At 51.4% G+C, this 70,960-nt stretch overlaps 1 protein-coding gene across 3 annotated transcripts; it reads left to right on the forward strand.

Annotated features, from left to right (window-relative positions):
• The first annotated feature begins 26,999 nt into the window (after positions 1 to 26,999).
• On the forward strand, positions 27,000 to 29,923 carry LOC116568118. 3 transcript variants are annotated; one of them, XM_032303632.1, is made up of 4 exons: positions 27,000 to 27,170; positions 27,605 to 27,718; positions 28,132 to 28,353; positions 29,063 to 29,923. In XM_032303632.1, exons 1-4 carry the CDS (start codon positions 27,143 to 27,145, stop codon positions 29,743 to 29,745), a joined length of 1,047 nt encoding a protein of 348 aa, XP_032159523.1. In that variant the 5' UTR covers positions 27,000 to 27,142; the 3' UTR covers positions 29,746 to 29,923. The 3 variants fall into 3 exon arrangements, 2 of the variants coding, with proteins under 2 accessions (XP_032159523.1, XP_032159524.1); XM_032303633.1 differs by having other exon boundaries at positions 27,000 to 27,718; XR_004276509.1 differs by lacking the exon at positions 28,132 to 28,353 and having other exon boundaries at positions 27,000 to 27,718.
• Positions 29,924 to 70,960: the final 41,037 nt, after the last annotated feature.

Consider the following 70,960-nt stretch of genomic DNA (forward strand, 5'->3'; position numbering starts at 1 on the left):
GCAGGCTCCCCGCCAAGCAGAGAGCCCGATGTGGGGCTCGATCCCAGGACTCTGGAATCATGACCCGAGCCAAAGGCAGAGGCTTAACCCACTGAGCCACCCAGGGGCCCCTGCCATCTGCTCTTAAATAAGGCATGTGCACCCAGCCCTTGCATCAGGCTCTGCCTTGGAAGTAGATCCAAATTAAGACACCTTTCATCTAATTGGCTGTCCCCTGACATGTGTCTCCGGGTCTTAGCTGCAATCCTACTACTGTATTGGAACACATACATGCTGGTACCCCCTGGCAGCATCAGCTGGGGTTTTGAGAGTGGGACTCAGGCTCTCTGAAACAAGAGGAGAGCACATAGTCAGGCTCAGTCACCCCGTGCATTTACTGATGAGTGGACGGATGGTTTGCTCTAACTGACTCAGGTCTTGCCATTTGATTGATATTCTTTTCTGACTTGTCACTCACTTATTGAATTCAGGGGTGAACAGACATTCTTTGGGGCCTCACAGAGACGAAGGTCTAAGGAGAGAAGGAACAAGGCTTGCGTGCAGATCTCAGGGTTTTCAGAGGTGCACGCCAGGCGTGGAGTGCATCCTGCTCTAAGCAGTGTCTCCCTCCACCCCAAGAAATGAAACTCACCCCTAAGCAGTAGGTTAAGGGGGTGTCCCTAGACTGCAAGAGAGGGAAGAACCATTGTGCCTTCCTAGGAAAAAGAAGCAAAAACAAAGCAAAAGTTTTACTCCTAAAAATGTGTTGTTTGCCTTCGTGTGACTGAGTTTCACGGGGTGAGCTCATGAGATAGTCTCCCTTCTCCCTTGCACTTGGCATCAGAGAAACTGAGACTCACAGGGGCTGAACGAGCTGCCGTGGGTCACGTGGCTGTTCTGTGCAGAGTCGGTGCTGAGGTCACGTCCAGCGGGAGGACACTGCCAGCCTTCACGCCCTGAATCCGGCCCTTCTGGGGACAGACAGCCCATAAAGAGTCGGGAAGTTATCGATACGTATGGAGAAAACAAAGAAGAGTCGAGTGTACTGGAAAAAGCATCTTCACGAAAAACAAGATTAGTCATTCGCAGGAGGAAGAACAGAGAACATTAATATAGAACAGAAAGCAATTCCCCTGGACAGCTCCAAGCCGCCTGCCTCCTCCATGGTGTTTTCCACTTTGCTACGATTGGTGAAGTGGCCCTTTTTGTTCCATACCTCCTTCGGCTTCTTTTCCTTCATCTGCGGTTTGTGACCGCACACAGGAAGACCCACATCCCTCTCCCTGGAGATCTTGTTTTGGGGAGCATTCCTGCTGTTTTTCTAGTTGTTTTTTTTTTTTTTTTTTTTTTCCATGCCCATTTGTCTTCCTCTTTGCTTAAGAAAGATCCCATGTCCAACTCCAGGAGTTAAAAGTCTCCAAAATCTAGTGAAGATTATTTAGGAAGAAAAATGGCAAACTGATAGAGCCCATCTTTTCACTGTCCTCAAACTTGATGTTTTCATCCAAGTCCTGACGTGATCAGAGTAGGTAGCTTGCACGTGGGAGGCTGGGGCATCTCGATGTCTCCTCGCAGTATCTCGGTACAGAAGAGAATGTCAGTGAGGTCTTGGGAAAGTTTGGAGGCAGTGTCAGTGGGGCTCGGCTGTGGTTGAGGCAGATGTATGGGTCAACAGGCAGAGGACCAAGGACGGTACAGTGGGGTCTTCTTGGGTCTTTTCCTTGGCTGGCTCTTCACCATCAACTCATCCATCTAGAACAAAATCTCAGTTTTCCGCATAAAACAGAAAGGGCACTGGTTTCCCTTTCCCCAAGAGCTTATGGAATATAAATGAAGTCTTTTATGCAACCCCAAGCCGAGATGCAGGAGATCATCTCATACCCACCAGATAAAAATATGATTAAACAGTATTTTCCCAAGCATCTTCCTCTCATTTAATGTCTTCTGCTGGATGTCTTGCTTAGATCCGAATAGAGGATATGCCGAAAAATCAGAACCACAGTCAAGTCTCCTTGGCTCCGTGTGTCTGACCCACGAGAAATTAAGCAGCCCGGAATGCCCCCCAGGGAGCGTGTTGTTCATTCCCTGACACAGCTCCAATAATCACACTACCTTAACCTAATAGAAGAGGGTAAACACATTATTTTGCATGAAATTATGTTTCTTAATGAATTAATAATAGGGTTACAATTCTCAACTCAACAAGCAGGGAAATAGAGTATAAAATAAGAGCAAGCAACTGCGTTATAATTAGTTGGTCTTTGCTGCGAAGTGTTTAGGAATGCATTAGCTCTGATTGCAGGGGAGGCAGGGCGAATGGTGGGCAGGGGTGACCCCTACTGCTGGAGGGTTCACATGGGTGAGACAAGAAGGTCTTGGAGGTACAAGGACGCATTTCCGCCAACGGACCCATCCATTCTGAGATCCTGATTCTTGGAATTCAGTACGATTCGTCCTAAATGGAGCTCCTCACTCCACACACTCGTGCCCCTGCCAGCCCCAGACATTTTTATACCTCCCACACCTTCTTCTGGATTCCTGGTTGTAAAGAGTTTGGCTTTGACCAAAGAGAGATGTAGACTGTGACTTCAGCTTCTGGGAGGTGATTTATATCATAGTTAGCAGGAGCGTCTTTCCAGCCACGCTGGATTTAGGGTGGGGGCTGGTCGTGCCTGGACAACCAACCTCATGGTGTAGGTGGTGGCTGGTTATTGGTATCAGTGGCCCTGGAGTTGACTGAAGTCAACCACATGAGCAATCCTATCAACCGTGCTCATGTAACGAAGCCCCAGTGAAAACTGTGGACATTGAAGCTAGGATGAGCTTTCCTGCTGGCATGACTCTGTGTGTGTTCTCACATCCATGCAGGTGGTAATGTGACCTGACTCCAGGGGGACACAACAATGGGAATTTGACATTTAGAACCCCCGGACCCCCCCCTATATATTTCTCCCTTTGGCTGAATCTGGTTTAAATTCTTTCCTAACCACCAGAATGGCAGCTTTCAGTGGGTTCTGGGAGGACTCGTAGAGGATTGTCAAGATTGAGTGTGGTTTGGGGAACCCTCTGGGTGTGTAATTGGCATCCGAAGTGAAGGTGGTCTTGAGGAAGTCTGTGATGTCAATCCTGAAATGTGGCTAATCCTGGGAAACCCCAAAGTTTTTGAAAATTGTGTTTCCTGTTCTCCTGATGGGAACACTGGCACTATGTACGGCCAGCACATTTGGTGTGTTTTTGGCTTATTTAGCTGTGTGAGTTGTGGTTGGGGTCTTTATTTTTCCATATTTTCCATATGTTTCCATAAACAACACAAAGTGTTTATTTTCAGGGCAGTCACCCAGTTTTTGGATCTAAGCAAAGTCTTGGCCACCTGCAAGGCTCTCAGGGCTCAGGGCTCGGAGCACAGCTGCATTTGAAGAATGGCTCAAACCAAGGCGATCTGTCAACAACTGAGATAGACGTGCTCACTTTGTATGTCCCCCCAAGAGCCACGGTGTCTACAGCTCACTGAAGGGCCATTGCTGAGCTTCTCCTCGAGGCCCAAAGAAGCCATCACAGTTTTACTGGGAAGAGAGTCGGGTGTCTGTCCCTGTGTTTTTGTATCCACCTGTCTCCCTGATTCATACCAACGGTGTTCCAAACATCCAATAAACCTTGGAGCATGTTGTGCTGATCTTTATAGGGTGTAGGGGCTGGTGAGAGTCCTGGGTTAGCTTGAGGAAGAGAAAGAGGAGGAGAAGGTGAGGGAGAGAGAGCAGGAAAGGGAGGAGGAGAGAAGACAGGAGACGCGGCCGCTTGAAAATAACAACTTCTGTACAGCCGCACCTGAGCGTCTGGAGGGGGCAGTCACAGCTCTGGAGACGGGAAGATCTTTGCTGCTTGGAATTTAGACTACCATACTGCCCCTCAATGGCACATACACATCTCCACGGAGACTCCTTGGGCTTAGAAATGCCTTGCAGGTGATTCTCCCAAACACAGTTGTGTCCACACTATGCCTGCCTGCAGTTCAGTCAAAACACAAGAGTGGGGCTGGGAATAGACGTGGGGTAAGGACTCTGCTGGCAGGTGTGTGCGTTCCCAGGTTTTATGCAGAATGCACCTGTCCAGGGACTCCTGTGCCCATGACAGATGAAATAGTAGTGGGGGCGCCAAGCACTTTCTAGCTCACATGGGCCTGGGCCTGAATCCTGTGTCTGTCACTGACCTCCCTCTGCACGCTGGGCACGCTGCAGAAATTTTCTGTTCCTCTGTAAAACGGGGAGGCATCGCCTGCATCTCAGAGTTGAAAGAAGCATCAGGTACAAGGAAGCGGATGCAGGGGGCTACCTGGCTGAGCCCACGGCCTGGCTCACGGAACCGTTTCTAGTTTAATACTGGATAAAGGAGAGAATGCCTCTATGAGCCAAGCATCACTTGAGGTTACGACCGAGGCAAACAGCTTCCGAAAGGGCGATAATATCCAGCCGTAAAGACTGCAGGCACAGCGTGAGTGCAGGAAAAGCATCTTAAACAGCAGCCTCCCTGAGAACAAACTCGGTTCTCTGGGCTTGAGCCGGGTGGTGATCTTGGCCTTTATTTGCTATTAACCTAAGCAGAAGAATTCAAATAAAGTTGCTGTCAGAAGCATAATTCTTCCTAAATCCAGAGCATAATAAAAAGCAATGACTGATCTGGATGTCAGAAGAGTAATCGAAAATCCTACTTGCAGCAAATACAAATAGTACTGCTGTTCAAAGGGCGATATATTCCAGAAGCAGAGAAAAATCACCCGATGACCAGCCCCATAACTTTCCCTGACTCTCAGTCTGGTGAGTTTTGGGACTTGAGTCCGAAAGGAAATTCGGCTCTAATGTTCTCCTCCCAGAAATTTTTCCAAAAAAAGGGACCTTCTCTGAAGGGGGTAAAAGCAGTTTATAACTTGGGACAGAGACATTTCTGCCTTTCAGAGGTTGGGTTGGACATTGCTCTGTAGTGGTCAGAGCTCACGGCAAGTAATAGATGCTCCACTCAACCTGGCCTTAGGAAAGGAGACGGTTTGACTCATTCTTGGGAGATGCAAGGGTGGTCAAGCCTCAGGGAATGCTGGATCGGGGAGCTCCAACTGCGTGCATGACCTAAGTCCCTTTTCTCCCCCAGCTCTGCTTCTCTCTGCCTGATGGGATTCCCTGGCAGCTCTCTGCAGGTGGCAGGCCACGCCATGAAGGTAGTGTTGCAGGCTAAGGCTTGGCGAGCGTGCCCTCTTGTTGGTACTCCTTAAGAATTAGAGACCAGGTCACCTATCCTAGCTTCAGACCATGCCTGTGAGACATGGTACGATTATGAGCTCCATTCTACAGGTGAGGAAACCGAGAAGCAGCTTTCTCAGACCACACCATGGGAAATGGCAGGAGTGTTGTTGGAACCCAGGTAGCCTGTGCTTGGTGCCCATACCCTCAACCTCTGGCATTCCAGGACTTGTATTTATCCAGCTCCCAGGCTGATGGAGGATAAGTTCCCAATGTTTCAATGACATAGAAGTCTCTGATTGGACCTGCTCATGTCACATGACCACCCTTGACCCAGCCACGGTGGTCAAGAGGGTGCTATGTTCTTATTGGCCAGCTTGGCTCGTGAGCTCACTTCTGTGGTGCAGAGGGAGGTGATGGGAGACTGTGATCGACAAGTCTCCCAAAGGCACCGAAACCAGTGGGCGGGCAATTAACCACACCATCCAAGGTTCCCTTCCAGTCCTTTCCACAATGAGTGCCAGAGTGTGTGCTGCCATATGAGGGAAGGGGAGGAGGGCATCCAGGCGGGGAGCCACTGTTTGTGGGGAGGGGAACCCAGGGGGTAGTAGTCTCTCTTTTGGCATTCTTTCCCCAGCTTCTGAAAAAGACTCGTCCTGGAGGCTGCAGACATGCTAGGGACTTGTTGACTAGAGAGATGCCCTTGAAACCGGAGAGACTTGAGTGTGCTCATATATCCCACAGAGCCTCTGTGGCAGCCCCAATCCAATCACATTGTTCCAAAGATAAATGTGAAAATCAGCTGTCAGACGCAAGCTGTCCCAGGATCTTACAGGACTCAGACTGGTATGGGAATTGATGGACCCGCGTGCCAACCAGTGGAAATCCTTTCCAAGAGCAGCATCTGGTACAAGGTAAGAGAAGCCCTTCTTCTGGATTGCTGAGCAGACCGTAGAAAAATTTTCACACTTAATATGCGTAGCCGGCTCCCATCTTCCTTTTAATAAATTGGCGTAACATCTTGCACAGCTAAATCATTAAGGGGAGACTAAACTCCAGAGGCCAGTTATAAATGCACAAAAATAATATAGAACTAGGTACATAAAGTATAAGCTGATTCCTTCATCTGTACTAATGGATTTTAAACAGAGAGAATAACTGAGGAGAAGCACCAGGCACATTAGAAATTAAAATTAGGTTGCAAAGCTCCCCGATTCATACAAGAAGTCCAGCGTGCAATGAATGATTCACGGGAGCAATTCTTAGGAATAAAACCTCACATATTTTTACATTATCCGATGGGCGTCGCACGTTGAAAGGCTACTTCACAATGAGCTCTGGTCGTGATGTGCCCGCACCGTATTCTGTGCACGTAGTTGGATGTCTTCGGCTGGACCCTGAGGAATTAAACATTCTCACTCTTGGGTTTCTGTTGCCCAGTTCCAAAACAGCTCTTTGTTGACTGTAGATTACTGTTTCTTTTCAACGACTCATAATGAATTATTCCCAATATATGGGAAAATTTCTTTCTCTGAATGCAAACATAATGAATTCTCTTTGTAGAAAATCTACAAACATGGACACATACAGAACAAAAAGGAATTACCTATAGCGGACCACCCAGAGTTAAATCTAGCTCATTTTTGTATTTCTTTCCTCATACTCTGTATGGAAGTATATATATATATATATATATATATATATATATATATATATATATATATATGGAATGCATAATTTTGCATCCTAGTTAGTGCTTTTTCTCCCTTAGCCTTGTATTGCGAATAATTTGCATTTTTACTAAATATTTTTCAAAGTGTCTTTTTAATGGTTATATAATACTCCATCATACAGATTGTCATGATTCATGAAACCACTTATCAGTTTTCCTACATAAATAATACTACCATAATCATCTTCCTACATAAACCTTGGTTCATGCATTCAACCATACATTTTTTTCTGACCTTGGTTCTGTGATAATCACTAGAGAAGTGGCAGATAAGGTATCACACATGATTTCTTTGTTCAGTAATGTCCTGTTCTTTAGGATAGATACCTATATGGGGTATATGACATTTTTAAAATGTCCTCATACAGATTGCCAAATGGCTTCATACAAAGATTGTGCCGATTTACAATCCTACGTTGCCCAAATTAACCACAGCTAGCGTTTGTTACAGACTTACTGTGTGCTGAGAGGCAGAGAGGTGCCCTTTCAGCCCTGGATGGTTTCCAGGGCTCACGTCATAGAGAAAGAAACCGAGAATCAGAGACCTAAGGTTATACACTTGTAAGAGGTGGAGACAAAATTCAGACCCAAGCAGGCAAACGTCATGGCCAGATGCTAACAGGTATACTGTAAATTATCTTTGCTAAATTTTGGCCAGTTAGGAAAGAGAGGAGTGTCTTGCTGTGGGTTTTATGTCTATTCATTTGGTTACTACTGGAAGAACTGATTCTTTCTAAGGTTTTCAGCTCTCTGTAGTCTCCGAAGTGAGCACTGAATGCCAACTTGATTTGGTTCTACCAACTGACACAATTCCTCGGTATCCTCCCCACCTTTCCGAATGGTGTGCCCTTTGGAACCAGATATTAATTTTGTGTCTTTTTTCTTTTTTATAGTTAACATCTGGTGTTAGTTTCAGGTGTACAATATAGTGATTCAGAAATTCCATACATCACCCAGTGCTCATGATGACAAGTGCACTCTTTAATTTTTATACTGAACTGAATAATGGTGTGGGGGTTACAATGTGTCATATTTAATCCAAATATGATCATATCCAGAAGAGACATTTCATAAATGTAAAACCATCGAAGGTCACAGCCAGAAACTTTTTTCTGTGTAGTCAATTTTATTTGAGAGTGCATATCTTAAAATGTGGTTTCCCTAACCATACCTTACTTAAAAAACTGAGTTTGGGCTTAAGAGTTGAGAATTTCCCCAAATTTGAAATCCCTGCATCATCTGTATCCTTCCAACTCAAAGGACAATGTATGGCTCTTACTGGTCAAGACCCTCCAGTCCATCTAGGCTCTTCACTCCATAGCTTTACAATATTTTTACTCACCACTTGGCCACCCGCTGCTACCCTCAGCCTCTGATTTTTGGTGTCTCCTGCCACATTTCCTAGAAATGTGCTCAAGTGTTTCCCATTTTAGAAACCTTCCCTTGCCCAAATTTCCTGCTTGAGCTAACCACTTTTCTCCCTCCTATTTTTCTAAACTTCTCAAAAGAGTGCTACATTCATTATTTCAAGTTCCTGGCTCCCAATTAACATCTTGGGCTGGCTTCCACTTCTTGGTACTCAACTGAAGCACTCTTGATAAAGTTGCAAAGAGCTTCCTAAAGCCGGATGAAGTGGATCTTGTGATCTCTTTCCCATGGATCTTCCTGCTGCATTTGACACCATCAGCCTCTCGTGGCTAAAATCCTCTCTGCTGACACTGTGCCCTCCTTTTGCTCACAAGGCTCTCTGATCCTTCCTTCTTTGTTCTGTTCATTATCTCCTGGCTTTCATTCCACTCCCCCACCCAAATATTGGTATCCTCTGGGGCTTAGTCTTTGGCTATTTCTTCTTCTCATACTACATATTGTCCCTAGGCGATCTAATTACCCTAGGTGGTTCAACACCCCCATATAGGCTGATGACTCCAGATCTATACATCCAACCTGCAGTTGTCCCCCAGTTGGAGACTCATATACTCCTAAATTCCTACAACAACTTGATGTTCCATGGGTAACTCAGTGGGTCTCGTTCATGAACCACTCCTCTTTCTATTTCTTGATTTCAGTTGCAAACACCATTAGCCATTCATTTCTTAACCAGTGAAAGCTACGGTCTTAATTTGAGATTTCTTTTTTTTTTTGTATTCAGTGCTATAAATTTTCCCTTAAGTATTATTTAGCAGAATCTTACAAATTTGACATGTAATGTTTACATATTCCTTCTATAAAAGATACTTTTTAAGTCCTCTTTTTTATTTCTTTCTTGACCAATGGGTTATTTAGAAGTGCGTTATTGAGTTTGAAACTACTTGGGGGATTTTCTGGTGATATTTCTGTTATTTGTTTATAACAAATATTCCTGCAGAGCAAGATTGGTCTTATTAATGCTCTCTTAAAATAGGGATTCCACACCTTTTCACAATGACTTAACAAACCCCACCCAGTGGAACATTCTTCCTAATTTCTCATCCAGAGCAGCTTTACCTACTAATTCCTGTAACCAACCCTTTGATCATTTTCCTGGCTGAACTGCAACATCCCCCAGCTGCCTACATTCTGGGTGTTGGGGTGGGAATCTTGGGTCTGTGCTCCTTCTTTCAATTTTCTGCTTTTTCTCCCACTGCCCCCAGCACAGTGGACATAGGGCAAGGATGTTATGCTGGGAATGAAGCAAATGATTATGCAGTTGCTGGGAAGAAAAAATAATCTTTTTTGATCAGATAGAATACATTGTATGACTTGAAAACTGTTGAATTTAAAACTTGTTTTATGACCAATAACATTATTTGTCTCTTGACACTTATTCTATGTACGCTTGAAAAGAATGAGTTGTTGCTGTTTCTGGTAGAGTGTTTTATAAATGTCATTTAGGTCAAGTTGGGTGACAGTAGTGATCATATCTTCTACATCTTCACTGTTTTGCTGTTACTTATATCTATAATTGAGATAGAAGTATTGAAATCTGCAACCATTTGGATCGTGGATGCAACGATGCTGCAACCAGTGGATTTGTGCATGTTTTCTTGCAGATCTACCAGATTTGCTTCATGGGTTTAGACGCTTCATTATTAGGTGCATAAGCATTTAGAATTGTTTTGTCCTCTTGATGAAATTACCTTCTTTATCCCTGATAATATTCTTTATTCAGAAATTGACTTTGATACTACTATAACCATTCCCACTATATTTTCATTAGTGATAGCATGGTGTATATTTTTTCCCATCCCTTACCTATTTGTGTCTTTGTATTCAAGTGTATTTCTTGCAGGAAGCATCACGTTGGATCTTTTTTTTTTTTTTTAATCCAGTCTAACAATCCCTGACTTTTAGTGGGGTATATTTAGACCATTTACATTTTATGTGATTGTTTACATGATTAGGTTTCAAGGTACCATTTTGCTACTTGTGTTATTTTTCTCCTTTATTCTCTCCTCTCTTTTTCTTTACCTTAACTGTCTTTCTGTGGATTAAGCAGAGATTTGCCATGATTTCTTTTAATGTACTTTGTCGGATTATGAGCTTCGACTTTTGTTTTGTTATTTTCATAGATACATTGGGCTTTACAGTATACACCTTTAACTTATTACAATTAGCCTTCAAGTCCCAACATAGCATTCCCATATGGTATAAGTGACTTATAATACCATACTTCCATATCTCTACTCCTGCCTTTTATGCACCAGTTGTCATGCCTTTTACTTTCATGTGTCATAACTCCACAATACACTATTATTATCATTTTGTTTAAACAGTCAGTTATAATGTAAACAGATTTAAATTAAAAACTCTTACATATTTATCCATTTAGTTCTCCCTTCCAAGATTATTAATTCCTTTAAGAGACCCTGGATTTCCATGTGGAATAATTTTGTTTCTTCCTGTGGGACATCCTTAAACATTTCCTGTAGAGCAGATATGCTGGTGATAGATTCTTTATGCTTCCTTTTTTTTTTTTTTTTGGGAGAGACATTCTTGCCAAGTATAGAATTCTAGGTTGACAGTCAATTTCCTTACTTGAAAGACATTGTGCCACTGTCCTTTCACTTGTATAGTTTCTGATGAGAAATCTGCAGTCATCTGTACCTTTATTTTTCTGTACCTACATTATGATATTTTTCTCTGGATGCTTTTAATATTTTTCTTCTATCATTGGTTATGAACAACTTGTTGATGTGCCTTGGCGTAATTTCTGTTGCATGTGCTTCAGTTTATTGACCTTCTGTGAGTTTATGCTTTTCTGTAAGTTTGGAAAGTTTTCAGCCACAATTTCTTCAAGTAATTTTTTATGTGCCCCCTTCATATAGGAAAAGTAGCTTTATAAATGTCACATCTGCTGATTAGAACATCTGTCTCTCTTCTGCTGTGATTCTGATTGATTGACTTTTCCTCCCTTATTATGGTTGTATTTTCCTTTCAGTTTGCTTTAATTGGATGCTGGACATTGTGGCTTTCATCTTGTTAGTTTCTTGATATTTCTGTTTTCCTACAAACATTACTGAGCTTTGTTCTGGGATGTAGTTAAGTTCTTTGGCAAAACTTTGATTTTTAGTGTCTTGTTAAGATTGGTTTGGTGTGTTCTGAGAAGTCCTCAGACAAGGGCTAAATATCCCACACTATGACAGCAAAACCTTCCTCAGTAGTCTCTGAGGAATACTCCATGACTTTGAAGTTTCCTTGGGAACAGGCATCATGCCTAGCCTTGTGCGAATGTTGCAAGCAGTTTGCTCTGATCCTTTGAGGTTTTAAAAAAACCCCTGGGCTTAGGAAGTTTCCTCATGCCTGCATGCTTGTTAGGACTTGAGTTGAACACTCCAGGGACCTTTTCAAGTCTCTAGGGTTCTCTCTATGCATCTTCTTCCTCTCTGGAACTCTATCTTGCAAACACTGGCCACTTTTGTCTCCCTAGCCTCTTAGCTCTGCCTCTTTACTCAGGGAGTCTGCTAGGCTCCACATTACACAGAGAACTGGGATGATCACAGAGCTTGCCCTGTTTATTCCTCATCTCTTTAGGATTAGTGTCCTTTATCGTCTGGTGTACAATGCCTTAAAAACCAGTGTGATATATATTTTGTCCAACTTGTGGTTGTTTCTACAGATACCCAAGTCTTGCCTCTTATTTTGTCACCAGAAATGAAGATCTCATTATAATGACTTTTACCAGCATCTTTGTATCTGTCTCACAGTTTAGGGTGTGAGTGGCTTTAAGAGAGGGTCCTTGCCTTACTCAACAGGATGTGGTCTGTCCTGAATGTGGCTTTGGCCGTCAGGCTGCCTGGGTCCTCGTTTTGATGTTACCATTCTTTGTTTAAAACCTTGGGAAAATTACTTAATTTCTCTGTACCTCTGTTTCCTCATCACTGAGTAGGTATAGCAACCGGACAACTGTTTGGAGTTATTCTGAGGTTGCAGCGATGCATGAAAGTGCTCCGTGAGGCAGCTGGCACACAAGTCTCAATAAATATCACTCTTAATCTAATGATCACTCTTATCACCAGCCTAAATTCATATTCTGCTTCTTACATGTTGTGGGCACATAAGTTGGCACTCTGTGCCATTTGGATGAATGGATGGATTTTACCCTTCCCTGGATTCTCACTGTGGAGCTAGAGATGTGTAGATATGGCATCGGAGACTCTGCTTGGGTTGCTGAAATGCAACCCTTGCTCGATTCAAATGGCAGAAAGCTGTCTATGGGTGATGTAGAACACAATGTTTTATAGAAATCCAGTAATGCCTTGAAGGGGCTGTAAGCAGATAGTGTAATGGGAGGACAGACAGGTCAGCACTTTCCTGATTAGGGTCGTGTCTTAGAGTTGGCCTCTGAATCTGGCATGATCGCTTCATGCTCATTCCAGAGTGATGGCAGCTGGGAAATTTCAACTATTAAGAGATTTGGACCAGGGGGTGGGGAGTGGAGATTTAGGGCACCATATGTGCTCAGGGGGAGATTCCTTTATCAGTTTGGATTTGAAAACATGTCACTGAGTGTTATAGATTTTAACACATGATCTAGAGATCTTTCTGCTATTACTAAATCTTAATTAGTTTATTTTCTTAGCTGGTCCTTTTGACACTGTACCAGAAGAAGTATGTGCAAAGACTCTCCTTTTTGGTGTGTCTTAGGCATACAGTCCTTGGTCCTCAACACAGGTCTTTACGTGATAGGTTCTTTTTTTTAAAGATTTTATTGTTTACTTGAGAGAGAGACAGAGTGAGAAAGATCATGAGAGGAGAGAAGGTCAGAGGAAGAAGCAGACTCACCATGGAGCTGGGAGCCCGATGCGGAATTTGATCCCAGGACTTCGGGATTGTGACCTGAGCCAAAGGCAGTTGCTTAACCCACTGAGCCACCCAGGCACCCCGATAGGTTCTTTATTCAATAATTGATTTCCATAGTAAAAACATGCAGTGATCTTCCTGGTCATAACCCGTGTTCTCTTTGCTAGGATTCGAATCCAGAGCTCTGTCTTCAGATGCGCCACAGGATCATTAGGAGAAGAGCTAGCATCACCCGGATTAACTCTCACGTGGTAAATAAATGGGCCAAAGACAGGTTGGCTCCTCAGATCTGCAGATTTGTTTGAAATGAGGACAAAGGGCAGAATCCACTGAAGTGGACGCTGGATTTATGTCCTCCTCAGGATGAGAATCAGAGATTTTTCTTTGAGATCATTTTGGCATAACTTTTATGGGCTTTTCAAGTATTGCAGGGACATGAGAAAATGAACCAGATCAACCCTCTTGGTGCATCTGCACATTTACTGGGACTGATGTGAGGACAGCCACTGCCCACAGCAGCACATAATATGGGTCATTGAACTGGAAGATGGGCGTTTTTTGCATCTTAAGTACAAGTTATGAGTAATTAGTTTTACACTCAGAATTTTTCCATGTGTACTTGATGTCTTTGCTCACGCTGTCTTGTGTCTAGATGGAAAGAACTGGAATGAAGCTTGCCTTCCAGACAGGGTCCCACTGGTGAAACTTTTCCAGCGCCAGAGTTTGAGGAAGGACGGGGAACCATGAGTCTATTCTCAAAAGAGGTGATTTTGGTTTTTATATTTTCACTTCTAAACTGTGGTGTGTAGACTTCACAGCTGGTGGCATTACCATGACTGCTTCTCTGTTATTCACGTGTTAGAAATGTTGCTTTCAAAGAGCCCTGTAATTTCTACAAGTGGCCGTAGGTACTGAAATGATTAGTGGGGCTTCACAGAGAAGCACTTTTAAAAGTCTGACCGTTTGTTTTCCTTGTGTTTGTTTTTATGGCTATCTTTTACTTCTGTGAAATGGTAACAGTTTTCCATATTCAGCAATGATACCCACATTTTTCTGAAAAGAATAGTGAGTAAAGTAAACTTATTAAGTAAATGATAGTATAGTTGGGATAAACATCCTGTAGGCAGCATAAAGGGGGGGGCAGATGTGTCTCAGAAGTGCTGTGGTGGACTGTGAGGCTGGGGGGAGGGGGCGTCTCGGCTCTGCCCCCGCGACTGATGGGGATCCCACCAGAAGCTCTGTGTGCACCAATGAAGTAGTTTCTGTGCACACTTGGCCCTCGGCATGTTTTCTTAATGTCTCTGTGCCTCTGTTTACTCATGCACAAAATGGTAATATGAGCGACAATCCCGTCGAGAGAAGCGTGTCCAGGTTAAATAACTCTGTGCATATGATCTGCTTTGCAAGCGGTAAGTGCTGTGTTACCTGCAAGCTTCTTTTGAATGGCTTTTCCCTCCATTCCGTCGAGCACAGCAGAATCTCGGCTCTTCCCTCTTAGTTGGCAGAAGGGTTGGTGGTAGCTGCTCCTTTCCAGGAGAGAGTCTCCCTGGGCCAGTGCTGTGTCAGCCAGAAGAGGGTTCAGGCAGCAAAGAGTGGACTAAAAGCAGAGCCAGCCCTTAGCAATATTGAACAGCATCCCCTTTGGTCTATGGCCCATGTCTCATGTCTCATGTCTTCTTATGTACCCTGGTGAGGTTCTAGAATTTACACACTCAGGTAAGATGGGGGGCGTTTTAAAGTATTACCTCTCCCAGGGACACTTTGACTGCATTTGGCTCAGGAGGGAGCTTCTCTGCATCAAGATATGGAGCACTTTTTCATGTGTCTGTTGGCCATCTGGATGTCTTCTTTGCAGAAATGTCTGTTCATGTCCTCTGCCCATTTCTTGATTGGATTATTTGTTCTTTGGGTGTTGAGTTTGCTAAGTTCTTTATAGATTCTGGACACTAGTCCTTTATCTGATATGTCATTTGCAATATGCAGCCATCAAAAGAAATGAAATCTTGCCATTTGCGACAACATGGATGGAACTAGAGCGTATCATGCTTAGCGAAATAAGTCAAGCAGAGAAAGACAACTATCATATGATCTCCTTGATATGAGGAAGTGGTGATGCAATATGGAGGCTTAAGTGGGTAGGAGAAGAATAAAGGAAACAAGATGGGATTGGGAGGGAGACAAACCATAAGTGACTTTTAATCTCACAAAACAAACTGAGGGTTGCTGGGGGGAGGGGGTTTGGGAGAAGGGGGTGGGATTATGGACATTGGGGAGGGTATGTGCTTTGGTGAGTGCTGTGAAGTGTGTAAACCTGGTGATTCACAGACCTGTACCCCTGGGGATAGAGTATTATGCCTCCATCAGAAAGGATGAATACCCAACTTTTGTAGCAACATGGACGGGACTGGAAGAGATTATGCTGAGTGAAATAAGTCAAGCAGAGAGAGTCCATTATCATATGGTTTCACTTATTTGTGGAGCATAACAAATAGCATGGAGGACATGGGGACTTAGAGTGGAGAAGGGAGTTGGGGGAAATTGGAAGGGGAGGTGAACCATGAGAGACTATGGACTCTGAAAAACAATCTGAGAAGGGACGGGGGGTGGGAGGTTGGGGTACCAGGTGGTGGGTATTATAGAGGGCACGGATTGCATGGAGCACGGGGTGTGGTGCAAAAATAATGAATACTGTTATGCTGGAAATAAAAAAAAAATAAATTAAATATTAAAAAAAAAAAAAAAAAAGATTAATTGGGAAGAAGAAGCTTTTTATAGTCATTCATTCATTCCCCCAAAATATTTATTAAGCACCTGCCAAGGGCCAAGCACTGTTCTAGGCACTGGAGACCCAGCAAGACCCAGGTGGATAAGCTTCCTGCTTACCTGGCTCTTACCTTCTGGTTGGGAGAGACACATGATTCTCGGTACACACAAAGAGTTTAGAAAGACATCACATGACGTAGACAGTGGGTGGACAGTGACCCCAGATCCACTGGGTCTGGAGAGCACATGCTGGCCCTTCAGCCACATGATGCTAGAATTGCAGGGTGGTCTCTTTTGGGCCAGGCCTACCCTGCACTGCTGGGGCTTAGCAGCTTTGATCAAAGGGCCTTCAGAGAACCACCACCATTTCTATGGTTTGCGTACGCTCACAGCTGAACATCAGTAGGAAAATTAATTCTCCAGTTCAACTTTCTGTTTGATTCCTCAGACCTTGGAGGAATATCAAATGGTAGATGAATTGATTTGCTTGAACAATATATACTGAAAACGTCTTGTCCAGCACCTGCTACACCAGGCAAAAGGTGGTGCCTGCCCTTCTGGAGCTTTCCATGTGGAGTCTAAACAGTGGCTATGACGGTGGCTGTGGGGAGCGAGAACCAGGTCTGAGTCCCGTGTCCGCGCTTTACCAGCTCTGAGGCTTGGGGCAAATCATTTAGAGCCTCCAAATTCTCGCTGGTAACACGACTTTCATTTTCCCTTGCACATGGCATCGACCTGAGCACCAACGAGCAAAAAGCAGGGGTTGGCAGAAATTAGGGTCGTAGGCAGAATAGCAGCCTCCCAGAGATGGGCACACCCTTCACCTGGGGGCATGTGACCTCACCTGACAAAAGGGGGTGCTGCAGATACGACGGGGCAATCCTGGAATCCCATCCTGGAAGGGTCCTGGATTATCTGGGCAGACCCAACGCCCCCTCCTCCAGAAGCTGGAGACCGCAAGAACATGGAATCCCTCTTCACCCCACAAACACAGAAGCACAGCCCTGCTGACACCTTGATCTGAGCCGGTGAGACCCACTTTGGTCTTCTGACCTCCAGAACTGGAAGGTGATTTACACTGGTGGTGTGTTTTGGCAGTGTCTTGTCGCCACTGTAGGAGAGTCCTCGGATAGACCGTGGGCCAGCCACAGGCCATGGCTTGTTTTGGTGTGGCCTGCAAGGGAATGGTTTTCCCATGAGGAACATGTGTGAGTGATTTGATGGAAAGGATCACCGGCTGTCACCCCAATGAAATAAAATGTTATTCTAGAAACAAGAATGTCACATTATTTTTTATACAGTTATTGCATAACTATATAATATTTATACTATAATACCATGTAATATATAGTGTTCAATATGTATAATATTACATAATATATAGTATGCAATATATAATTATTATAATATCCATCAATAAACATTTGTGGCAATTTGTTTTCTGTCTTGCTGTTAATACATATATAATATTCTCAAGTTTACCTCTTGACCCACAAAGCCTAAAATAGTCACCATCTGGTCATTTATAGAAAAGTCTGCCAGCCCCTGAGCTGACTCTGGGGACCCCCTGGCCAAGAATCTAGCAGATGATTGGTCAGCAGTGGCCATTTTCTCTAGCATATGTGGCCACGTGTCCCATCATGTACTCAAAAGGACATCTCCACTATGACAATTGTCACAGTGAGCCATTCAAAGCGGTGACCCACACTTCACCCACTTTATTAAACAAAGCTGGGACATAGCAGAATCCAGGGGAGCTGGTGTGGTTTATCTTGTCCATCGCACTCAGGGGGACACTGCAGTCGGAGAGGTCGGTGATGACTCCTGTCCAGCTCAAGGAGGCATAGTAATGCCTGGGCAAGTCTGCTTGCGTGGGACCCTCTCCCCGCTTGCAGCTGTGCAACCTTAGGCAAGGTTCTTAACCTCTCCATGCCTGGGTCTCCCATTCCACAATGGGAGCAGGTAGAGTGCACCCCCTGCCAGAGTACTGGGAGGGCAAATTAAGCTGTTACGTGCAAGGTTCTCTGCATCGAGGAGGTGGCAGGATAAGGGTCGTTAGTGTGATTGCTCTGGTGTGACTCAGACAGAGGCTACTGCCTGCAGACCCTGCTTGCAGCTCATCACACCCACCTTTGAAAAGCATAAGGAGGAATCCAGTGGTCATGAAAGGAGTCATAGCAGGACTCTGCACGGCCCCAAGGAGGGTGCATACCCAAGGCATAGGTTTTCCAGTGATTCTGGAGGACAGTAAGTGTCTCCACAGGCGTGGAATGAAGGGAGGTCATCTGGGAGCCAGGGCTGATGTGTGCAAAGCCTCAGATGAGAGGCAACAAACTCTGCCAGCCTGAGGGGCCTTGACCAGTGTGCTGAGGGGCAGGGGTAGGGGAAGGGCTGATCAGAACATAGTGGCTTGTGTCCCCAGCTTTATGGGGATATAATTGACACATAAAACTATAAGTTTCAGGTGTACGATGTGATTGGATGTGCGTACGTACTATGAAATGATCACCAAGGTAAGGTGGGCTAACTCAACCGCCCCTCACACCGTTACCGTTCTTTGTCATGGTGAGACCATTTAGGACATAATGCTTGTCGTATCCTTCAAGTGTATAATGCAGCTTTGCTCACTGGGGTCACCATGTTGTATGCAACACGTCCAGAACATATTCATCCCTGAATAGGGATGGACGTTTGCACCCTTTGACCAGCAGGCATGTAGAAAACGAGCTGTGGTTGAGAAGAATGGTCAGAGAACTTTCAGAACAGCAGCTCTGGGAGTGGCGTGAGGCTGCTTCCAGAAGAGGGGTGCTCCCTTGCTCCTCCGGACAGGCATCTTGCAGAATGGGGCCAGAAAACTCATTGTTCTAAGGACTACAGCTTAGTCCTGGGAAGGATTGTGGCCACAGCTCCTCTAAATGGTCATCCTGCCAAGAGCAATCCCCTTCCCCCAGCCCCTGACTTCGCTGGGATCGTCATGCCTATACTCAAGAGGGGACAGCTCTCAGGTCCTCGAGAGCAGAGCTGCAGATCCGCACCGAGGCGGGCCCCCTCCTGTGTAGGGCACCTGGATTCTCTTGGGTTTGCCCGTGTGTTCAGTTCCTAGCCCTTGCAGGAGCTGCTCCTCACTGACCTGAGGCTGCTGACAGCCCTTATCGAGGAGTCCCACTGCGACAGGATGGAACTTCTGTTCCTGCAAGTCTTCCTAAGCCTGCACTTTGCTGACCCCCTAGAACCCTTGACCACTTATACCTGCGAGAGGGCTTGGTGAGCAGGACACCGACCTGGGCTTGGACAGGCCCCATTCTCCCAGCAGAACTGCTTGTCTTAAACTCCATTAAGTCCCCAAATGGCCGCTCTTCTTAATTTCCAGTTTGCAAGGAGTTTACTTCTTGTTTATTCTTAGTGAACAGGTGCACTCCCTGGCTGGGCTCATGGTCCAGGAGCTGGGCAGCAGCGTAGCCTGGTCCACATCTCTCCCTGGCTCTCTGCTGGTCTCTTCCTGGTCCCGCCTCCCCATCAACACCCACAGTTCTGCTTCCTCATCTCTGCGCTGTGCACATCTCGGGTTTGCTGTGGTCTGCTGTTCACAGCTCTTGCTTTCGAAGCCTCTTGAAACACCTGAGAACACCTGTCTCAGCGGGTGACCCTCTCGGTCCCTCTGGGTCTCCATCCCCAGTGCTCTGTATAAGGTACTTCTCCTACAAAGAGTATGAATAGGGCAGAAACAAAGGTCTCCAGGTCCAACCTGAAACCTGGTGTGGGGCCAAGGCAGGAGTTTCTTGCAGTTGAGTCTAACCTATGAAGACTTGTTAACCCATCGTCCTCTACCGAAGCAAGGTGAGGACAAGAACCTACGCTTCCCGTCCATCAGCTCAGGTCTTCTCTGGAGCTCTCTATGGATTCCCACTTGCCACGTGAACACTCCCTTTGTCCTCTGTCTTTCTCTTGGTGATCTTACATTTCTGCAGAGTTGTAGGCTTCCCTGAATGCTCTCATTACACCAGCTTGGGTAAGCCTTGAGCAATTCGCGTGACGTGGGAATGCCTCCATTTCAAGCTCCTCTCTCCAGCAGGACGGATCCGGCCATCCTGCTTACTCACAGTCCGTGTTCTTCAGTTTGCTGAATGTCACATTTTCTGTAATAAGAGGATTCTCGGTAGAAACCCTTCGATGTGGCTGGGGAGGTTGTGAGGGCAGGAGCACAGAGAAGTGCTCTGTGTCTCTGCACTCATGGCAGGGAGAATGGACGGCGTGGGTCCCTTCTTGTCTGGAGGGGGCTTTCTCTTCCCTTTTGTCCTTCAAAGTACAAGCCGTGCTGACCCCTAGTTTTTAAATCATTCTCCCCAAAGCGACAGTCTATCAGCTCCTCTTCGAAACCATTTTGTCCCCAAACACAGTTCACAGAAAATACCTGAGGTTATAATAGTCCTTAGAAACACCTACTGGAAGTGACCTTGGTAGGGCTTTGACCTGGCTGTAAACTCGTTTCTTCAACCTCTTCACGGTTTAGACTCAGGTGTCCTTGAGAGAAGGTCATCACGAGCTTCTGTCCCCATCATCTTGTCTACCCCTCCTGGTGCTCTTCCTCTGTCAACGGCCAGAATGCCAACTAGCCTTTTTTCTTGAAATGTCATTCGGAGTGCTGTATAACTTTTCTGGATTATAAAGCTCTTGTAAGCTAACCGTGGGCGGGGGGTGGAGGGTGTTCTTAAGTTCCTTAAAATAATGTAATAAACGAACTAAACCCATAACAGCCTCATCACCTAGGAGCAATCCATGCTACCATTTTTCCGACTTTATTCTGTTCTCACTAGCCATGTTCACATAGTGGGGGCCGTATTGCACGTTCAGCCTCATTGGTGTGATCTCAGAAAGCCCTTCTGTGTCATCAAAATTAAAAATAGAAGCTATTTTTACACCACACAATTCAGTAGGTTTTGCTCTGACGTGGGTGGTAGAAGAGTCTGGGGTCCCAGAGTGGGGTTTAGAATCCTTCCCATCCAGGAAGCCAGCTCACGCTTCCAAGGGGCGCACAGCCAAGGTGCTGAAGGGACACGTGAATCCCAAGACGGGAGGAAAGAAGCAGAGCCTGTCCTGGGGTCGTGGGGGACTGTTGGGCAGACGCGTCCCTCCACTCCCCAGACCTCCCCCATCCGGGGTCTGGACCACTCCCTCCCCTGGTTTTCTCCTTTTACAGGTAGCATCACACTCCCTTCTACCAGAAGACCCTGCTGAGTCTGTGTTCCTTGACTTCTCCTCCCAGAAAGCTCACTCTTTCCCTGGAGAGTTGTCCCTCCGCAGCTTACGCATCATGGTCTTGATGTGTTTCTCTTCCAGATGGCGGTTTAGAGCAGGAGGAAAGGAGATGGGCTCATCGGGAAGCAAGCCCGTCAGCACAGTGTGACTCTCTGCCCTTTACCTAGCCAGACAGCCACACGATGTTAGACTTCGTGTACTTCCCAGTTTTTATTATACACGTGTGAGTGTCTCCTTCCCTTTCTGTTAGGGAACAGCAGCATTCTTCTGGGCGTTCGGCACCATGAACCAGCAAGCAAACGATTTTTTTCCGCCCTCTTGAGAGCAAGTATAATTTTTACTTACTAATCACCTTACAAACTCAGCTATGTTCCCTGAGAATGTGTTTAAAGATCAAATAAGGTCCATCTCTCGTCAGCCGGGTGTGTGTCCCTTGGACAGTAGCATCTCTCGTCAGCTGGGTGTGGTGTGTGTCCTTTGGACAGCGGCAACCACAAATACTGACAGTATGGGGAAGCTGAGTTTACGATGGAAAGCCTTACTTTGGAGCGACCTCTCTCGGTTATCTGTGTTGGATCGTCCACCTGTGGGTCAACAGCAGCGATGAAACAGAGACTCACTTCTTATTTTTAGCCGCATGTAGACCACCTCCTAATCTACTTGTCACGAGATATTCAGGAATTGGAAACTCCTTACAGCAGACAAGTCATGGAGGGATTCCCAATCAAGAAAGAAAGGTCATTCAGATCGCTGTGTGTCATGGGCTGTGCATGCACACGGACGAGTGAGCGTGAACTCTGGACAGAACAGGGCTGGGACTTCGTGGGCATCTCTGCAGAGAACGGGCTGCTCATTCTTGGGGTTTGGCAGGCATCAGCTCAATCCCGAGGGTGAGCAGTGAGCACCACAGATGTCCCCTCAACCACGTCTTGCACTGAGGTAGAAATGTGTGTATATATGTAATAAATTATATATACAAAGTAGAGACAGGAATACTTCTATGTGTCTCTATTTCTATACACCCTACTGATTCTGTTTCTCCTGCCTGAGGCAGCAAGGCTGGGTTGTCCTGGGCTCACCTCTTCCAGCTGGGGGCTCTGCTCTACACTAGGCTTGGCTGGTAGGTTTCCAATGTTCCCACCCTCATTGTGGAGGCAACAGGGTGCCATGGGGAGTACAGAGCATTAGAGCCAACCAGTTCAATGGCTAAAAGGCTTTCAAGACTTGGTTTGTGGGCCACCTATTAACATGTCCTTGGCTGAAGCATGTCACGTGGCCAAGCCCAGGGCAGGTAGGGGTTGCCTACAATGAGAGGGCACGGCAGTTGTGTCCAGGTGTGCTGTGGCCAAGGAGGGGCTTATCTGAGCATTGACTGACAACTCCAGGCATCACGGTATGGTAGCCCTTGTCGTGTGGCCAAGCTCCTTTACATTGGGTTGAGATCTCAACGCTTACAAACATTGGAATCTTGTGCACTGAAGTGGTTCGTCTCCTCCCCGGGGGGACCAGGAAGGGGAGGTGGTGGGTGTGCAGGTTATGACATCATTCTGGAGACGTCTTATCTAAATCCTTGTAACAGATGTTTGGCAAGAGGTAAAACAGAGGCATAAGCCTCTTAGAAGTATTGTCGAAACTATCATAATCTCTTCTAACATATTTAACCAGAGCAGGATCCCGCAGGGCTGCCCAGCACGCAGCACGTTATCAATGCTTGCCAGCTACGGCCCTGAACGGCCTACGCACAGGTGACTTTGAAACAGAGAAAGGAATCTTTTGTGCAAAGGAGAATGGAAGTGCACAGACTGCTAAATGTTCGGGAGAAAATGCACTATCAGTGTGGACAAATCTTATCTCTGTGCTTTTTTTTTTTCTCAAGAGGAAAGACAAGGATTGTGAAATCAGTTCGTTATTCCAGAAGGAATCCTGGCCACCGTGGGTACGCTCTTCTGCTTTCCCAGAAGCCTGCTCGCAAATGTGCCATGAAGAGTGTTGTCCCCCCATCCTGAGTTACCCAGGAATAGCCACCTCCTGAAGTCGCTAGTAGTCATTCCTATGACTTCCCTGAAGCCCGTCTGAGGTCCCTGCCTCAGGAGGTCATACTGATCATTCAAAATGTTTACTGAGGCTCTTCCCTTTAAGACTGTAGAGGGTTTGGCAAAGCAATTGTTGGTGAATGTTGGTTGGGGTGGGGTGGGGGTGGAGGAGAAGGTCAGGTGGCCACGTGAATGCTGAGAGAGAACTTCTCCAGACAGAAGTTAACAACTGGTTGGTGTGTCCATGGCTGTCAGGTTCTCAGGAACTTGGTGGTTGACCTACGGTTCTCCTTGGTGCCTTACTTGACTATGAGCTCCTCAAAAGGCCAAGGATACAGTGTGGGTATCCATCTTCATGACAAAAAGTCTCAGAAAATATGAAGAGAGAGGGAGAGAGGGTGGGGGACGGAGAAAGTGTGAGCTCCTTGGTGCCTCCCAAGCTTTAGAGACTGTCGCGTTACCACCAAGATGACCACCACATCCGAACACCTGAATGTTGGCTTCGTTAAAGTCTTCCTTTAAATGCCTGTTAAATTGATCCATCTTCTACATTAAACAATAATATTATCACATGACTGGTTTAGAGTTCTAGTTATATGTTATTTTTCTAATATACTGTGAAAGAAATCCCACCTATTAAAAATAAGAAGGGCTTGGCCCCGGGTCCCGCTGCCATCCCTAGGCACACCCACCCACCCCTGCCCCCCACTCCATCCCTCCCCCTTCCCGTCTGCCTTTCTTTTTCACTGACTTTCCCTCCATCTACTTTTCTGGAAGGCTATTGTCCAGGACCCCTCCCCCAATTGTCACGGCTTCTTGAAGATACTCGAGTAACCACCCCAACAGTGAGAATGACCACAATGTGGCTGAAACGTTGTTTGAGAAATCTTATCACCACTTGCAGCTGAAAGCCTCCAGGGACAGGATGGAAAATTAAGCTTATCTCAAAAGAGTCCCTTCGGATCCAGGTCCGATAGATCAAAGAGGCTGGTCTCTGCAATGGTCCAGAAGAAGGACAGGCTTTTGAAATCCATTTCTCCAGAGTCATAAGCTCATCATGACATTTATGGGAAAACGTTTGTTTCTTTTACCATCTGAGTTTCTGAGCCAAGAGGAATATTTGATTCTTGAAGATCCCTGTTCCTTCAGCTTTTATGTGTTGGAAAGGAAGGCAGACCCATGAGGTTACATGAGAGGCTGGGGGAGGGGGTTCTGAAGGGAGCGTCCAGTCCCATTACTGGACCAGTGTCGGTGTGGGGAGCCAGGGAAGTACTGGGTGCAGATGTCTGGACGTGAGGGTCGGGGAGGCCCCGGGCTGGCTCCTGCTTGCCAGCAGAGCTTGTCTGCGCTAACATTAAGACTCTATTACCCTTAGCTCGTGCTCATGCCATGGATGTTAGTGAAAAATTAGGACGGTCAGGGGCAGCCTTCTAGGGGAGGTGACATGTGTACTTTTCAGGGCTGGACCCAGGGCTCTTGGCCACATGCCTGGTAATTTCCTCAGCAAATCTGTTGGAGGGTTGTGTGTTATCCTGTGAATGTGCTCTGTTGCCCGTCCTCCTGGTGCGCACACAGGTGTGTGAATCCTCAGACACAAAACTATCATGTCTTCTCCTTCTCAGCCAGTGAACTCTTCAGGTGTGACCCTGGCTGGGCCCCTCCCTGCTGGGTTTCCTGATGGGAAAACATCCATACACCACAGTGAGGTCTGTGATAAAAATGATGGGGTAAAGTTATGTCATAATTAAAATGAGTCAATTATACATTTCTTAAAACTTTAATTATGAATTCTTTAATGAATATCTCATTTTGATCAATCTTAAGGCATTCATACAAATGAAAAATGTCTCAAGGAAAAGCAGTGATGCGTGAGCAATTGTACTTAATTCCCAGCTGAATGAATTTTAATCAGCAGTGGAGTTATAGAACCACAGAACAGGGACTACTGACCTCACTAAAAGGGAGAAGTACTTTATTTATAGGGTCTGGGAGCTTGTTACTGCCAAGTTGAGACAAGGAAAGAGAAACCTCTCTTAAGCAGAAAGCTGAGTCCCAAAACAGGGAGATTATGGTTAGATAAATGCTCGAAGCGGGAAGGACAGAGCTGCCTTTCTCTGAGCTTTGTTACTGAAAATCCTGATGGGATGCATGGGTCTACCTTCTTGGAGATCAGGGATGTGTTTTTGTAAGCTTTTTAAAAGGAAATACGACATACACAGGAAAGTGCTTGATGAATTTTTATGAAGTGAGCACACCTGTGTATGCACCATGAGGTTGGGCAACAGGGCACTTTCAGAACCCCAGAAACCACTCTGTGTTCCCTCCCAGCCATTACCAACCTTCTTCCTACCGCCTCTGATTTCCATAATCATCAGTTTGCTTTGCCTAATTTTTTAGCACTTTATATAAAGATAACTATGAAGTATACACCACACTTGTCTGTCTGGCTTTTTTAAACTTAAATTCCCATCTGGGAGGTTAATCCATGTTGCTCTGCATAGCAACAGACTTTCTTTTCACCATTGGAAAAACGTGCTACAATGTATTCACTTGTTCTCTTGTTGATAGTCGCCGGGATAGTCTCTAGTTTCCGGCCATGACAGTACTGCTGCTTTAAGATTCTTGTGGGATTTTTTGATGAACATACACATTTCTGTGGATAGATACCCAGAACCAAGCGCTGGACCTCTTCTCTAGCCACACCTAATTTCTAAGTGACCTCCTACCTCGTGGCTTTGCACACATTTTCTGATGGTGACCTTCAATGCTATAAAACCCTAGTTCTGAATCACAACCTGCTATTCACAGCTGCCCCACTGGATCTTCTGCCCGAGGTCATCTCAAGTGAAGATGCTGTCAAGCCTTGAATCACCACTTCTGTATCTTATCCCTCCTGTCCTGTCCTCCAGCACATCCTGCTGGCTTTATCTTTGTTCCTGTTCTTAAGGACAAGCATTCTAATACACTCAGATTCTGTGGGTCAGGAGTCAGGACAGAGCGCGGTGGGGACCGCTTGTGTCTGCTCCATGTTATCTGGGTCCTTTGCTGGGGTGACTTGCAGGCTGGCGGATGGGGTCATCTGGCGCTGTCTTCACTCACACATCTTCTATCTGGGTAGGAGGACTCAAAGTTTGATCTCTGACCAGAGCCCACGTGTGGCCTCTCCATGTAGCTCTGCTTCCTTATAGCCCAGCGGCCTTGAGGATATTAGAGCTCTTACATGGGCACATGAGGCTCTGAGTGGAGTGTTCCAGTGAATAAGGGAATAGATGCACCATCTTTTAGGACCCAGCCAAGGAGTTGTTCCCATAACTCTTGCTGCCCTCTGTTAGGTAGAACAGTCAAGAGCCCGCCGGCATTCAAGGGGATAGGAATTGGCCTCTGGCTCTTGATGGAGGGTGGGCAGCAAAGGCGTGCTGGGGAACAGTGGGAGGCATATACTGCTGTGGGTGGTTGACTTTGGAAAATACAATCTGCCACCTACCATTTTCCAGATATACCCAGAACGTTACTGCCTTGCCCAGTCACGTAGCTTTCTCCCTGACTCCAGGCATCATGATGCCTCACCTGAGTTACTGTGAATGGCACTGGTGGTTCTCTCTCACCCGTATTATGAGTGACGTGGCTGATCCCACCTATGCTGATGTCAACGGTGATCACAATGTAGCCATGTGAGGTAACCCCTGTCAGCAGTTAGAATGATCACAGCACACACACTGGACGCTGGAGGCAGTATTCCACGCTACGGGCAAACACCTGGGGCATAAGGAAACCCAACTGCCCGGCCGAGACCCCAGGGCCGCCAAGTAACAGCAGGGGCCCTCCCAAGCAGCATGACCTGCTGCCTGTGGAGTGTGGTTTTCTGATCAGGAATGTCTGATGTACTCGAACCAGCCCCAGTTAAAGGGAATTTATTTTACGTGCTCAGTCTCCACAACTGTACTGTCACAGCGCCGTAACAAACAGCTCCAAACTGGGGACTTGGCCCAACGAAACTCTGTGTCTGCGCACGCATTGCCTGTTGGGGGTCCAGATGACTGCTCGCATCCGTCATCTGCGGCCTGTGTCAGGACAGTCTGATGGAAGCTTGGCTACAGTGGCAGAGGGAAGAAGCCCATCCAGAGGGTTTTCTGCCAACACCTAAGGGCTCTGCCCAGTAGACATGGCTGCCCATTACCCACTGGCCAGACGGGTAACATGGCCCATTTAACTGCGGGGGCAGGGGGCGTGGGAGGGTGTTACCCTGACACGGAAGCTCCACAGGAGATCAGGCTGAGAGAGGACAGAGTCTCTCTACACCACTGATTAAAAATACAGGCTTTATTGTGATTTAGGCATGGCAAGAAGGAGACCCACCTGCCATGCCGGCCACACGGGAAGCACCAGAGTGGGTCAGGAAGCAGAAAGGAGAAGCAGAAAGTGGTTTCCATGGGAAGGACCAGACAAGGGTAAGCAGGGTACGCAGGGTTAGGGTTGGCCAGTCTGAATAATTTCTGTGGGCTCCAGGGCACCCCCAATTGTCTGGTACCTGCCCTGAGGTGATCAGGGCAGGTGGGTAGTAACCCGGAGTTGAGAGCCGATAGAGGAAGTCCCTGGGGGTGGGCTCTGGGTTGTCCAGTTGGGTTTGGAAAGCATGCTGTCGCAAGTGAGCTACTCAGCCTTTTGGGGAATTAGCCAGTCCTGAGAGGGGCAGGCCCTCCAGGGTCTGCGGGCCCCAAGATGTTGGAGCACCAGAATACAGAAAATGAAAGGAGCCTTTAATACAACCGCACCCGGCAACGGGAGAGGAAAGACCCGGGAGCTGCGGACACTACGGACTCCCGGTCTCCGCCTGCATTCATTCTATATTCTCTGTCTTCAGCTTCCTGCTGGCCCAGTCCTGGGTGTCTGCCTGATGGTCCACCTCCATGTCCACTTCTTGCTGGCCAGAGCTCCAGGCTGGTGCAGCTCACGCCCAGCTCTGGCCTGTGGGTGGCCTGTCCTGACCCAGTTGCGTCTGGCCAGGGGAAGAAGGGTTCCCCGAGTGGCAGAGAACATTCTCCTCAGGAAAATCCCTGGCAGCCGGTCCCAGGGACTCACATGTGTATAGATTCCCACCTGCCCCCGACGCCCAGCCCTTCTCCAGGGAGGCCAAGCTGGTGGGGAGGGGCAGATGGACAACTTTCTTTGAAAAACCCCAGTAGCAGCCATGGGGTTGACATGGGCTCTGAGCCAGCGGGGCTCCGTGGTGGCCTGGTGTCCTCAGGGCCGTGGTCATCGGCTCTGGGCGGACTCCCCAGGCCCGCGATGCTCCTCCAGGGAAGGTTACAGAGAGCCAGTGGCTGCACTGTGTGTGTCTCTCCCAGACTGATTATCTCATTTTGCTGGGCCCCACGCTGCCAGAACAGAGCGCTGTTTACGGCCCCTGTGCCCAATCAATCACTTATTCATACAGTTTGAAGATTATAGCTGCTCATTTGCTACTTCCAGTCCAACTTGTCATGGCGCGTCTCGGGGGAGACATCCGCACAGCTGTATTAAAGCCATCCAACTCCTTCTCCATGGCAACAAACTGGGGAGGCTGGAGATCCCACCAGCCTCCGCGCTCGAGCTGCGTGTCAACTCCCACCCGAGCCCACCCGCCCCACGTGAGCTGCGAGCAGGCGGGACTTGCTCAGTGCCTCGGTGCCTTCCGGCCGAAGCTCACCCTTTTGGGGGGATGAGATTCCATCTACGGGCTGTTTACTGGGAGCCTGTTAGTGTCGACCGCGGCGTCTGCTCGCGAGTTTTATTAATCAGGCTGCTGTTTCCAGCCTTCCAGCCAACCCCAGCTCACGGAGGAAGATGGATCGTGTCAGGCAGGCCAGCTGCCCCGGAGGAAGCGCGCCCCGCCACCCCGTCCCAGAGAGCTGCAGTGCACTTGCTAGGAGGGGAACCAGCTCATGGCGGGGAGGGGTCTCGTGGGCCTCTGCTGCTCATTTGTTGCCGCTGCTGCAAATCTGCAGGGAGGCGTGCAGGGAACTTACACTTAACAGCTCGGTGGTCTCCAGGAGCACCTTGTCGCTCTGTGGATAAACAGATTCCTCGCCCAGACGCATGGCAGCCATCAGTACTTTTTTTCAGTTACCGTCGGAACTCGCTTTCCAAATCAAGACAGCACAGTGTTGAGGAGGGTCTCAGATATACACCAGGAACAGAGGCAGTGGGGCCTCAGCTGCTACATACGGGGGCAGAGCCTCAGCCTCCCCCTCGCTCTGCAGCTCCTCCCAGCCCCAGAGCAAAGAGAAATCTCTGGTGTCTGGCATCTCCCGCTTTGGGTCTCATAGAGCCCCTGCCCGAGCCCCGTGCATGCCTCCTGACTGGAAACCCCATTAGCAAGTCAGTGTTTAAGGCCTCTGACACTGTTTTGAGTGGAAGCCCTGTTTGTGGGGTTCATTCCATTCTATTCAGAAAACTTCACCCTTTCAGCAAACGCTTCGTGGTGCTGGTGCTGTGAAGTTCACATTCTAGTCTGACTCCGCCCTCGTGCAGGGACCGCGACGGAGGCAACTCTGTGACATACGCCGCGTCCGACCCGTTATTAATCACTGTAAATCTGGAATAATCTCTACAAACATATTTTGTTCCCTACAAATGTATTTGTGCCCACTTTCTCTAATAAATCTTATGTCAGACTGGCTATTGTCTCTCTTCACACAGCATCTCCCAGCTGAAATATTTAAGCCATATATGAGCAATAATAAAAATCGCTTGCTACAGTCACTTTTGTTTTAGGAAAACAGACCACAATAGGCAGCAGATTTATTACTTACAGAGGACTCCATTTGGGGCTGTATTTTTTCTCCCCCCCGGTGGATTTTTTTCTAGCTTTCAAAAATCACTGACGAACTCCATGTTTGTCCCTGACTTCATGCAGAAAGGGCAAGACATTACTCTTTCTAATGAGAAGGGATACAAAGCAGCCCTGCGAAAGAAAACCAGCAGCCCTCTCGGAGCTGCCCTGGTATTTCCTCTCCCTCCCCTCCTCTGGTCAGGAGACACCGTGTTCTCTCCAGCTTCCTTCAGACTTCCCACCTAATGGAGTTCCCTTCCTCGTGAAGCCCACGGTCTCTCTCATCCAAACTTCCTTCCCCCGCTCGTGAGCAGATGGTAGGGCTTGGAGAAGGGTACTTTGAAGGGTGGGTGCTTTGACAATATGTTTGGGACAAAGAGGGACGAGTAAGGACATTTCCCTCAAGTTCTTTTTTCTGGGAGATGAAAACCTACCACTAAGATCATCCTGGGAGTATCTTCTGGGATTCCTGCGAACACGTCCAGCGCCAGACTGCATCCCATCGCTAGGGGGCGGGTTCTCGTGGAGAGGTGAGTAACTAGGTGGTCCGGGAACTGGCGTCCCCCAATGGCAGGGATGCAGAGGACAAGTCGAAATCTGGGACCTCCGACCACACCACACCTGGGACGAGACAGCGGAGAAGCATGTAGATCTCCCACAGCCTAGGGCCTGCAGTGGATTCATAGCAGATAGTCCTGCTGCTGTTTTGTGGAGCACTTATCAGTCGTTAATGGTCATTAACACATTCATCGGCGGGAGAAGTCCCAGTGGGTGGCGGAGGAGGAAGCCGGCTGTTTTGCTGTGCAGTGCGAGCGTCCTACCGCTGAAGCGCACGGTGAGTCTGGGTGCTGTTCTTCCTTCCCTATGGTCCCGTGTAGGTGACAATGTCTGAACCACCCAAACCAGCAACTGCTGTGAGTCACGCACTTGGGCATTTTTTAAAAAAATTCAGCTGCAAGAAGTTTTGGAATGCACGCACTAAGAGCCTCTCGTTAGGACACTGGGGCGGGGAGAGTCACCGCTTCCATAGTAAATGGTGGTCCATGCCGGGAGTTTCCCAGGGCATTTGCATCTAGAGGCTGTTCTCAGCTAAGGTTCAGCCACATCGAGAATTGGCCGGTTGCACCTGACTCTGTGGGACGGCCTCGTCTGCACATACTCCTTACACGGCTGCTTTTCTGAAAGTTCTCTGTAAACCAGGTCGCCTGAGGAGGGTGTGCTCTTTGAGCAGCCCTTTTGTCCCAGGACGAATCGCCCCTTTATTAACCCTCCTGGTGAGTTCAGACTCTCCCACGCTAGCAAGGCTTCGTGAAGGGCCAGCTGTACCTTCCGCACACCTGTGCGCGGTGGGTTTATAGAGAAGAACCTGGGGAAGGGCAGAGAGGTCTCCTCACTTGGCATCCAAAGGGGCAGCCACTGTACTTTTGAAAGGAGGGAGAAGCAAGTCCGTGCGCCCCAGCCAAAACTCAAGATGCAATGTCTGAACGTGGACGCTCAGCCCAGGTCGTGTCTGCTCACAAACCAGGCGAGACGCTCGGGGAAGACTGGGCTGGTCAGGTCAGAGCTCTCGGGGTTCATTAGACGCAGCAAGGGAAGCAGCTTCTCTTAGCAGAGCTAGAGGCGGAGTCTCCGAGGCTCTAGCCAGGGCCGAGGGATGGCTCCGCTCCCTCCATCTGATGGACGGTGCGGATGAAGCCAAGGGAATGAGACCTACGGGCCCCCCTGCAATGCTGATATGCAGCTAAAGACATTGCTAGGTGGCAGAGGGACTCTCGCCCCCACCCCCAGCCGAAGAGAAGCCCCAAGGACTGGTGCTACTGGCCTCCCACAGCCGGCAGCCACCGGAGACATGAGGCTGAGGAGAGCTGCTCTTTGTTACTATATCATGACACTAAGGTCTCCCGGAAAAGCCACCAGAAAGACCTTCTGTCTCATTTGTCTACTGCAGCCATGCCCTGGAGGGAGGCCTTGCCATGGCATAACCCCAGCAAGTGCCCTGGAATTTGGGGGCCTGGGGATGGCTCACCTACGCTGGCGTCTGTGGCGGGGTCTCCCCCTGAGGCCCTACCCTTCCTGCTTTCCCTCTTACTCCTGAAGAGTCTGGAGCTCTCGGGGTCGGGGTGGAGCTGGGGATGGAAGGGGCCAGAGTCTCCCTGGAGGCAGAGACTCCGAGGGCTGTTGGGGAGACCAGTGGAGGGGTGCAATCCTGTCCGCAGGCGCACGGGGCCAAGAAGGAGGGGCCGGGCAAGGTTGTGTGTTGCCTACAGAGAACTGAAGAACAATAAAGAAACCAACTGAAAGTCCATCCTCTTCCTCATCATTCCGTGTCGGCAATGCTACCCAACATCGGTGATAAAATACGCTGTCCTGCTTGGGGTGGGGGGAGGGGCGACTCTTCCCGCCCCTGGCATGTCACCGAGTGCAGGGACATTGCATTCCGAGCACGGGTGCTCTCTGCTTGTCCGCCATCGCCCACGAAGGAGGTGCAGCTAACAGCCTCACAACGAAGCACTCCAAGGGCCTGGTTCCATGGGGGGCCGTCCCTGCCCTCGGGAATAAGGCCAGTCCCCCTGGGGTCACCGAGGTCCTGGGCCCCCTGCGATCCCCCCCGATGCTGCGTGGGCCCCATCCCGGGCTCTCAGCCTTCCCAGCAGTGTTCTCTGCGCACAAGCGTTCCCTGCCTCGGGCATCTCTAAGGAGCGCGTCCACTGGTAGCCTGTGCGGGTTGGGCTCCGACACAGATTAATGGCTCGCGGTTGCCCGCATGATTATTTCTAATAGGCTGATCTGAGAAATAAGCGATTAATCGCTGTCACATACTGAGCTCACATCATCTCAGTGCAGCAGGGAACCCAGCATCTGCCGCTTGGCATGCTCTGGAATGTTCCTGGGGAAGGGCTGGAAACAGGCTGCTCTGCGGCGCCGTCCTCTGTAGTTTCGCGATGGGGGAGCGCCCGGGGTTCGCCCTGTCTTCTGCAGCTCCCTCTCTTTTCATCATTTTCCTGTTTATTTTTCTCCAAATCATTCTGGCGCCACCGCCAGGGTTCTGTGAAGGGTCTAGGGTCGGAGAGACGGAGTTCTGGCTAGACACCCTCGTTAGCGCCGGGGGTTTCCTCATGGTACCACTTTCAGGGTGCCTCAGTTTCCCATCAGGAAATGGGTTAATAGTCCCTCTCTTCCAGGATACTTGTGGGACATATTGTCGGTGCTTCATAAGTGGGTCCTGCCTCAGACATTCTCTCTCCATCATTCCCAAGCATCTCATGGGGACATGTGGCCCCTTCCCTGCCCCCACTCGGTGGTGTAGCTTGTCTCCCTGACAGTGAGCTCACGAGAGCAAGTGGTGGCCTCTTGTTCACTCCTGTCTTCCTCCTTGACCTCATCACTAAGAAGCCTGTCCAGTGCTTCTACTTCCTTAGAAAAATGTGCTTAAGTTCTAGGCACACACAGATGTAATTCTTGGGGTCTGAAATCCAAGACTGCCTGCCATAACTATGGGGGGGGTCACTGGACAGAGCTGGCTACCCATAGGGGCCAATGTCAAGTGTTCAGCTGAGCAGGAGAGCCAGAGAGATACCCATGGTCAATAGCAGAGAAGCAAGGGTAAGAGTTCAGGGATATGAGTGAAGAGTTGGGAGAAAGGAGGACAGGCCAGTCTGGGGACCTGAGAGGCCTGTGAACTCTGAGCATCAATTACAGGAGCCCTTTGATCCCAGTGTGAGACCACTCATTCTGTCTTTCCTCTGTTCCTTACTTCTTCCCAGAAGGGCTAGTGATGCCAGAATTAGTCCTTCTGTCCCTCTATTCTCTCTATATCCATCCCTCCATCCATTTGTCTGTCCATCCGTCCATCCATTTGTCTGTCCATCCGTCCATCCATCCATCCATCCCTCCATCCATCCATCCATCCGTCCGTCCCTTTTGTGCCCGACTCTGTGCCAAGCACTAGGCGCCGTGGGGATGCAGAGGTGAAAACAGCATTCTCCACTCCTCATCATGTAGAAGGAAGGACAAAAGCCATCTACCAACAGTGGTAAGTGCTATGAGTTCACAAAGGAGGGAATGAGTTACTTCTCCTGGAGGAACTGTAGGCAACCTCCAGCACTGGACTTGGAGGACCTGCACAGACATATCCAGAAGACGAAGGAGGGTGAGAAATGTGGACAGAGCAACGCCAGTGTCCTGATGCTGGGCAGTGGACAGCACAGCTGGAGTCTGTAGGAAGGAGCCCTGCACTGAGTCAGGAGGATAAGCCCTGTTGAAGAAGGGTGTGGAGCCGGGGCAGCCAGGACCACTAAAGCTTCTGAGCAATTGTCAGACAGTGAGTACTCTCCAGCTACTCTTTGGAAATCCATCTTTCCTTTGGCTACCTGTCCATTCTATGACTGTCCCTCCATCCGACGTCTGTCCATCCATCTGTGGCTATTCTACCTCTGTCTGCCTGTTTTCCCTGTGGCTCCCATCCTTCCTATTGTACTTGCCCATCCCATAGCTATTCTCTCCTTCCTGTGAGTGTCCGCCCGTCCTACGGCTCTCTATCCATCACCTGGACATGATGGATGAGAAGTAGAGGCAGATGTCAGGATGACCTTGATGACGCTGCCCTGTGGAGGTTGGTGCTCTATGAGGCAGACCGGGAGAAATCAGGTACACGTGAGTGAATCCACATATTTGATTTGGTGCCCACAGACCTCAAGACCTTGCCATGCCCTGAGAGACTGCGGTAGTCATGCTGGGGTTGGTAGCAGGCCCCAGCGTCTCACGTGAGGCTGATTGTGTTATGTTTCAGCAGCCCAACCCACACTGACTCAGGGAGCAGCCCCTTCCGTTGAAGGCTGTAGGAAATGCACTGAATGCTGCCCACCAAGGCCTTAAAAGTGCTTACATCTCATAGGTCAGTCCACCAGACACCCTTAGGGGGAGCCAGCAGAGTGGTAATGACAGCTAATGCTTACTGAGGTGTCATAGTGCTTCACATGGGTGTGTGGGAGATGTCCACGAGGCAGTCCCGATTATAGCCCCCACTTTATAGATGAGAACATGACATAGAGGTTAAGTAAACTTCCCAAGGTCACACAGCTGGCAAGGGACACAATGGGGACCTAGAGGGCCAATTGCAGAAACTCCATCCTATCTGCCATGTTATTCTGACCCCAAAACCTCTTTAAATTAAACAAATCAGCCTCATCACCAGACTTGCACCTCTGCTGAGGACTCCAGCATGACCACATGCACCCGTGACAAACATGGTCTTGCCTCTTCCTTTGTCTCTACCTCACGGACAAGCACACACGCCCCTGTTAGGCCGGAAACACAATTTACATGGGTCCTATGCTCTAAAGCAGATTTTCTGGCTTATCTGAGAAGCTGAGCAACAGAAGGAGAAATTGAGAGCGAGTGCTAGTGGCCAGCACAGCGTGGCTAGATGGTGGCTGTCCCCTGGCTGGAGCCTCGGGCATAGCAGCCATCCTGCTGGAGCCCAGGCACCTCTGCCTTCCTCGCACTGTGGGCTGGCACAGTGGCAGGGAATTGTTATTGATTCTAATCAGCCATTTGTTATGGGAAAGTGAAGGTGCCGGCATTTGGCGAGCTTCACGCTGTGTGTTTATTCAGTTCAGAACCTACACAAAGACATTCTTGGTTTGGGAAGACTGCAGACTGAATTTCTTCTTGTTCTCTCCTCCCTGCCCCGGTGTCACTGCTAAAGGAGCTTGTAGTCCCTGGACGCTCCGGCTGAGACTGAGTTATGCTCAGGTAGAGACTGGCCTCAGAGGTTGATGTCCATGTGAGGGGCCCAGGAACTGTCATGGGAGGAAATGGAGGGCTCCCAGTGAGTGGGTCCTCTTGGTCCTTTTACCAAATGACACTGATATCAAGGGTGGTGGGAAGAGTTTCCTGGATGCTCCTAAGATGACCAAAGAAAGGAAATGACTGGTACATGATATGTGTCCTTGATGTGGGTGTGGGGACATTTCCTAGCCCCAGAGCTAATGATAGTCATCGTGGCAATGGGATTCCCTCCTAGTTCCCCATTTTTAAACTTCCTCAACTTTCTCTTGGTCCTTCTGGCATATACTGGCCGTGTGTTGAGTTGTCATTGAGCTCTGGCCACTCTTTCTCTGCCCTACACTTCTTCCGTGGTCCCCAGTCAACTACCCTCCAATGCTCTCATCAGCTGTTCAACCTGCTCTGCACACACTGGACTCCAACCTGCCAGCCCCACCCAGATTTATCCCAAAGAAGATCACTTTACATGCATTCACAGAAAAAAAACAACTGAGGTCATCAGGCTGGAGCAGATCAGTAGAGACCAAGTGTGGTGGGCAGAACTCTAAGATGGGCCCCAAGACTCCCATCCCTGCAATACATATTATCCCCAGGATTATGGCTATGGGGGTTGTGTTATATGCACAGTTGGTTTTAAAGGGACATTATCTGGGTGGGCCTGACATAATCAGGTGAGCCCTTAAAAGAGATGAGGCTCTTTAAGGCATGAGAAGGAGATGATGACAGAGTCCCCACTGCTGACCGTACAACAGAGGCCCCCCTTGGCAGGGACTGTGGGGCTGTGGGTGGGCTCCAGGAAGTGGCAGATAGCCAGCGAGGGGACAGGTCCTCAGTATTCTATCCATGAGGAGCTTGATCCTGCCAACAATCTGAATGAGTTTGGAAGTGGATTCTTCCCCCGAGCCTCATCTGGGAGCGCTGCTGAACAGCACCACGAGTGTGCGACTCTGTGCAGGAAACCCAGCCACGCCCCTGGTGCCTGGACCTCGGACCTACACAGCTGTGAGCTGATAAATGGATGTTGTTTTAGGCAGTCGAGTCGCGGCAAGGTGTGACAGCACGGATGACCGATACATCAGGAAAGCGCCAATATACTTAGAGTGAGCCCCTGCTGGTCCATGTAGTCTTGATGTACCCCAAAGCAGAAAAAGTAGAGGGTATTTCCCAATGAGATTAGCATCTGAATTGGTGGATCAGTCAAGGACGTGACCCTCACAGTGCAGGAGGTGGTCTGCCGAGGCTGGGGCAAGAGGTAGAGGAAGAAGGAGCTCATCCCCCCTGACTGACCGCTTGAGCTTGGACACTGGCCTCCTGTTTCTGGACGGAGACTTCCACCATCCGTTCATCAGTTCTCAGACCCTCAGATTCAGGCTGCCCTCATCGCTGGCTCTTTGGGGTCTCCAGCCAGCAGACAGCTGACTGTGGGGCTCTCCAGCCTCCATAAGCACCTGATCCAGTCCTCGTAATGAATCTATTATCTGTCTATCTATCTATCTCTTTATCTGCCTGTTGGTCTGCCATCTACCGTCTCTCTCTATGTATCTATGTATTTGTCATCTACCCATCCATGTCTACCTAGTTATCAATCATCTGTCCGTCCATCTACTTATCTATCTATCCATCTCTCTAGCTGTCCCTCACTGATTTTGCTTCTGGTCAGTAATCACCTAGGTGCTACTAAACCCAATGCCTAGTTTTCAGTCTTTATCTTTCCTGATTTATCATCAAGCAGTTTGGCCGACCATTCTCTTCTGCAAACATGTTCTTCACTTGATTTTCAGAACAAAACTTCTCCTGGGTGTTGTCCCTTCTATGGTTCCTCCCCTCTTCCCTTTTAGGATGGCCTCCTTCCTGACTATTGCCCACCCTTTCTGGCCTTGCCTCTATGACCTCCTTTGCTGGCCCCACCTGATCAACATGACCTGTTACTACTGGGGTGCACCAACCCTCAGACATGGGTGCTCTGCTTCTGTTTGTGTATATTCACTCCTATGATGGCTTTGTTGGCCTTAAATAGCATCTACATGCTGATGACTTCCAAAGCCATGTCTCCAGCTGGACTTCTCAGAGCCATCTGTCTGACTCCTGACTCATCATGTCCCCTTGAATGACCATCTAAAATCTGACACATCTCAAGCTGAGCCCCTGGTCCTCATCTCTGTCTCTATGGGCTCTGTCCCTTTGCACTACCACTCACCTCTGCCCTCCCACGTTCTCAGGCCAATGGGCTTTTCCTAGGCACTGCACACTGTCAAACATGCTCTCCTTCTGAAAGAGGCCTGGCTATATTTTCATGACACTGTGCTCCCCTTCCCATCTTCTTGGCAGTCTCATTCCTTCCTTCCAAGAACTAAATACAGGAATCCCTCAAGGTTTGCTTTTTCTTCACCCTGTACTTCCCCTCTAGACAATCACCTCTCACTCATACGCTCAGCCCATACTACATCCCTTCTGGACCTCAGACTTGTCTGGGTGACTGCTTCTTTGAATCACCTCCTTGGGTATTTCCAAGTTACTTCAACATGTCCCACCTAACTTGGGACGGTTCCCTCTGGCCCTCACCCCTTGCAGGGTCCCTTGCCCTGGAAACAGCACCACAGGGATGCAGGGGAGGCGTGCTTGAGGACTTCCATCTCTCAAAGTTCTGCTCTTCAACTGACGCTCAAGCCCTGTGGGTTCTACCTTCTCAATATCTCCAGAATCTCTCCTTCATCTTCACCTGCACGGGCATCAACGTACCTCACACTGTGCCCTGCATGGACGACTACCTGGGGGCCTTTCCTCCAAATCCCCCCTTTCCATGTCTCTATCCCGCTGAAACCGGCAGAATCTCTTCAAAATCCAGCTCTGATCTCACGAGCCCCAGCCTACATCTTTCCAGCGGCGTGTTACGGTGAAGGCAGAGTCCTGTGCGTGCCCTACCTCAGTGCCTGCACACCCAGCTCTTCCCTCCCGTCCCACGTGCCAGGCTCACACACAGACACACACTCGGAGGCCCTGCGCTCACCGTCTCACCTCCTTGCACCTTCCCACGTGCTGTTCATCAGGCCGCATCTGCTTCTTCCCTCTTCTGCCGAAGTCATGCTCCCACTCCTGCCCCTGCCTTGAGGAAGCTGTCTTCGTCTCTTGGGGCTCCTGGAGCAAAGGTCCACGGTCTAGGCTCTTACACAACAGCGGTCCACTGTCTCCCAGCCCCGGGGGCTGCAAGTCTGGGCTCGGGGTGTTGTAGACAGCCTCCTTCCGGGGCCTGTGAGAACAAGTCTGCTCCCGGCCTGCATGCGAGCTCCTGGTGGCCCAGGGTGGCATTCCGTGGCTTTAAAGGGGCACTGCTGGATCTCTGCTGTCATCTTCTCAAGATGCTCTGTGTGTGTCTGTGGACAAGTTTCCTCTTTCTATGGGGACTGCAGCCCGCGCGGATGAGGCCCAGCCTGCTGCCGGATGAGGCCCAGCCTGCTCCCTCCCGCATGACCCCTACCTTCCTTTCCTCATGACATCTGCAGCAACCCTGTTTCCAAATAAAGTTACATTCGGAGATACGGGGGGTCGGACTCCAGCTCACGGGGCTGGAGAGGCAAGAGAACACAGTTCCCCTTGCCGGGAGCTGACCCCTGGCCTCTCCGGCAGGGCTGATGGCCCCGTAGGGGACGCGCCCCGCACGGTTTTCCTGCCTGCCTGTGAGCGGCTTCCCGTTGTTGTCATGGCACGTCGGTTGGTGCGGTTCCTTGTTTCATCTCTCTCCCCGTCTCGTCTCCTTTCCAACTGGAGCTGTGTCTATTTTTGCTAGCTATTATATCCCTGTCACATCATAATAGCTCACTAAAGTTTCCTTTTTTAAAATAAAAGTAGTCATCTGCAGCCGGAATTCAATACCCTGTACGCTCATCCCTTGAAGTGTATGGATCCCTGGGTAGCGAGCCACGTGTCGGTGCTTTGGATTCTGGTTAGAAGAATGCTGTGCTTTTCTGAAATAGTTTCAGAGCAGGACAGGGCTCCAACACAAGATCAGCCACTAATAAAAAACAAAACAACTTCAGCAGAAAACACAAGATCAAGGAGATCTTCTTCTCAACCTCCTAATGGGTCCCCCTGAGCTATCTGGAGTTTGTAGGCATCAAAGGTGCAGCAGCAGCAGGTGTGAGCTTCTCCCCCACAGCGAGACACCCCCCACCCCCCGCCAGGCTCGTTCTTTTAGGAATGGCCACGTGCACGGCTGCACAGGGCCCTTGCGGGCAAGTCCCGTGCGCAGCTGGTGGCGGCCCTTAGAGGTGAATTTGTTGCCACCCCCCTGGTCACGCCCATTCCTCCCAAAGTAAGCAAAATAAAAACTCTAGTGAGAGGGTTAGTAGTGGTGCTGGCTGGGTGCTGTGTCTCTGTTGCTAATAACAGCCCTGGGACGCAGGCATGCACATGTCACTTCCAAACCGTCAAGCTGAGCCCGCAGCAGAGCGGAAACTTGACCCTGGGTTGTATTCTCCATAGACCATGCTCTTAGTCCATGACGTGGCCTCTCTCACCACCGAGTCTGTATTTGAACTTCGGTCTGGCTTTCCCCGGGAGCCAGCCAGCATCCTTTCGGACGCACGGTAAGCCCAACACCCCCCAGGACCAGTCCTTGCTTCAACAACCGATTCTCGAGCTCCTCCTGCCACGGAGCACTGTTTTGGGTGCTGGAAAACACACATTAGCAGACCCACAGGCCCGTTTTCATAGAGGGACTTTGTAGCAGAATTTGGGCAAGGGGTCAACCACAGAAGCCTATAGTACGAGGGCTTTAGTTGGTGACGCGCGCCGTGGGAAACAGTGAACCCGGGCGGGGATCGGAAGAGGTTTGGGGGAAATGGGGTTGGTTTTAAGCAGAGTGATGGGGGCCGGCTTCGCCGAGCAGAACGGCAGCACGTGAAGGTGAGCTCGTGGCTCTGGGGAGACTGGGGCTCCTGCAGGGAAACCCCAGGGCAAAGGTCCTGCCCTGGGAGTGTGCCCACAGTTTTATGGGGGGCCCCATGTGATAAGAGGGGGTGGTAGAAGGTGGAGGAACGGGGTGAGGACCAGCAGGTCATTTAGGACTTCGGCTTTGGCTGAGAGAGATGAGAAGCGTCCGGATGGTTTTGGGCAGAGACGCAGCTCACCCGTCCTCACGTTCGCCCTCCTCTGACCTGCGGAGCACCGGGCCTGGGTTTCTCTTCCAGCACTTACCACTTACCACTTGTGAATTATTTATGCTCGTCTAATAGCTCCCCTTAGAGTGTCCGGGCTCCGGGAGGAGAGATTTATGTCTAATTCATTTTGTGTACCAACCATGCCCAGGGGTGTGCTGCGAGACGGCAGCCGCTCGAGTGGGGCTGAGGAATGTGCAGTTCCGAGAGCAGCAAGGAGGAAGCTTCCGGAGCCCCTTTCGACCTCCAGTCGTTTTGTCTGATTGCATTCTGGAGAAGCCAGAAGCTGAGTCCTTCTGTCATTCTGGAGGACTGGAGGTTGAGTAACACATCGACGACGTTGTGCCACGGTCCCTAAGAAAGACAGCTGGCAGGCCCTCAGCCCATGCAAGACAGAAGGCGGAATGACGGTGGCCAGCGGGCTCATGGGGACCTGCAGCCCCTTACGGTCGTGTCCAGTTAGGGAGGGCTTCTGACCTGGCTGGGTTCGTGCAGTTACCTCGGCGATGGGGCACAGCTTGCTTCAGCAGTCTCAGGGAAACTGAGTCAGGCACTGAACACTGGCTGCGTTCTTAAGAAACATTCGAGTTTACAATCACAAGCAAATCAGCCAGCACACACACACACACGCACACGCACACAGATGCACACAACTTCCATGGAGAAACGGTGCCAGTGAAGGACAGGACAAGGACAGGAGGCCTGACCACGGGGAATGCTCCTTGAGAATTTTCCAGAACAGGGGTTCTAGGCTCCCTCATGGGCTGGGGGAAGCTGGGCACAAGTGAGTGCATCTTTTAGGCTTTTCTTGAAAAGCTGGTTAGAACACAGACTGGCTGCCTCCTCTTGCAGAGTCTTCTGGACACTCATGGCTCGAGTGAGGCAAATCAGAGCCTTCAATCTGTGTTTGAATTAATCTCTTAATTGTATAGTCCTGACAATACTCTGGTTCTTCCACTGGGACACTGGGTGGGAGCCCGAGCTTTGGTGGGTGAGGAGCCAGGCCCTCTGCGGCAGGGGTGTGGGGAGCTGGGGGTTGGGGTGAGGGGTGGGCTGTGGCCAGAGGCAGGGCTGGGCTGGTGGCCCCAGGGCCATGGGGGCAGCTTACCTGACTTCAGGAGAGGTGGGATCTGGAAGCAATGAGATGCAATCAGGCGGTTCCCCAGGCTCAGAAGGAAAGCCAGGATTTCTTGAAAGGGATGTTTTCATGGAACCCAGCTGGGTCACTTAGTTTGGGAAGCTGAGAACTCCTGTTCTGCCCAGTAGGAGCTCAGGGACCCTGGCACTTGGTTCCCAGAAGGGATGTAGCAGAGAGGGAGAAGCTTGATGCGACTGCTCTGGGCAGTGTCCCTTGTGGCCTCTGAGTTGCTGTGAGGACCCCACGTCCCGGTCAGGGGACATGGAGGGGGCAGCCAAGTCCTTCACAGTGGAGCAGAAGTGGTGGCAGGAAGACGACGCACACTTGGGGTTCGACACACCCTCAGCCTGGTTTGTCCCTGCTAAATGACATTACGTTGGTCATCCATCATCTGCGGGATGGACACACGCAGCGGGAATCGAGGGCATTGATGTGAAGGTTCTGATTCTTCTTGCTCCTTTTCTGCCACTAAAAATCTGTCCGAAGATAATTTGCTTTGTATTTTCCATCGTAAATACATTCAGAGTAGGTCGGAGAGCCCCTTGCAAAGCACAGACAGCCTTCAAACACTCTTGAGTTAGAGTCAGAAGCTGGAGCAATAGTTTGGTTTCTCGGGAAACCAAACGCCCGCCCCACGGGCACAGCATCACACCTCTGGGCTCTTAGAAGCTGCAGTGGCTGCCCTCGCCTAGGGTCCTTGCTCTGATGTGCGTAGAAGCCCAAGGACTCTGAGCCCAGGACCTGCTAAGCCCTGGTGTCCAACCTCAGGCTCCTTCCTGCCCTGGATGAATGGGGGATACCAGTGCTCCTGCCCATCCCCGCACCCTGCCTGTGTCTGCGTGGTCAGGCACTGTCCTCTCCCCTCCTGCACTGGGCTAATTTCCTGGATGGAGCCCCTTCCTCACATGGCACTGGCTGCCACTTGTCCCTTAGAATGGTTCCCATGGGCTTCCCTCCCTCTCTCCACAAGTTTCTCCAGAACACCTGCTCGTGCTATTTGCTATTCTAGGACTGAGGACACAGCGATGAGCAAGACGGGCAAAACTGCTGCCCTCGGCCAGCGCGCTCTATCCTGGGGAGGGGCAGGGGTGAATCGCTGGATACGGAGGCCGGAGAGCAGAGGGCCCTTGTGTGGGCTGCGTTGTTCCAGAATAGCTCAGCGGAGAGCACAGAGGGTACTTCTGTACTCTGAGCTACGTAAGTAACTACGTGCACTGTTGATACTGTAACATTGTGTGTCTGTACACTTACGCACACATAAGCGCATTCTATGTAATATAATATCCTCGTATAAAGTCTGTGACCAGTACTGTGGAGTTGGCTAGAGGTGCTTATGGCAAGTGGGACATAGTTACAACGTTTTATTAGGTAATGAGACACTACAGTGTTAACCTATTTTCTCACTTTGTTTGAATAGTTTTCACATAGTGTGGTCGTTGGGGCCAAGACTCGGGCATGCATGAGCGCCCTGGTGTTCCCACCCTGGCCCTGACATGTGGACAAGTGACTCATGTGTCCCACCCTGGCCCTGACATGTGGACAAGTGACTCATGTGTCCCACCCTGGCCCTGACATGTGGACAAGTGACTCATGTGTCCCTGTTTCCTCATCTGTAAAGTGGGTACACGGTTCCCATAGAGAAGGGTGGGCCTGCCTCAAGCAGGTGTGGCGGGAGCGGGGAGTGAGCCGTGCGCACCTCCCCCTCCTTGGCTCCCTGCGACCCTCGCACCCTGCCAGCACCTCCATGACTCTCCCCTGGCACGGGCGCCAGACCCCTCCCCGCTGAACGTCATCGAGTGAGCAGGCACGGCACCCTCCCGGGCCGCGCAGGGGTAATAGGGGCGGGAAGGCCCACTTGAGCAGGCAGGGAAACAAAAAACGATAAGCTCCAGGTAAGGTGGGGTCCCTGACGCCGGCTCTGGGGAGGACAGGGATACGATTCACAGGGAAGCACAGAGATCAGAGAAGGGCCCTGAGGGCCCCAGACCACCTCCCAGCACGAGCTGGCAAGAGCTTTGCCGACAGCCTAATGCCTGCAGGACACCTTCCCTGTCTCTGCCAGAAGGCAGCTGCCACCAGAGACAGAGTCTCGTGTCCCCAGCAGCAGGGACTGGTGGGCCCTGGTGCCTCTGGGGTGTCAGCCAGGGGACGGGCAGTGGGATTCCCTCTGGAAAAAGCTGCCTGGGACACGCCTCCACGCTGGTCTGCGAGGTGATGAGGCGGGGTTGACCCTCTTCATGGGTGTCCGCGGTGGGTGCCCTGCCCCGGGCCTAAGGAGGGGCCCTAGGCTGTTGGAACAAAGCCTGTCAGCCCGGCCTGGGGTTCCTGTGGGCGTTGTGTGCCTGGGCCACCAGGGCTCTTGACCCCCTGGGATTGCTAAATCGAATGAACTCCCTGGTGGGAAGGCCCAGGGGCAGGGCGGCCTTGCGGGGAGACGGACAGACAGCCCAGCTCCGCGCGGAGGCTCCCCCAGGCTGAGGAACCTGGCAAGTCAGCCCCCTCGATGGGGCCTCCGCCGCCCTGTCTGTGCAGGGGACGTGGGGTGCCTGGGCTCGGGGTCAGGGCTCTCCGCAGCCAGTAGGGTGTGTGTGGGTGGAGAGAGCAAGAGAGACGCGCAAGGATCGGCTCACGTGATTGCAGGACAGGCGCGTCCGGATCGGTCCGGAAATCTTCAGGGCAGGCGGGCCAGAGAGTGAAGGGTGGTGGCTGACTCCGGTCAAAGCCGACCGCAGGCAGAGCCCCTTCCTCCGGGGGGACCCAGTCTTCCTCTTGGGCCTGAAACAGACCGAGGAAGGCTCACACCGGCTATGGAGGGAGATCCCTTTCACGTGGTCCCTATGAGTCAAATGTTAACGGAGTCACATGCGCACACATACACGCACATGCAACCTACACAGTGACATCTGGACCAATATTTGATCCAAACTGGGTCCGGTGGCCTCTCCAAGTTGACATCTGAAATGTGCCGTCTCCTCAGTGGGTGGTTCTGGCCCAGAAGCCCATGGCCCGTGGACACCAGCAGAGGAGGGACAACCCCCCTCACAGAGGTCCCAGAGAGAGAGCCCTGGGTATCTCTCCTGGGACCTGGCCAGTGCCCAGGCCCTGAAGGGAGGTCGAAACTGACTGCGGGGAGACACTTGGACGCAGTATGAGCTGGCCTGTGGGCAGCCCAGACCTGGGGGGGGGCAGCCCTCTGCAGGGGGACACTCCCACCTAACACGACCATGCTAGTGCGGGTCACCAGGGTGCTGTCTGCCCGTAGGAGGCAAAAGCAGGTCTGTGGAGAGAGAGGGAGCTCACAAGCTGAGTGAGAGCCGGGGTCACTGGACACTTCACACCTTGGAGACTACCCCCGACCTGTGCACGCCACCTGCGCACCCTTTCCTCCCAGAATTGCCTGCAGGCGTTTCTTCGCTCGTCCAGAGAGGACCTGGAATTAGCTGCCCAGGCGGAGGGCTCTGTGGCTGCCTGACCTGACGATGTGGGGCCGTAGCAGGGTCCTTTGGGGAGAGCCTGTGGGTTTGCTGGCCTCAGAAGGGCACCAGGGATGCCCCAGTGGGGCCAACAGCTTGCCAGCAGACCCAGTGGTCCCCTCGCCGGCACTGCTTGTTCTTAGCGTTGCTTCCTCTGTGTCGTGCTGCTTGAGGGGTGACAGCTCCCATGTCCCTCCCTCCCTTAGGACTCTGTGGTCCTTGAGGAGCGCTCGCCCAACCCCCCCACCCCGACCCGTCTGACCCGGAGCACTGCTCCCTGCCTTGAACAAGGAGGACAACCCTGCCGGTCCTGGGCCAGCTGCCCCTCCCCGTGCACACGGTGCTCCCTGAGGGCCATCGGGCACACCTCATTCCCGTAGGTGCCGCGTCTTGGACAAACTTCTAGGACAAAACTAGGTGTCCTCGTGCCTCAAATCTGTGACCTCTGTCACCCCGGGGTACCAGCCATACCTTCACCGATGACCCCCAGCACTTAAACAGCATCAGGGACACATGGCAAGCGTTCGATACTTGTTTGGGTGAAAGCGATCCAGAGGCCTGGGCTGACTTGGGAGCCTGGCCTGGAGGTCCTGTCACTCTCCATGCTTTCCCCTCCGTGAACCAGGAGCGAGGACAGCGGGGGTCACGTGGGGTCTGATTGTGGGCGGCTCTGCCAGGAGACGCGGAGCTGGCAGGGAGCACAAGCCACCCACGGTGGGCAGCCAGGGAACAGGGGGACAGTGAGTCCCGGGGCTGTGTCCCTTGTGTCCACTAATGCTCTCTGCGGCCATCGGGCTCTCTCGGGGTCACCCGGCCCAGTTCCTCCCACCCTCCCCGGGTGCCCCCCTGGCGTTGGGAAGCCCCCGCGGGCTTGTCACCGTCATCACGGGCGTTCTTCGTCCTGCGCTCTGGTCCTCTCCCCAGTTCCCACCCGGCCTTTCCTTCATTAAATTACACGTTCCCCACATCCCTCCAATGCAATTATCTACCACTTCATAGCTCCCCGGCCTTGGATCCATTTGCACGGAAAAATATAGTTAAGGGTGCGCTGCCTTAATTAATTTCTCTTGGCTGGGTTTCCATTCTCATTTCATCCTTGGAAATACAAACCTGAAATGGGGCCCAATGCATCTGCTGGGCTCCCTGCTCCGGTCACCAATCTTTCCCTGAGCTGTTTGCATGTCACCTCTGGATAGAGGCACTGTGTCTGCTGCTTTGCCGCTGCCTCTTCCTTGATCTGTGGTATTGGCCTTTGCCTGGACTCTTGATCCCTGAGCCTGGCCTGGGTGGACAATGCGAGGCTCCTGGTCATGTACATGGGCTCCCGTCTGGGAGCTACGAGCTCAGAGCTGCCGTGGATCTCACGTCCGAGGGACAGGAGCGCAGGAGTGACGGAACGGTCACAGCTGCCGGTCTCAGCTGTGCTGCAGCTCACCTGTGGGGCGGAGGAAAGAGGCTGGTGATGAGGAGTGGAAGGAACAACGAAACTAACCGAGGAGCTGGATGGTGAGGGGCCGGCCTGTTTCCCGCACGGAGGGCGGGGCAGAGACGCAGCCAGGGAAGCGAGTCTCCGGGGCAGAGCGGGTCCTCGTGGGGCTGCACTGATGTGTTTCCTACAGGGCTGACCCCTAGAGCCTTCCCTGGAGCCCAGGAGGAAGCAGTATCCACTCCTTTCCGCAGAAGCAAGAACTCTGGGTTTGATGAGCTTATGGCAGGGAGTGAAAGAAACAGATTTGAACCCAGCACCGCTGACCCTGAGCTCAAGCCGGAACCACCCAGCCTGAGCATCAGGCTTGTTCGGAAATGCCCGGCGCTCAGCACTCTCAGACCCCACTGAGCGCATGGACAGAAAACGGGTGTGCTCACACACTCAGCCGAGGGGGCTGCTTTAGATGTGCAAACCCACAGACGTCCACTGCCCACGGGTGAGGGACCCGGGCACCACCAGCTGCTGAGCCCCGTGTGCGCTGAGCAGACAGCGGGGGTTCAGTTCTGTCTGTAAGAGCTGGAGGAGGCTGCTATGGAGAAACTCAGTGACTCTGCAACAAAGTCATCATTCTCTCCTAATTGGTTTCGTCAATCGGTATTTTTCTCTACAAGGATTCCGAAACATGGTCCCCTGCACGCAGGCACCCTGCCCGCCCTATTCCCCCGCCCTGTTCCTCCCACCTTTACGACCTTCCCAGTCTGGGGCTGGGCACTCACACCTAGGTTTCCCCTGGGTCAGGTTTTTGTCAAGGTGAGGGAATACGTAACCTCTTTCCCAAGACCGTATGCTCCAGTATAACCTGAAGACACCAAATAGAATGAAAATGGGTTCCTGACCTCAGGAAGCATGCCACAGAGCTTTCAGGGAGGGGGGGAAAATAGCACTTATAAAAAGCTGCATGGGTGTGGAGTATGACCATGCACTCACACGCACAGAGTGTGGGACAAGCAGACTCACTGGAGTCCAGCGGGCTGCAGAGGCCAGACGACCCAGCTCCCACCTGCATTTAAGGTCAGCACGGTGTGAAGGTGGGTATGGCACTGGGGAGAGAGGAAACAGTGTCTTTCCCCGAGCATCAGGAGGAAGACATCTCATGCTGCCGGTTCTTAAAAATGATCACATAAACAGTCAAACATGAGATGGACTCGGAACCCTGACCGTCATAAGGGTAGGATCCGGCACCACCACGGTTTCTCTTTGAGAATGTTCTCTCCGTAAAAGTTTAGGGAGCCCCCCTCCCCGCTCGCCGCCGCCCCACCCCCATGCCGGGACCTGTAAGTAAGTCCATGTGTGTTATTATTCACTCGCGTTGATAAATAGGCAATAAAAATGCACAGAGAAGTCAGCCGTATCCATTTATTTCCATTCTCTTGACACAGTCGTGGTAGTGGCTAAGGCTGAGACGACCAGCGATGCTATTTCCACAGCGAGAAGTGGTAAGATGTCGGGTGTAAATTACCCTTAAATGTCACATGATAATGAGGCTGCATCTTCCGTGATTTATCTCTTCCTTTCTTACCCCGCAAACACTCCAAACTGGCAATCAAGCTGGGCAGCGATCATGACACAACCTTTATGGCATGAAAAATGGCCCCGAAAATTTACGGTAGAGCTTGACGCCTTTGTGAAACGCTCTATATTTGCAGGACTTCCTTCTTGAAGTTTCAAATCTGGAACGGCAGAACTCCTGGGAGGAAAAGCGAAGGTGGGTCTTGGAGCACGAGGAGGAGTCCCCGGACACACCAAGTGCAGACACGGGGCGCTGCCCGTGTGTCTTCTGTCCTCTTGATGCTGGGTCTTCTGCTGCTGGTCACTGTGTCCACCTTGCTTTTCCAGTGGGGAGCATGGCCGGTCGGGCAGCAGCTTCGGATTTGCGACCTGCCTCGGTCACCTGTCCCCAGGAACAAAGGTGCAGCCCAGCTGCAGAGCGTCCGCCGCTGGACTCCAGCCCAGGTTCGGAGGCACACAAGCTGACAGGTGCAGCTCTGGGTCCCTGGGGTTCTCCTCCGTTACCTCCACGATGGCCTCAGACTCCTTTTAAAGTCTGCCGTCTTCTGGTTCACAGCAGCTCGACCATTCCCAGCCCTGTCTGGAGCTAATCCTCCACTATCGCTCATTTTGTATTCTAAGCAGATCCCCTTGGGTTTGATTTTGGGGTTCCCTCAAACTGCTTTTTCACATCACAGCAGCCCCAGACTCCCCAGTAATGCAACGGGGAGCAAAGCACAGCCTGTGTCATGTACTTCCCAGAGCTGGCATGTTCCAGAAGCTTCTGTCCCCCTCTAGAGACCACAGGACTTCAGTGGAGGAACGTTAGTTCCCACCCTTTAGGATTGCCTCAGACTCACCATCTCTTCCGAATGGGGCATTAATTTGAACACAAATTGAAACTGCCGTTCTGTCTCTTGGGGGGAATTCAACAAGCAGGGGGCTGTCTGAAAGTGAGTTCGCCGTCCACTGGGAGATCAAAACCTCAGGCTTTGCAAAGTGAGAGAAACGGCCTGACCTTTAGAGGACAATTTTCCTCTCTTCTTCTAGAGCCTGTCCCTCCCCAGCAGGAGTCTGAGTGCTGAGGGCTCTTCTCCTCCAAGCCCGCTCCTTGCGATGTTAATGGGAACCCCAGGGCCCCCCTGTCTGTCTCGGGTCTGAGATGTCTTCATCTCAGAAGAAAGTTCCTTCTGCTTCTCTTATCTCTCCGTGCCCTTGGCCGGTGCTCGTTCCCACCATGGCTGCGTGAGTAGCGTGCGGGGCTCCTCCTCATGATGGGACAGGCGGAGGCGTGGATCGCCGTCTGAGAGGAGGGTCCCTCCTTCTCGAATCTTCTCTTAGCTGCTTCTTGGCCATACTGCTGTCCAGTCCAGGCCAGAAACCTGTGGGTTTGCCTTTCATCCATGCACACCTGCATTCGACACATACCTGCTGGACACCTGCTGTGCACCATGCCCTGCTTGGATCGGAGATCTATAACCGTGACCAGAACAGGCAGAACACTGGCCCCACAGAATTCACAGGGTAGTGTGTGCCCTGGGCCAGAAGCAAGCCGACAAAAGCCTCATTGCAGATGCTGGGGTAAGGAGTACTAGTGGTCAGGGAAGCAACGGACAGAATCTCTGAGCAAGGGGACACCTTCCTCCCGTCGGACACCTGGGAGCGTACAGCTCTGAAAGATGGAGCTCGCCTCAGGAGGCATCCCTTGGGAAAGCTCGCAGACATTGGCATTCATGGTTCTTGTCCATGGTGCGTCAATGGTAGCTAGAATGTGTGGGGTGCTGTTCTGAGAGCTTTATGGCCACGGTGTTGAGGGAGGAATTGTCACCACCTCCACTTCTCAGTGAAGCGTAACCCCCTGCACTTGGCCGTGGGGCCCGTGAGCAGACAGGGCTCCTTCTGGGGGCTGCAGGCTTGGGGTGCTCGATTCCTTTGGCAGCTGCAACAAATGCACATTTGTTGCATTTCATGGCTTAACACAGCCCACACGTATTCCCTTGCAGTTCTGGAGGTCAGCAGTCTGAGATGGGTCCCCCAGGGCCAAAATCAGGTTAGGTACACTGGTTCCTTCTGGAGGCTCTGAAGGGAGATCCTGCTTCTTTCTTCCTTTTAGAGGCTTCTAGAAGACACCTTGGCTTGTGGCCCCATCCTCCATCTCAATGCCTTCAGAGCACACCCTTGTCTCTCAGACTCTGACCTCCTGCCTCCTTCTCATGAGGCCCCTCGTGGTGACAAGCCCACACGATATCCCACCTCAAGATCCACAACTGCATCATACCTGGAAAGGGCTCTTTGCTGTGTAAGGCGGCATGTTTGCAGGTCTGAGGGTGAGGATGGGGACCTCTTGGGGGCTGTTTTTCTGTCCAGCGCACTCAGGTCCATCTGGGGCTCCACCTGCTCCCACACCCACATCACTTCCTCTGCCTCATGGCGGGCAGTGTCCATGCCATAAGAAAGGACCCCACTCTGCCCTCAGCAGCATGCAAGCCAAGGTCGGTCACCGGTCTCCATCAGCCATGCTTTCCCCACCGGCGTCCTGGCCGTGACACTGGCTGCTTGGATGGTTGGTCCTCCAAGATGGTGCCCCTGATGCAGGTCACAGCCTGTGTTAGCCACCCTTCCCCGCCCCCCACAAATTAGTGCTTTTGTTACGATGGTAGTGATGTAGGAAAGCCTTCAGGGTTTGAAGCTGACGGCCAAGAAAGAATACTTGAGACATCGTTGGTGCAAAAAGGTGGTTTTATTAAAGCACTGGGACGGACCCGTGGGCAGGAAGAGCGGCCCCGGGGCACGAGAAGGGCCCATCATATACTTTCCAGCTGGGAGGGGCTCAGGGATCGTGTAAGGATCCAGGTATTTTGGAAACAGGGTTTCCAGGATCCCAAGGGGGCTAGCTATTGTTAGGAAAGGTCGTTTATTACCCTTTAGTAAAAACTCGGTCATGAGGCCTTTCAGAGGTGGGTCATGTTGAGTAAAGATAGCGGGGACAGATGGGGACTCCCTGATCAGCTCACAAAGATCCCCAAAATGCAGAGTTGTGAGGAAACCAGGGATAAGGAAACAAAACAGACCACCCCCCCCCCCCGTCCCAGGTATCAGAGGTGGGGTCTTGTTATAACAGCTGTTGTGACCAACACAATTACCAGACCCTAAAAAGGAAGGAAACCATTAAAGATGTTATCGCTAATCCTTGCTCAATGCTGATATCAATAGAGATGGGAGAAGGATTTAAGTCTCCGGGTTAGCTTTCTATTAAAGACCAACCCTCAAAGCCTCCCGGGGCCGCCCGGTCGGGACCCCTCTGGCTCCCGAGAGCGTTTCGGTGTCCTCACTTAATAAAACTCTATCGCTTTACTCATTCTCCTCCGTCTGTGAGATTCACTCTTCTCCTCCGTGGGACCTGGCTCTCCGGCTTCCATATGCTTGGGGGGTGATGGCCAACATGTTTCTTGGGGGTAGAGATAGAGGAAGTTTCCAAGGGAATTGTTACTCATGAAAGTAGATGACCAGGGTCCTGGGCGTCCGGCTGAGATGGGCTTTGCCCTCAGCAGAGTATTAACACGGAGGCAGCTGTGTCCCTAGAGGAAGGTCACTCTGCCCGTTTCAGGGACTTGTCAGTGGGCTGTCGGTGGTCAGGAAATGTATTAATTTTTTTTCTGTCTTTGTTTCCCACATCAACTACCATCGCCCACACCAGAAGTACGAGCCCCAACAGGAGGCGTCAGGTGACTCAGGAGCGGTGGCCGAGCATGACTCCCCAAGTTACACCGCCTTGTTTCTAGAGCAAACCCAACCGTGGGGAGCCCTGGGTGGGGCTGTGTTCCACTGTCCTGACTCACCATGTATTAGAGATCGTGGGAGTCCATTCCCCTGGGTTTGCCGTCCCGCCTGTCCCTGAGATCAGCACCCGTGAGCACCGCTGAGCTCTAAGGAAGGACACCACCGACCAGCCAGCACCCTGGAAGGACAGCGGTGGGGACGTACGAGAGACCTTAGGGTTTGAGGCCGACGGCCAAGAAGGAATTCTTGAGACATCTTTGGTGCGAAAAGGTGGTTTTATTAAAGCACTGTGACGGGACCCGTGGGCGGAAAGAGCTGCCCCGGGGTCGTGGGAGTGGCCCATCGTCTGCTCTGAAGTTGGGAGGGGGTCAGGGAGCGCCTGAGTCTCTAAGGAGTTGGGAAGCAAGGTTCCCGGGACCTCGAGGGGACTAGCTCTTGCTGGGGAAAGGTCACTTATTACCGTCTAATAAAACCTGGTCCTGAGGCCCTTCAGGTGTTTGTCGGTGGGTCGGATGCTTGGGGATGGCCGACAACAGATAAAGAAGTTTCTGAAGGATTTCTTCTACATTGAAGTAGACGTACAGCATCCTGGGGTCGGGCGAAGACCGAGGCCTTTTGCCCTCAGCAAAGTATTAGCATCGAGGCAGCTGCGTCCCTAGAGGACGGTCACTCTGTCTGTTTCGAGGAAATTTAATAATTTTTCTTCTGCCTTTGTTTCCCACACCAGGCGGTACTGCCCGACCCCAGGATGGAAGCCGTCAAGCCCACACGCTGACGAACACGACCCGGGACATGTCCTGAAGTCCTGTCCTGGCACATCCCATGTGGGGACTCACCGAATCACCCAGGACACCGTCTTATTTGCTCTACGCAGCCTTTTACTGCGGGAAGGCAAGCAGGCGCTGCTTCCATTTCACAGCTGCGGAACCAGGGCCCAGGGAGCACGAGGACTCCGCTGGGGTCACCGAGCCCCCAGGTGTCAGGAGGAGGACTGGGGCCTCTGCTCAGAGGCTGCCCCGGGATGGGGTGCGGGTGGCTCAGGCCCCCATCCTGCGGCAGGAAATCCAGTCAGCAGGGCAGAGCCTTCTTTCCACAATGAGGACTCTCCCTTTAAACTGCAAGTCAGTTTGCACGTGAATCAGAGGAGCTCTGACCTTGAAGGCAGGTTGAGGGGGGTTAATCCCCAGGAAAACAGAAGGGGTCTAAAGATGGGAGCTGGAGCACCCGCCTCCCCTCTCCCAGTGGGAAGGTCATCCCCGCAGACTCCTGGCCTCCGGGTAGAGCTCACCCTCCCAGGTTTTCTGATGCAACTTTGCACAAAAGACCAGGGATTTTGCAGGATAAGGCGGAGGGAAAGAGAGCGGGAGGGAGAAAGAGCAGAGGGAAGGAGAGACTCCTCGGTTTCTGTCCGTCCCCGCTGACTGGGATAAGCTACCTCTTCCAGAGCCAACGCTATTTATTCACGGTTCCCTGCTCTCCGTTAACACCATGGAAACTGCCTCTGGCGACTTAAGCAGAGAGGATTTTATCGGGATGCTCCGGGTAGCTTCCAGAATCAATGGGCAGGCCAGACGGGACAGGCTGAGCAAGCAGGCAGAAGCCAAGGGCGGCTGGCTGGCCGGCCATAGCTGCCGCGGGACACCGTGTCCCCTGCCGCCCGCCTCGACTCCAGCCCTCGATGTCAGGATCACTCACATGAGTGTCAGAGTTTGGGGTAGATCCACAGTTGGGTGCAGGCCATGTTCCCTAGCTCTGGCTGATTCCAGGGGTCAGAGGATGGACAGGTCCACCCTCTACCGACCTGGGGTGGGGGGCGGGTGTGTGTGTGTGTATATATATCCCGAGCCCCACACTGGAGGATTCCCAGGGCCGGTCCAGGATGGACAGCTAAACATACAACAAGCGAATAAGGAACCAGAGAAAAGGGGAAAACCAAAAGGAGACTCAAGAGCTACGTTGGAATTAAAACACACGTGTGATCCCAGCACGGTAAAAGAAGAACCTTCACTTAGCCGCCAAGAGCTGTGTGCTCCCTGTGCGTTCTCACATCCAGGTCCGAGAGCAGCTGTGTGGAGAGCGCACCGCTGTCCTCCCTGTCAACAGGGGAAACTGAGGCAGAGAGGTTGAACAACCGCCCAGGGTCCCACAGCCATGAAGGCGTGGGTCCAGGCCCAGGGTCCACAGCATGGCGATCTCAAGTTTTGAAAAGTGTGCTGGGGCCAGCGTGAAGTGGGGATCTGTGCCAGAGCACGACCCTGCCACGCTGCCTCTCTGTGCCCCGAGCACGTGCACACCCGTCCTGGCAAATGGCTTTCTCCGTCTCCCTTAAGAAAGTCAAGGGCTCACTCTGACTTGAAAGGCAATACTTTGGTCTTTGCCCTGGTGGTACTTCCCGACACATCCCACTTCCTGTCTGGGCTCTGTAAATCAGGAGCCTGGGGCTGCTGTAGACAGGCTTCCAGGGGCACCGAGGCAGGTGACAGGCGTCTGTTCCCAAGCTTCCACATTCCCATGTGCATCCGCTCAAGACCAAAGGCTCCTAATCTCGGCTTGTCGATTTTTCTTCCTTCCTAGAAACAGACAGACTGCTGGGGTGACTGGAGGGTTTCCAAGGCGAGTGGCAAAGCCAAAGCACTGTGACATGGGGTTATGTCCCTGTCTTGCACAGAATGTCCCCACTGGACTTAATTCTGCTCAGACTACTGGCATCCTCTGCCCTGGTGGGCTGGGACTTCTCTCGAACTTCGCCTGCACCTCAGTCCCTCCGTCTCTGATTTAAGGAGACCCCAGTGTCCCTGCCCAGTGCCCCATGGCCCTTGCTCAGTGCCTGCTTCCATCCTACCACTCGTCATATCACAGTCCAGTTTCCTGCGCACATGTGCATCATTCCCTCCAGCCACGTGAGGTCCTTTCGTCCCCACATCCTTAGGGCCTGCAGAGGGATGCTGGCACTAAGAACATGCTCCGTTGCGTCCCGTTGAATGAACCACTGTCCACGCGGGGTCCGAGCCAGCCTGTCTGCCGTGCCAGCGAGGAGGCTGGGACCTGGGGGCTCTCTCCCCAGCTATCCACACAAGCTCGCCGAGAGCCTTCCTATTTGTCAGATGTTCTGTGTGTTTTACAAAGACATCATTGATACCACGGTGAGGAGCCCTGGATGCGAAGGGGCTGGGGTGTGAGCCCTCCGTGTTGGAGTCACTCTGCAGACACATCGGGGGCATGACAGAGTGTGGGCTATTGAGGTCTTTCCTAATACTTGGCACTAGGAGTTGGCCTCCAGTGCCTTCATTGCAGAGAGTGTCTCAGAGGAAAGGAACCCCGGCAGAGGAGACGGGCGTGCGTTGGAACGAGCTGTCAGGGAGCTGTCGCAGTCAGGTCTGCTGGACATGTGACGGGGACCAAGCGCTGACGAGAGCTGGCATGCGTGCTTCCGGGGGCCCCTCCCCAGGGACAGGCTGCACTCAGGGGACCAGATGAAATCTGCGTTCTTCACTGCCCTTGCATTAGTTGCTACATGGGCGAGCGGCTCTTCTCAGGGCGCCCGAAGCTTGGTTTGGGGGATGTCTTTTCCCTTGACACTACCAGCAACAAGAAGACAAATTGCGTGGCTGATGGGGACGGACCACAAGTCTGCACGCAGAGAAGGAGCGACTGCTTCAAGAAGAAGGGTCAAAGCGAGTTGTATTCAGTGCCCTGACGACCTACGGCAGAACCCACCACACCTGGCAGGGTGGTGCGGGAACTGAAGGTGCTTTGATCTGAGCGAGTCTACGTGGGGAATCCAGCCGGGCTCTCGGTGCCCGCCGACTGGGCTTATGGACAATGTCGCATGGGTCGTCCGTCCACGAGAAGCTTCCAGGTGGTGACCAGGGTGTGTGTGAAACCAGGGAATGACCATGACGGTCCGTGTCTGTCTGCCTCTGCATTTGGTGAACTCCAAACTCGGACCCTTGGGCTCTGCTCCTGCTGCACGGCCCTGCCCCAACCTGCCTTTCTTTGCCTGCGCTTTACCAGCACGGTAATGACTCTCGGTCAGCTTACTGCTGTGTGCTCTCCTGAGGCTCCCAGTGAGATGGTTCTGTTTTCTATCATCTGTGAGTTTGATTAGCCGTACTCCACAGGTGCACGCAGATCGACGCCGGTCAATTGAGAAATGCACGAATCCGGTCGATGGGCTCCCCGTGTCCCTGGCTGCGATCTTCCTGCTACCTGTGTTTCATGTCAGACTCGATCCTGGCACACTCGTAAAGCTTCGAGCCTGTATGAACAGGCTCCTTGATGAGATCTGTGGAAGGGTTGTTCTCTATTTCCATTTCAGACCCACACCTCCCCAGCGCTGGGCACACAGGCACAGGCCCGAATTCTCAGGGAGGCATCGCAAGACAATTTCGTAGGAACCATCTGCTCCCTTTGGGGAGGATTCCAGGCAAAATAATGACAAGGGTGATAACAACAGAAGTCATAACTATAATAGCAAATGTTTAAAGGGAAATTGGAAAACATGTCAGGGTGCTCAGACTCTAATAATGATGTGAGATTCTTTGTAATAAGGACCTTTCCCCAGCGGTTCTCATCCATGGTACCGCAGTCTTTTATAGACGGTTGTAAATGTCGGATCATCTAAGACATTTCATTTTGCCCCTCTACTTTGGTTTTATTGTCCATTCATTAAGAGAGCCAAAATCATTACCTAAATGACATGCAAAAGAGTCAGAGCAGAGCCCAAAGGTCAGACTGCTGCTGAGAAGCCTCGAATGTGCTAATCCTGGTTGAACAGAGTGCTAGACAGCTTCCCTGGTGTAAGCATGTCCACACACGTGAATGCACACATGTGTACACACAGGATTGGGGTCCGCTCCGGATGGATGGTATAGGACGGACCTCAGAAACTCCGCTTTCAAGGTCAAACTAGAGCATGAGGGATGAACTGGCTGCTGGCAGCCATCCGCGGGTCAGGTGCAGTCTCCTAACCTTCAGAACAGCGTGGGCTGGAGCACCTGAGTGGCTCAGTCAGTTAAGCGTCCAATTCCCCATTTCAGCTCAGGTCATGATCTCAGGGTCTTGAGATGGAGCCCCACATCGGGCTCTGGGCTCAGCACAGTCTACTTGGGATTCTCTTTCTCTCCTTCTCCCTCTGTTCCTCCCCACTGTGTGCTCTCTCTCTGTCTCCCAAATAAAAAATCTTTTTTAAAACAGAAAGGAAAAAGGAACAGTGCGGGCTGACTTTTTACCAGTGTGTTATTTTTGCAGGAGCATCTGATTCCAAGAGGAGAAAGTGGAGAGGGCAAAGTTCTCTGGAAGCAAGATTTTATTATATTTAATCCGTATTCTTAGCTGTTGCAGTCTAAAGAAGGCAAATTCTAGATAAATACCATTTCATTTTGAATTAAGGAGTGTCAAGAGGAGGACTCAGGCCGACACTGGCATATTAAAAATGGCAAGTCTTTTTCAGTTTCCCGAGTGACTTCAATATGTCTAAAAAGCGATACTATACTTCATAACTCTGTGTGTGCATTTCACCTTCTGATTTGTATTTTAACCACTGAAACTAATGATACAAAATTACTTTGTCAGCAAGAAGGGAAGACTTCACTAGTTCAGATCAATTTAGTGGATACTTCATGAAGGCACTTGGAAGAAGTCGATTAAGCCTTTCCAATGGTCGGCAGATAATGATTTAAAAGCCTTAAGAGTCTCTGAAAATACAACTTTTAACACATCTAAATGGTTGGGAATTTAGACAATATAATTGTCGCTCATGAATATGAACACTCCCTATACAGAAATCAATTATGACCCTGCAACAAAGCGCATTGCTTGGGGAGCCCCAACAAGGAACGAGAAGTTCTGTGAGTCCTCTGCAGTCCCGGAGCTGGCCCCGCGGGGAAGCCGGGATGGAGGAGGGCTCGGGCTTGTCTGAGCGACGCGCTGCAGGCCATGGGGAATCAGAACAGGCAGCACCACCAATCAGCCAGAGCTCAGCCCCTCTCTTTGCTTGCGTTCAACTCGACCGACATTCATTAAGGACCTACTGTGCGCTTGGGCGATGGCAAAGTTCAGCGGTTCAGGGAGCAAGTTTTGGAACCGAAATCAACATACAACATCGGGTAAGTTTAAGATGTGGGAAGTGATGATTTACACATTGTATCTTATGAAACCACATTAAGGTTAGTTAGTATATCCATCATTCCACTTACCTATCACTTTTTTATGTGTGGGGGTAACATATAAGATCTACCGTCTTAACACTTCTTAGTATGTAACACAGTATTCTTAACTCTGATCACCCTGCTATAGAGTAGAGCCCCAGAGCGTGTCCATCTTACACCTGGAAGTGTTTGGCAACTAACTCCTTATTTCCCCAACCCCCAGCCCCTGCTGACCACCACTCTACCGTTTCTGAGTTCAGCTTTTTAAGATTCCACAACTGAGCGAGACCATGCAGTACTTGTCTTTCTTCGTCTGATTCATCACAGCCTAATGCCTTAAGGTTCATCCGTGCTGTTGCCAACAGCAGGATCTCCTTTTTATTACGGCAGAACAATACTGCATCGTATACATACAGCATCTTCTCTATGCATCCATCTGCCGGTGGACACGGGCGTTGCTCCCAGGTCCTGGCTCTTGTGCAGAATGCCGCCATGAACATGGGCGTGCAGAGATCTCTTCTAGTGATCTCTTCATTTCCTTCACCTATAGACCCAGAAGTGGGATTGCTATGGGAACTACTATGATAGTTCTATTTTTGGAAGTTCTTTCATACTGTGTTCCACAGTGTCTTTCACAGCTTCTTGACCCTGGACGACATACACAATCTCCCTCAGCCTCAGTATCTCCATCTGGGAAATGGGTTAATAATGGAACTTGAGGGGCTACCAACTAGCTCACAATCCCGGACAAGCAGGCCCCCAAGGAGACTCAGGAAGTGGGGACTGCCTCAGCCATGGTGGAGGACAGGAAGAGGTCAGCTGGACTATGGATGAGCCACGGATGGCCGGAGGGGCCAGCTTCACGCAGCGCTGAACCCTGGCCGTCGCAGGCCCAAGGACAGTTGTTTCTTTCCCTCCACAGGATGCTCATGAGAAAGTATCATGGCACAACCCCTTTGGAAAACTAGTTCCTAAATAGTTAAGCATGTTCCCCTTTTATGATCCAGCCACCACCCTCCTAGGTATTTACCCAAGAGAAGTAGAAGGCTTGTTTGCAAATGTTCACAACAGCTTTCTGTGCAACAACTAGAAGCTAGACATGACCCAAAGGCGCACCGGTGGGCAAATGCCTACATGAACTGCTTCATCCCCACAGAGGACTACGACTCAGTAAGACACACGGACGTACACAACTCGGAGCAATCCCCACATAATTACGCAGAGTGAAAAGGACAAAAAGCCAAACAGACCAAGAGTCCACACCACATAATGCAGTGAGTTCAGAAGATTCTAGAAGATGGAAATTGATTGACATCAGCAAGCCCATTAGTGATTGCCCCGGGAAATGGGGTGTGGCTTGGGGGCAAAGAGGAGGGATCACCAGGGGAATAAGGAAACTGCTGGGGGGTCACAAATGCATTCATCACCCCAGTTTCACAGACACCTGTGTGTGTGTGTGTGTGTGTGTGTGTGTGTGTGTGTCTGTGTAAATCTGTATACGTATCTGCACACACCTCTCTATGTCCAAGCCTCAAGGTGTGCACGTTAATATGGGACATTCATTTATACCAATTATACTTCATTAAAGCTTAAAAAAGAGAATATTCTAAAAAAGGTGAAGGAGCAGGAGGCTGGCTGAGGATAAAGCAAAAGCTGGCGCCTTGCACACCCCCCCTTCACCCACTCCCCTCCATATGTGTAGCATTCCTCAGGCACCCCTGACTGCCATAAAACGATAAATAGTTAACTTGCAGAGATCACAGTCCTGCAAGGTAGGAGTCTCCCTTGGTTTGCAAATGTCCTTGAGATTTACAACAAAGAAGTTACCTTATCAATAGCCCTAATGTCACCCTACCCTCCATGAAAAACTGAAGGAGGCGGAGGTAGAAGGAAAAGTAAATAAAGTTCAATTTCTTCTAAACCTAAATCTCATTAACAAGGATGCTTGATAGCAGGAATGTAACATTCCACCAGGAGACTCCCAATTGTCTTTACTTGATAAGTAACCAGGCCTCCAATATCCTGGTAGTGCTTTTTTTTCCACATGCGTGGGCTAACCGGCCAGTTCTGCTTCTGTAAGATTGCTTTGTCTGCTTTCACGCGCGGGTCCCCTGACCCAATCCACTGACGCCAAGTATGCCTGTTCAAACAATCTATCAATCAGCTCAGCCCCACCCGAAGCTTGTTTGTATCTGTCTATAAAAATCCTGCACCAACCCAGCTCTGGACCTCTCGTTGTTATCGGCAACGAGTGGCGCAGAGGTCCAGGTTCGAACCTGCAATAAACGACCCTTGCTGATTGGCTTTGACTCACGTCTCTGGTGGTCTTTTAAGGTGGGGGTAATATTCAATTGGCATTTCAAAGGAAAGAAAAGCCTCTGCATTCAGGGTTGTCCGTGATCATCCTGTCACAACTGGTCAAGTTTACCAATGACTTAACCTGGAATTTGGTTGATCCAAAGTTTTAATGCTTGGCACTCACCTTGCCAGAGGACCTGATGAATCCCTTTTAGGCTGTGCTGGTTTTCCCATCGCCCTCGTCCCGCAGGAGAGCCCTGGGCTTAGCGGCCGGGCCTGTTCCGAGCTTCTCTACCCCACACTCCAGGCCTATGGTTTTAGGGGCAGCCGTTCAGCTGATGAGCCCCAAATTCATCTCCATAGCAGGAGCTGGTCCTCTTGGAACTCCAGACGCCGAGCATCCCTGTCTTGTCAGCTTGCAAGTCAGTTAGCATCTCAAGCTTACACGTCCATATGGCTCCTTCCCCAGCCGCCCCCACCCTCCCGGGGAGTGCTGCCTGACTTTGCTCCTCTCCCAACCTGCCACCAAGTCCCATCAGCTCTGCGGTCACAATATCCCAGAATCCGTTCCTCATCCTCTCTTGGTACCTCTGTAGATCTGGCACCAGCATGTCCTGCTGGCTTGCCGTGACAGCCTTCACCTGTCCTCGGTGATGCCTGTGGTTTCGTCTCAGCACAGCACGGGGTCCTACTCAGTCCCAAATTAGATCCCCTGTGCCCCTCCCAAAGCCCCAGAGCCCCGTCTGCATCAGAGCCCTGCGCTCGCCTTGGTAGGCCCTCCGTGCTGCCTCCCACCCTCGGGCCACATCAGCACTGTGACCTTGGCCTCCCTGCAATGTGCTTCCTCATGCCCACAAGTGGCCTCCTGGGGTCTCTTCCCATCCTGTTCCTGTGTTGGAGCATCCTTCTTCTGGATAGTCTCAGGGTCGCTCTGGCTGTCCTCTGGTCACCTGTCCTCTCGCCATCTGAAGCCGCACCTCTGTGCCTGCCCTGGCCAGCCCTGGTGTCCCTCCGTCTTCTGTGTCACAGCTCCCTCACGGATAAAGCTTACTTACCTGTTCTTTCATCCCCCCCGCCCGCCCCAATATCCTCACTCTATGAGACGGGAAGAGGTCTATTTCCCTCACCCACCCACGTGCCCGGGGCCCAGAAGAGGCCCAACACTTTGGAGATGAGGTTGCAGAACGTCTAAGGGAAGGAAGGCAGGTAAGTCAGAGCTCAGAAGCGACTGCTGTCACTGGTTCGCGGGTAGACGAGCCTGCAGAACTGGCCGGCCACGGGCATCCCAGCCCCCAGGGAAACTGATGGAGGCAAAAATTCTGTGAGTGAAGGACCCAAGTGCCAGGCCCTGAATCCGGGACAGCCCCTGGGGGCCGGGCGGGCGCGCCAGGCTGGAAGCGGGCGTGCAGGGAAGACCGTCCGCCCCTCCGGAGAGGCGGGGTCCTGCAGACCCGGGTAGCCCTCCTGTCTGCTCCCCGCCGTGTGGGACGGAGCAGGACGTCCCAGCAGGACGTTCCAGCCAGATCCCACAGAGAAAAACACAAACGCAAACACAAGCGCGTCGGCGAACAGTCTGCGGCGTTTTCCCGGGTGTGGAAGCCGCTGCTGTCGGGACCGGAGACGGAGCGTGTGACGGGGCTCCCGCCGGGGAGGCCGGGGGGAGCAGCCCAGCCTCCGCGTCACGTGGGTGCCTAATTGGACGCGGTTCACTGGGGTTTGCGTGAATGTGGCCGGATCTGACAAGCAGAGCTTTCTTGCAGGATTGTAGCAGGATTGTACTTTTTTTTTTCCTGGAGAAAAAGATTTCATGGAAGTGCCAAGTTCTTCCCAAACTCCCGGTGAGAAGCAACACGCCCCACGGGGCCCCTCCTGGTGAGGTGAGGGCACGCACCCCGCCAGATGCACCGTGAAGGGCTGTCAGGGTGCTTGCCTCGGGCCGCGGCAGCGGGGCTCACCCAGCGGGTTTCCTTCTACCCCACCCCTCCAGTGGGGCTGCCGGAAGCTTCCAAGCCAGCAGCTTGTCAAGATGGGGCTCCTGGCTCCGCCTCCTTCTCTGTCCGTTGTCTCACAGGGCTGCACCCTCTACCTTTCCCGAATCTCGTGGGCCATCCAAGGTCCCGTTAGAACTCGGCCTCTGTGGGCAAGCCGCAGCCCTCTAAAGGGTCCCGGCGTCCGGTCCGTTAGAGTGTTCGTCTCTGGTGTGTGAAGGGAGGAGGCAGAGGGTATTGGGCAAAGATTTGGCTGATGTCCTCGGCTCGGTGCCATGCGTTTGGAGTCTTGGTGTCAAGAAGGCATTACACGAAGGCTGGCCGTCTGCACGGACTCCGCCGCAGGGCTGTGCGTGCCCAGCCTGCACTTGACCTCCATTGGGAGCCGCCCGGAGCACCGGAGGTCTGAAGAGTCAACCCTTAGCAGTGCCTGGAGAACCTCAGCCTCAGTAACCACTTGTTCCCAAGAGCATGAGCGAGAGGGTCCGGGCTGCCCATCTGCAGCAGATATGCCTGGTCTGAGCAGGGGTGGGATTCTGGTTGGGATTCTGGTGGATGAGAGAGAGAGAGAGAGAGAGAGACAGAGAGAGATTCCCAGGCATGGTGCAGGATGAGGGCCTCCAGGTCCTAATGCTGAGGACTCTGCACAGGCTTTGAGTGGGCACCCAAAACGGTGACTTTTTTTTTTTTTTAAATGTTTGCTTAGGATTGTTTTTCCCCCTGGAAACTTTGAAAAGAGGTCAGGACATTGTTGGTTTAATAATTAGCGAGTCTTTATTTTTTTTTCCTCCTTTGCATTACAGAACTGCATTAAGAAATCAAATTCTCTAACAGAGCCGAGGCCAGCAAACAGCCCTCCGGGAAGGGAGCCGTTGTGAGAGACGGGAGGCGGGCTCTGGAAACATCCTCTGCTTTTCTGCAATACGGACCCTGGGCAGAGCTTTTTTATTAAATTAAATTACCCCTTAAGGGAAGTCTTTATCCAACACTCAGTTTTTGCAGGAAAATTACAATTATTATACAGACACAGAAATAAAAGCCCAGGGTAACCTGTGTAATCTGGAACAATTCTTCTCTAAGACCGTTATCAGCACTTCTTCCTTCCCTGCAATCCAAGACTCCAACCACGGCATTTCTCTCCCTCTGGTTTCCCGGTCGGTGTGGAAGACCCAGAATGCAACACCGGAAAACTCCTGATCTGTGATATTAAATAGGTCATAAAAACGTCAGCAAGAATAACTTATTTTCCAAACTGTCATTAAAAATGATATATAATTAAGGCAGACTATAAAAGATGATTAAAATTGCAGCCGTCTATAAATTCAAGAGGGCTTGTGTTTTTGCTATTGTGTGCAAAATGGTAATGGTCAGACATACTTTCCAGGGGGAGTGGATTCGGGAGGGACAAGCCAGAAGCATCCTTGGAGGTTTTGCATAAGCCGTATTTGTCTTTCAACAAGATAATAAAGAGCAGGTGGAGATGTTGGAGGAGTTACACCCCAGCGTCCAGATGCTGGCTCTGTGACAGGTTGGAGCCCACGCCCCGCGCCCCGGCCAGTCTTCCTCCCAGCCCCCTTGCATATTATGGAAGTCTGGTGGTCCAGGCCCCATGTGATGACCCGGCACCGTCTGGCCGTGGACGTGGCTACTGCAGGCCACATTCGCCGGGCTCCCAGTCTCCGGCTTCTAGCGGGGTGTGATCTACCAAGGTGCTTGAGGAGACGGGGCTGCAGGGGTGAGGGGAGAAGGCGGGCATTTCTCCCGGATCGCTGTGTCAAGCGGGCAGCATCTTGGGCAGCGGCCAGGCCACCTCTGTGCCCACTGCTCTCAGGATGGGCCCCATTTCTCAAGCTTCCATCTGATGACCCCTGAGCTCCGGGATGTGGCCTTTACCCTGTGAGCTCCCACACAAGCGGGCTTCTGGGCTTTTCCTTCACCTGCACAATCACTTCCCCGTGTGAACTCCCTGTGGCTGCGGCCCCCCTGTGACTTCTCTCGGTTGTGGAGCCCTGATCGAGACAAGCCCATGACGATCCATGTTAGAGCGTGTCAGAGCGTGTTCGAGGGTGGGCATTACAGACCAGAAACGTCACCACAGGTGAAAGAAGCCGGACATCCCACGTCCATGAAGCGTCCAGAGGGTCAGAAGCAGACTGCGGATTGCTGGGGGCTGGGAGGGGGAGGGAGGAGCGACCAGAGCGGCGCGGTTGATGCGAGTGTTTGGGGGGTGGGGGGAGTCTGAATGATGGGGAGCGTCGGAGGACAAGGACCCAGGTGGGAGAGCAGCCTGTCCCTCCGACGATCCCGTCCAAGGCCTGTCCTTCCCCGGAGGCCGCGTCTCCAGCACGTGCCCTGAAGAGAAGCCCGACCCACCGCCGGCTTGTGAGAACACGGGCGATCGGGTCTGCGTCTGGCGGCGCGTCGCAGGCAGGAACGCTCTCGGGACGCTCAAGGAGCGAGCGACACACAGTCTGGTCTGCACCCCAGGAAATGTGATTCAGCCCCTCCCCTGGCATCCAGGAGGAAAGGGAACGAACCCCTGTCCTTTCTTGGGTCCTGCTCGGGAGCAGACTCAACAAGGACGTGTGGCTCGCCCATGCCCCATCCTGCCCAGGCTGTGGTGCCCAAGGCCGCCAGGTCACTGTCCCCACTCAAGAGCCCTTGGTCCTAGGGGACCTGTGTAAGCCACCGCCCACACTGCTCAGCCTCTGGGAGCACAGGTGCCTCTCTTTACCGTCCCACCAAGGGTCGCCCCACCCCCACTGTCCCTTCCTGCCCTCCAAACAACTCGGCTCTCCCCCTTCAGCACTTCCCAGAATAAGGGCATGTCAGCTCTCTCTGGGGAGATTTCCTGGGTTCTCACCCCAAGGCCCCCTGTCTTCTGGAAGGTAATATCTCCCTTTCATAGTTATGTCCCCAGGTGATGGCCACAGTTCATCTTACAACACAATGACTTCCCGGGGCGCCGGGGTGGCTCAGTGGGTTGAAGCCTCTGCCTTCAGCTCAGTTCATGATCCCAGGGTCCTGGGATCGAGCCCCGTATTGGGCTCTCTGCTCGACAGTGAGCCTGTCCTCCTCTCTCTCTGCCTGCCTCTCTGCCTACTTGTGATCTCTCTCTGTCAAATAATAAATATAAATCTAAACAAAACAAAACAAAAACAACACAATGACTTCCCTATCATTTACTCTGCACATCCTGCTGCTATATAAACGTTTGCAAAGGAGAGGGGTAATCATGGAGGTCTTCCTGCAGGTGGAGTCCTTTGAGGAGGATTTGGAGGGTGAGTGGAAAGTGCAGCTGGCAGAGTGGTGGAAGGGAAGCACTCGAGGTCTCAGGGTCAGACATCTGCAACGACTCTCCATGGCCAGAGATGGAAGCAGGGTTGATGGAACAGGGGGCCTTCGGGGTCTGTGACCAGGCCAGGGGCATGGGCACAGAAGCATTCGGAAGGATGGCAACTGTGAGGGGACGGTCTTTCAGACTGCAGTTGGGACAGGAGGGGTGCATTTCCTGTGAGCTGGGTAGTAACACAGCCTCTGGACCCCGTACCCATGAACAGAATCTGCATTTTAGTGAGCCCACGGGGACTTCCTGAGTGCTCAAATGCACGTCTCCTGTGGATCCCAGATGGGCAGCTCCCGCACGGAAGCCCCACTGCAGCGAGTGGACAGGTGACTCTCACCACAGAGCCCCCATGCCACGTGCTCAGTGAGCGTTTGCAGTCAGGAGAAACCAAGTCCTTGGAGAAGAAAACTGACAGGCGTTTGCCCCTCAGCTCCCGCCCTGGACCTCAGTCTGTGCCAAACACGTCCACGAAGGGGCAGGGATGGCAGAGCTCGTATAGAGAGCGGCACGGATGTTATTTGTACATGGAGAAGCGAGATGGCTTTGTGGGTGTGAACACTAATTGTGCACCGACATCCAGCTCTGAAAAGCCCCCGTGTCTGAGCCTGGCTTCCATTCCTGTGGACCCTGACACTCCCAGTTCCCTGCTCAGACACGCAGGAGGCCCGGCCTCCCTCACTTGGGGTGGAGCTCCTGGGACTTGGGGTCCAATGCGGGGAGCATTTGCTCAGAAGGCCCAGGAAGGTGCCTCTTCGCTAAACACCAGCCTTGCAGCTGGGCTCCCCCCGCCCCAGCCTCGTCTGCCGGGACCCGGGGATGTGAGAGAAAGCGGGAGCCGTCCCGGGGTTTGCCAGCCTGTGGAGGCCAGCCTGAGGTTACAGGGAGCTCCGAGCTCCTCTCAATCCAGACATCCCGAGAGCCTTATAAAACTAGTGGAAAGTGGCAGTGCAGACCCGAGGACCCCGTCTTCGTAGGGAAGGCACGTGGCAGCCCTTCAATACCTGGGTGATAGCTTCAGGCGCAAAGTCAGGTAAGGCAGGAAGAGGTCGTCTTTACGTAAGTGGTACTCAAAACCGGGATAACGAATCGGCACAGACAAGCGTAATCTGGAAAATGACGTCCCGGGAGCGACGCGAACACAAGCATCCAGGCAGATGGGGACGGGGCCAGACGCTGCGGGGGTCGGGGGCAGAAGCGTTCAGGGAGGGCAAACAGGGGACCCCGCCCTGAGCACAGAGAGCCGGAGCCTGCGGCAGGGGTGACCAAGAGAAGAGACCAGAGCAGGGGAGAAGCGGAGTCAGCCAGAGTCAGCCGCCCTGCACGGGCTCCGGGTATCGGAGGAAGCAGCCAACGCCCGATGCGCGGGCCAAGCACAGCGGCCGGCAGGTGGTTGTCTGAGCCTGTGCCGGGCAGAGCTCCATGGCCTGATGGGGTCACTGGGCTCACCTCCCCCGGGAAGCCCGTTTCTCAGAGCCCACCAACTCTGTGAGGTCCTGGGTGGTGGACCAGAGGCAGCTCGTCCTTACTCTGGGCCAGGCTGTCCCGACTAACACCAGAGCAATGAGCTGAAGGTGACCGTCGTTGTCCCTGTGTTTATAACTCTCATGGCTGGACTTGTTCCCCGGCCCTCACTCAGGGTGTCCCTCCACGGCTCCGGCTGCCTGTCTCCAAACCACGCTCTGAGTTGCGTGCGCTGGTCTCTTGGCCTCTGTGCTCAACGAACCTGTTGTCACGTTTGGAAGTTGGCACTCAGGGATGTCAGCCAGCTCACCTAGATGTCCACTGCCACGTCCTGGATGCCCAGAGCTCCCGGCAGAACATTCTCGGGGTAACCGCCACGTACTGCTTTTAGGTAGATCAGCAAAGCTCAGAACCAGGCCACACGGTGGTAAGTCCAGGAGCAGAGCGGGGAGGGACTCCTTGTCTGCAGAAGCTCGAGAAGCAGGACAGCTGAGTTTCCACTGGCCCTCGAGGTGGTGACCTGGCGCCGAACAGAAGGAAAGAGACTTCCAGGGCAGAGGGGACAGTGGGAGCCCCTGGCAGAGGGATGGAGGCAGGGCTTCCGTGGCCGACCAGCCCATGGCCGACCAGCTCTGCTGCAGATTCTCTGGTCTTCCCTGATGTCTTACCTTCATCCCCGCCCTCTGTACCCGGAGCCGCTACTTCTCCGGAGCTCACAGCACGGAGACACGGGCATGAGGACGCTCCTGCTCTGCCCAAGCTCCCCCTGACACGTGAACCCTGGCTGGTGCCACGGGGGACAGAGGGACCTCGGGCTGTGCACCACTGACCAGCAGCACCGCAAGAAACGATCAGAGGTTATTGTCTTGAATCTCTCTGTTTGGGGCTGGTTTGTTACTCAGCCCGCGGTGACGGTGCCTGGGCGGAGAGCCTGCCGGCCCCAGGAGAGGCGGAAAGACGGTGACGGTGGGGGTGTGGGGGGATGCGATCTGGGGTTCAAGCCCCTCGGAGCTGCTTTGGGACCACAGGAAGCCGACGGCACACCAGGATTCCTCCCGGAGAAGTGTTTTGTCCCCTCCTCTCCACCGCTAACAACTCCAACAGTGAGTTGTATGGGAGTTACATAAGCCCTTTTGTATAGAACAGAAATAACCCTCATGCGAAGTGGCCAATTGGGTTATTTATGGCATTTTAACAGCTAGTTTGCATAGCTCTGCAGTCAACCCAGCTGATTATTCCTCAATCAGCTGCTAACGGGCAAGGAAAAAATAAAATACAATCCAGGCTGTGCAGTGCATCAGTAGCTACAAATAGACGCGGCCAGGCTGCACCCGAAGGGGACCCCACGTGACTGCCGACGCCCAGCAAGGATGCTCAGGTCTGGACCTGTCCCCCCACTCACCCAGCTTGGTGATCCGGGCTTTTCTTGCCGACGTTTCTATGAACAAAGAGGCACCGGTGAGTAAAAACGGTCAAGGCTTCATCTTTTCCAATTTATCCCACAGATAAATGAATGGGCTCTCTCTTCTCCTTTGTCCTGACTGTGGACCTCAGGTGCACACAGTTGGGCAATTACATGCTTCAGTTCATGGCGCACTGCTGTAACTGTCCCTCGCAAGTCCCCTCTCCTGGCTATTTTATGTTGTGTTATTTGAGTATTGCCTCTTCTCATTCACCCCGAGTCCCACATCCACCTCTGTAGGCACAGACGCTGACGGGTTTTATGTCTGTCCTCAGACACGCATCCGTCTGGGAGCATACGGTGTTCTCGGGTGCACGTACCCTGCAGAGCCCTCACTGGGCCACCCCCCGCGGCCCAGCTGCTTCTGGGAAACAGGGGCAGTAACACCGACTGTGTTCCTGGTCTTGCTGCTCGTGCACAGCCAACATACCCGGATGGGGCCAGGACGCCCCAGTATAAATCCCTGCTCCGTGTACCCTCCCATCTTCCCGAAGGACTGCTTCTCCTCCGTCCCCACACCTTCTCCTCTGTTCTCAAACCTCTAAGCCCCGCTCTGAAATTCCCCTCGCTGGTGAGGATCTCCTTCCCAGTTCATGGAAAAGCCAGAAACATGGGGGGTTAGTCCCACCCCCACATTACCTGCGTCTATGCCCAGAGACTCTACCCCTTGCCTTGCATGAGCCCCCCGCCCCTCTCACCTGCTCCAGGATGTCACCTGACCATTGCCACATCTCCCCTCTCTTCTGGGCCATGTACATGGATGTAAAAACACAATGACATCACCCACCACTTGTCAGGAAATGTCTTTACTCCACAAGCACGTGTAAGCACCCTGAAGCGTTGAATGGTGATATGAAGATAAGAACAATCTGAAGGTATCTTCCCATGGTTGTCTGGTTTCCTACTTGTTCTGTAATAAAACCTACAATTGATGTGATTTTTTTTTGTAATCTTTTCACTGGTTGATGTTAAGATTTTCACGTTCTTTGGTTTCAACACAATGTCTTTATTTTTATTTATTTATTTATTTAATGATTTTATTTATTTATTTGACAGAGAGAGATCACAAGCAGGCAGAGAGGCAGGCAGAGAGAGAGGAGGAAGCAGGCTCCCTACTGAGCAGAGAGCCCGATGCGGGACTCGATCCCAGGACCCTGAGATCATGACCTGAGCCAAAGGCAGAGGCTTAACCCACTGAGCCACCCAGGCGCCCCTACAATATCTTTAGGTATGGGTGTCCCCTAATACTGCTTGGGATTCATTGTGATATCTGAGTCTGAGAATTAAGTTTTTCAATATATTCTGTAATGTTTAGCCATCATCACTTTGAATATCTTTCCTTTACTTATTAAAAAAAAATATTCCGCCACCGAACTCCTCTTAAATGTTTGTTAGACTTTCCCGTTTATCCTCGGTGTTTTTATCTTTGAATCTCATTCATGATTTCTGTTTCTGTCTGTATTACATTCTACATAATTCTTCACATCCATTTTCTAATTCACTAAATCTCTTTAGCCATGAGTGTTTTTTTTTTTTTTTGAAACCAGTACTTTTTATTTTTAATTTCAGGTATTTTAATCTTGATTTCCATCTATTTAGTCCTTTTCCCAATACAAACATTTTAATAATTTATCTTATTTGTTCATGTCTTCAATGCTTTGGATCACTTTAAACCATATACTTCCTATTCTTTATGGGATAATTCTAATACGTGAAGTCTGTGTTGGTCTAATTACGCTGAAGTTTGTTTCCTCTGACTCTAAGGGATGGTGCCTTGTTCTCCTAGATGTTTTGTAGTTTCCAATTGTGAGTTCATGTTAAATTGATCTGAAGCTGTGGGAACCCTTATGGGCTGGGAATGAGATGT

This window comes from Mustela erminea, chromosome 10 (assembly GCF_009829155.1).
Source record: "Mustela erminea isolate mMusErm1 chromosome 10, mMusErm1.Pri, whole genome shotgun sequence".
In the NCBI taxonomy this organism is placed as follows: domain Eukaryota; kingdom Metazoa; phylum Chordata; class Mammalia; order Carnivora; family Mustelidae; genus Mustela; species Mustela erminea.

Bases quoted from the DNA above. Each gene is read 5' to 3' on its own strand.
- LOC116568118 (XM_032303632.1), top strand. From the start codon at position 27,143: ATGTCTGATGTACTCGAACCAGCCCCAG. The intron at 27,171-27,604 runs TTAAAGGGAATT...ATTGTGATTTAG, and splicing joins TGTACTCGAACCAGCCCCAG to GCATGGCAAGAAGGAGACCC. The intron at 27,719-28,131 runs GTAAGCAGGGTA...CTCTGTCTTCAG, and splicing joins ATGGGAAGGACCAGACAAGG to CTTCCTGCTGGCCCAGTCCT.